The sequence below is a fragment of the Conger conger genome, chromosome 15 (genome assembly GCF_963514075.1).
Source record: "Conger conger chromosome 15, fConCon1.1, whole genome shotgun sequence".
Lineage (NCBI taxonomy): Eukaryota > Metazoa > Chordata > Actinopteri > Anguilliformes > Congridae > Conger > Conger conger.
This window is the reverse complement of record NC_083774.1, coordinates 25,541,327-25,613,415: the sequence shown is the minus strand read 5'-3', so window position 1 is coordinate 25,613,415 and position 72,089 is coordinate 25,541,327. Positions and strand designations below refer to the sequence as shown.

The 72,089-nt window shown below is 46.6% G+C and overlaps 1 protein-coding gene across 1 annotated transcript; it reads left to right on the top strand.

Moving 5' to 3' along the window:
- The first annotated feature begins 31,076 nt into the window (after positions 1 to 31,076).
- otud7a (OTU deubiquitinase 7A) lies at positions 31,077 to 68,506 on the top strand. The gene is made up of 11 exons (XM_061222858.1): positions 31,077 to 31,225; positions 42,002 to 42,181; positions 42,625 to 42,843; positions 46,469 to 46,570; positions 46,764 to 46,891; positions 48,757 to 48,869; positions 52,325 to 52,452; positions 53,600 to 53,749; positions 61,053 to 61,167; positions 61,913 to 61,997; positions 62,975 to 68,506. Exons 1-11 carry the CDS (start codon positions 31,141 to 31,143, stop codon positions 64,385 to 64,387), a joined length of 2,718 nt encoding a protein of 905 aa, XP_061078842.1. The 5' UTR covers positions 31,077 to 31,140; the 3' UTR covers positions 64,388 to 68,506.
- Positions 68,507 to 72,089: the final 3,583 nt, after the last annotated feature.

Genomic DNA, 72,089 nt, shown 5'->3' with positions numbered 1-72,089 from the left:
TTTCATTCCAAAAATGGTTCTACGTTTTGAATCTCAGGTTCATTTTTAACGCACAAGTGTTGTCTTTTCAGACAACAGTTATGGAGCTGGAACCAATGACCTCTATATCATATGGATGGGTTAAGCCGGTGATCAATGTCCATCATTCAGCAGTCCAGATGATAAAGGCATCTGTCCAGCTGGCAGTCCTGAGTAGGTAGCCTGCGTTGTCAGTGAGAACAACAGCAATTTATGAAGAGGGGAGTGGACAGTGCCAGAAGATACTGAGATGTAGAAAGTACAGATATGACAGGAAGGATTAGAGAGTGATGTCGAGAGCTGGGTTTGTGTCTTCTCCCACATGAATGCTGTGACCTTTGCAATCTGACTGTGACAAGGTCCAATCAAAACCGATCACACACATCAAAATGATGACTGTGATATTACTCGAGAACAACACGAGATGAGGACTTTCACCTTGACACTAACTTCAGATTCAAAAGACAGCTGAGAATTTGTAGCATCCTTGATCTGTTCATGCTCCATTAATGTATGAGTTGGGCAGGAACTGTGCTAGACTAGACCACACCTTTGCTTTGATCTACAGTCAGTGAGCACTTTATTAGTTATTTATTAGACTTATTTTTTTTACTTATACTTCTGCTGCTGTAGCCTATCCACTTACAGGTTTGACATGTTCAGAGATGCTCTTTTGCATACCACTGTTGTAATGCCTGGTTATTTAAGTTCCTGTCAGCTTTTACCAGTCTGGCCCCTCTCCTCTGACCTCTCTCATTAACAACGCGTTTTTGCCTGCGGAACTGCTGCTCACTGGAGGTTTTCACACCATTCTGACAATTACAGGAGATCAGCAGTTTCTAAGATACTCAAACCACCCTGTCTGGTACTAACAATCATTCCACAGTGAAAGTAATTTCTCCCCCATTCTGACATTTGGTCTGAAAAACAGCGGAACCTCTTGACCACGTCTGCATGCCTTTATGCATCTAGTTGCTACCACATGATTGGCTGATTAAATATTTGCATTAACACGCTGGCGTACAGGTCTACCAAATAAATTGCTTGCTGAGAATTGCTCATCTATTATACAGAGATCCTGCAGAGTAAGCGCAAAATGACTGTGAATGCAGTCCTGTATGCTTAATTGAACATCATATTACACTGAGCATGGTAGTGTATAATGTATGTTAAGTAATCTGCCCAGTGTTTGAAGTACAGTAGACATATATAGGGCTACAGCAGTTTGATGGAGAGCAGGATGATGTTAGCCTTTGGGCCGATCAATTACATTTCCTGCCTTTTAAGACTTTGGCAAATGCAACCATTTCATCAACAGTTTTTGTGATGCATACAAATATACAGAGGCATCAGCCTGTCGCGTAGTGGCTAAGGTACATGACTGGGGCTCAGAAGGTTGGTGGTTCAAGCTCTGGTGTAGCCATGATACGATCTGCACAGCTGATGGGCCCTTGAGCAAGGCCACAGGTCCACATGCGAATGCGGGCCCCCTGTTTCTTTGTACAGCCCACCTTCAGCCTTGCCCTTCGTAAAAAACACGTGAGTCATACTCGGTAGTGTTTGCATAAATAATCGCCAGAGTTCACGCAGTGCATAATTCTTAGCGATATTGCATTTTTGTTTCGAATTTGGCAACGGGCACTGGACGAGAATCACTTTTCTTTCTCACCCCACCTAAATGTACAGAACAATGGCACCAGTTTGCATTCTGCAGCACAGTGGAATCTGGGCAACCTGCAGTTGAGCTGCTCGCTGCTAAATGTGATGAGGCGTGTCTGCGAGCGGCATATGCAGTGAGCTGTAAGAGGCGATGTGTGCTGGGCTGGGAGTGACAGGGAGAGAGACACGGGGACTCAGGCAGGTAGGGTCTGTCACTGCTCATCACATGAAAAATGGAAGCATGTCTAAGATTCTCAACCCTGTTAAAACTGTGGGCTGATTTTCCGCCAAACCCCCGCCATCCTCACAGTGTGGCAGCTCGGGCCCTGGGTGTGTGTCAGTGTGTGTGTGTGTACGAACAGGCATACACACATGCATGTGAGTGACCTATATTCGCTCTCTCTCTCTCCTATTTTCTTCCAATCATATTAAATACAAGAATTCTTCTGGGAGTTACCTCCCTCTCTTCATCTGTGTCTCTCTCCCACAGACTGTTTTCATATGTTCTGTAAGTGACACTTATTGCACAAGGATACAAGATTCATTTTCTTATACAAGAATCCTACTCCCATTGGGCATTTTCAGTTATGATTGCCGTTTGTATACTTTGCTTATTGACTCCTCTTAAATCTCCCATCAGGTTCTTTCTGACAAAGTGATGTTATTTCATTACGTTAACATATTTGTGCTCATATTGTGGGATATGGACATTCATTTTTGAAGGAAACAAGTTGTTGTTGCAATCAAATCATTTGGGAGAGAGAATCTGATGGAGGACGTAAGAGGAGCTGGGATTCACAGCTTTACTGTTGGAGGATCTGCATTTAAACTACACTTACACAAATACCGTGGTGCAGGGTGATGACTTAGCTGAGAAGCAACTTTATCTTTATTACTTATTGGTTGCTGTAAACTGCAAAAAGGCCCCTAACCTATTGAGTAAGGAAGGTCCCTTAAGCTAGGTGTATACTGGGTGTAAGTGAGCTTTGTTTACTTCAAGTAAAGCCAAATTCTAACCATAGCCAAACACAGCGCTGTGTGCAAACTCATTACAGCTTCAAACTGTTTGTTTAGTGACATCCACACCAGTGAGGGGCACAGATTAAAATTCTCACTTAGACGAGGAGGATCGAGAGTATGCGGGAATGATGTGAGGTTTTCCCACAAGGCAATACGGCCACCCATCTGATATTTTAGACCGATTTCAGGCGATCTCTGCATTGACATCTGTGTGCAAACATCTTGGCTAGGTTGGCCATGAAATATGTTGTAAAATAGTGCATGATGCACCCGTTCATAATGCGGCGGACAAAGTAGGGTTTCATTTTCTCCATAACGAATCATTTTACACTGATATTTGCTTCCACGGCAAATATACACCCAGTTTAACCCACACAGTAAGAAAGGCCTGCCATCTCCACAGAATTCAAGCTAAGAGTGTGTGGGAGGTAAATAAAATAAACACGTAACAGGTTATTTTTCACACCTTTTCAAACCACAGAAGGAGCACATACAAATCATTTCTGTTATTAAAGTATGTGAGCGTGGCCTTGCTTACCCTCGCTGTTCATGAATATAAAATGCCAGACAGAATGTCCTGAAGGAATGATAGCTGTCGGTCAAGGGATGGATACTAGCATCCAGGTTAATGAGTTTGTATTAGTTCAGGCCTTTGTTTGCACTGCAGTACTTAGTTCCCCCTCATACTGTAACATTGTGAGTTAATTATTTTAGAATAATTGACATGGAAATTCTAATTTAAAAGAAATGGTGCCACCATAATTTACATTTATATTAAATAGTGCCACCACATTACATATTTCATGTTTATCCTGTCTCATTTGATATTATGTATTGTCATTGTCCACTTTATTTGTTTTATTTTATTGGGTTTTGTTTCTGGAGTGGAGATAGAATCCTGCTTCTACTCAGTCACGCCCTGTGCTGCTATCTCCTCTGAAAGAGGTACAGGCCAGCGGAGGGTACCAACTGTTAAATTAAACCTATTCATGCATTGCCGTCGAGGTCAACCGTAGTGCTGGCCACAGCTTTGTGTCGCATCTCAAATATTTACCAAGGTCCAGCTGAACCAGATTGGAAAACTCAGTGTGGCAAAATCAAGATGGCCGACTCCTTACCCTGCTTTTGAAGTTTAGCCTCGCAAAGGTCGTGACCCTAAGGCCCACTGGACCACTGTTCTCCTAGAACATTTTTGCACCGCACGCCACAACATTCCAGCTCCAGCCACAAATGGAGCGTTGCTTCGCAGAAACATTGCTTTCCCAAGTGCTTTACGCCTTTTTAAGCCATTAACATTTGGTTGCTAAAATAAGACGTTTTGAGGAGAGTAATTTGACAGTGCTCCAGAGAATCTCAGCCTTTTATTGTGCGGGGCTTACAGTGGCCGTGAGTCTGTGAGACACTCAGCATCACATTAAGAATGTAAGTGCTTTCTACCCAATGTTCTTGTGGAGTGGTGTTCTTGGTATCATCTGTGAAAGTGGGTAAGGGAGCGAGAAAATGGGTTCTTCTGATAAGCAAACACGTAAGTCAAAAGGAAATGTCCTCTTCTTCTTTTGTAAAATGGTGTACTTTTGGTTTTGGTATTAAAATTGGTTCGAAAAAGCAGTGAAACTGGTTCGCTCTCATGTCTGACTGTTGGTAAAATGTGAAACATTAAATGTCTGTTAAAATGGCCACATCCCAGAAACTATGCTGCTTAGAAACTGGGTTGAGGTGGGCTCCATTGTTCTGGTACTCCCTTCCCTGCCGCTGCTGGTGTGGAGTGTTTCTGTGGCCTGAATAAGAGGTGGACTCCCTCCTTGGAGAGATGAGAGGCAGAGAATCCCATTCATCAAAGTCCCCCCCACCTCCACCAACACCTCCACCCGCGTTAGAGGTGAAAGAAACGCAGCAGTCCCCCCTCAGCACTGCCTCTGCAGGTTACATCATCAGTGCAGTGCTCACACAATCCATTCGCCCTGTACACACACTCACACACATGCATGCTACACACATACTCACCTGCGTGCATGCCCATACATGCAAATAGTTTTAAGCATTTGGGTGGACAGCTGAGGTTGCATAGCAGTAAAAGACCATCCAACATTCGTTCTTTGAAGTACGATGAGCATTTTATAACATTCACTTTATTTATGTCACAGGCACAGGCCACCTAGGAGGCTACAGCCACAACTTCAGCGAGTCACGTGGGCTGTAGGATGGAAAACATTGTGTCAGATGCACATTAGCGCACATGCTACTTTCAGACCCACATTACCCTGAATGCTACATTCAGACCCACATTACCCTGAATGCTACGTCCAGACACATTAAACTGAATGCTACGTTCAAACACATTAACCTGAATGCTACGTTCAAACACATTAACCTGAATGCTACGTTCAAACACATTAACCTGAATGCTATGTTCAAACACATTAACCTGGATGCTACGTTCAAACACATTAACCTGAATATTACGTTCAAACACATTAACCTGAATGCTACATCCAGACACACATTAACCTGTCTGCTATGCTCAGACACATTAACCTGAACGCTACGTTCAGACCCACATTAACCTGAATGCTACATTCAGACACATATTAACCTGAATGCTCTGTTCATATGTACATTAACCAGAAGGCGAAACCAAATATCGCTTCTGATCCACTGCATTCTGTGCTCGTTGAGCAGAGAAGATGCACTGCAGGGGCGGAACCATGTGACCTTCATCATACATAGATCTGCGCAAAAACGGAGCTTGGAGCTTGTCCTACAGTGTTAGCTCTGAATGGGAAACAAGAGGCACAGCTCAGCGTTCTTCTGAACTTCTTGCCTGGTAATGTAAATGCTGACCTTTCTCAGACAGTTGTGTGTGAGCGTGTGTTTTTGTTTGTTTTCTGAAAAGGTTACCAACAAGGCAGCAGGAATGGCAAGCACAACTTCAATTCACAATGAAATTATTATTTTCTTCATAAACATTGTTTGGTGAGTTCATTTTGTTGATTGCCAAGCTGCTGGTGACAGCTAAAGCATGAATAAAAGTTGATTTAATACTGGGCAGTGTCTCTAATTTGTTCAGATTTTTCATGGCAGAACGGGGCATTCAGGTTCTGCTAACATAAAAATGCATGACATTTTTCAGTAAAACAGGGTTCTGAAAGTCCTCATTCTGCTCTGTCAGATCTGTGTCAGAAACAATCACCTCACTTCCTCCAAAACACCGCAGTAAGACTGAGGAAGAGAAAGTCCTTGTTTCCTGTTGTAATGGCCCATAAAATGTCTAATATGCTATTGTCTGCGTCCCACCACTGCTGCCAGCCGTATTGTGCATTTGTGTACCTGCTGCAGGTTCTGGGCTGGAGATAAATGTTAATGGACTGAGCTGTCCTACTCCTGCCACACTTTGCTAATCAAGTCAGAGGGATACTTTAGGCCCCAGTGCACTGGTGTGCATGGGTACTACTTCATATACATGGGAAGCCAGTGACATTGAACTGATACTGAGAGTAAACAGTTACAGATGGGAGAGTGTGGCTTCCTGAACTCCCATATTTGCTGGAGCTACCACACTCTGTGAATCACTTACTCATATGAAGTAATGCAATGACTGTGGCAAATAGGATTTGCTCAAATTGGGAAGTCAATGGTAAAGCAAGACAGCTCGGAACAGTTAGGTGTTTATTTAAGCCTCACAGTTCCATTGCTAGTTTCTGATGCTAGTGGAGGCTATAGTACAGTCAGACCAAAAGATGTGATCAGGCATCCTCTCATATACCAGAGGACTATACCATATTTGGCAGTCCTTATTAGGGGAATCTATTTCTCTGATCACTCTAACAGTTGATGCTTGTTGTAGTTAAATGGGATGAGAAGCACGACATAATATGCCTGCATATTGCTTTTTACCTTTGATAAGATATGGCCCTGTATTCCAATCTGAAATTGACCCATATTTGCTAGAAAAATAGACTATAATTCACTTATTTTTTAGCTACTGGAGTCCACTTGAGGGATCGGGGAAATGGGCCGGCAGGGTCTATTTTGATGAATGTGATTTGTTCTTTGGACCACAGGTGTCCAGTCTTGTCAGTTTATGAAATTTAATAAGCTTTGTTCAGTAATTCTGACTTGATCACCCTCTGCTTGGGTTATTGGTTTAGTTTTTTCCGCACAATTCATCGATGAACTCATCGAAAGTCAGCAGTCTAGTAATAGGAATTGCTTGAGCAGCAGAGATACAATAAACTGACCTAGTGATGTCACGACCTAGCTTTTTCCAAGATGGCTGCAGTCTTTAGTTTATCTTTCGATCAAATACAGGTCCATTTTACATGTGAATGCAGTGCCATATCTTATCTAAGGTAGATGAAACAAACAAGTGAAACAGTCACACGTGAGTGCGTCACGTCTCCCATTAAATCTCTGCAGTTACATGATCTGCTGCATTGTCTCCCTAATGCTGGTTTTCAGCCACTGGGGGCCAAGATATCTACCTTTTATATGAAGCATGCCACAGACTTGATTTATCACCATGTAGAAAAGGCAGATACAAAAAAAAAAGAGAAAGAGAAAGAAACAATTCAAGATGGGCACATAGTTGGTCAAAGTTCTAACTGTTAGCACAGTCTTGGCACTGTAAGATAGATATTGCTGGATTTAACCTGGGTAATGTCATATGGCTCTTATTAGCAGGAGTATCCAGCAGTGGGCTACACATAACTGGCATCATCCTGCCAGGGGCAGGCTGGATATAGTCAATGAAATAAGGCTACTGCTGAATTAACTCATCACAGTGTGCCAGGCTTGCACAGGCTTCTCACAACCATCTCTACTGTATCAGTGAGAGATGTGCTTCTCCTCCAATCAGCACCAAGTCTCCTGTAGTACTGTGTGGGAAACAGTCACTGGTTCGTAGCTGTGCTTAAGCTGAGGTGCTTCTTACATGGACATGGGCACCACAACAGGGCCATGAGAAGGACAGCTGATAATGATAGTGGAATTTTGAATTTACTGTTTGCAAGTACAATACTACCCAAGAATTACAAGACAGATGGACAGGATACATTTAAAAATGCAGAGATATGAACAGTAAAATTATGTGCTTTCAATATTAATATTCCTGGGTCCTTGCGGAGTTGTCTCGAACGTGTCAAAACCGGCAACCCCCTGTACGCAGATCATACACAACAAAAGAGGATCTCTTTGTGCCGCCATGTTTTTCTTCCTTTTTTCCTGGAGTGTTACAGTGAAATATGACTCATCCTAATTGACTTTTCAATTCAACCCTTTCAGCACCGCAGAAGGCTGTTTTCAATGTGGGCTGCTGGTTTCATTGATTGCATAATGCAGAGAATACAAACAAGCTTGTTTAACATTCTCTCAACATCTTCCCTTGATTTTCTAGTTATGAAGCAAAAAGGGCAAAGTTTCAGCAATACACTGTAATGCTAATCATTGAGTATCTTCAATATTGTCTCATTAAAATATCTGATAGGTTTAACTGTTTGCCCCACAGTGTTTCGTTAAATTAGCCTCTTTCCAAAATGTTCAGGATTTCTATGTTTGAAGGTGATGAATCTATACACGTTAGTTGTCTATTTTGGCTGTTTGTACCTTCACATTGACTGGTTAAATCTCGTCTTTTGCAATATTTGGATGCAGAATGGTTTCTGTTTTGAGAGAGAGCGTCCTATTTTTGCAGAATCACTGCAGCAAACGCGCAGTCAGGTAGAGTCAGTATGGTGTAAAGATGAGTGTAAACCAAACAGATGGCCATCTTACCACTCAAATGACACCCCTGATGTGATATGCTTCAAAGCGCACCGCAAATTCACAATTACCTGTTGCCACAGTGCTGAGGTACAGTACAGCAAATGTGTTTCACATTTGAGCAACGTGCGTCATGCTGACCTCATAGGGAGCTCGATAGCTTGCAATGGAGGCAGACAGCTACACCTGCAGGGAACGGGAAAGTACGCAGATCATCAAATTCAGAAAGCGCTGGAAAATGAGAAAAGCTGCAGTAAATTATATACTTTAGCTTTGGTGCAGCTTATCGGGCACGGGAAAGTGTAACATAGATTGAAACTGCATGAAAACATGAAAGGAAACAGTAAGATAGGAATTATGGGTTATCTTTCTTTTCTCCATAATGCCACTCAATTTATGTCTCTCAAAAATGAATTGAAGTTATGAATATATTTATGGATCCAGAAAGAATTTCACTGTCCAAAGAGAATTTACAAGCTCACTTACTTTTGGAAAGGATTCCCCTTACCACGTACCCTCCTATGCGCATACGAGAAATGGCTATGTGTAGCAGTGAGGAGTCCTGGGTGTTGTGGAGAGGGCAGATGGCCCCTGGACCAGCAGTGAGGGGCCCTGGGTGTTGTGGAGAGGGCAGATGGCCCCTGGACCAGCAGTGAGGGACCCTGGGAGTTGTGGAGAGGGCAGATGGCCCCTGGACCAGCAGTCAGGGGCCCTGGGTGTTGTGGAGAGGGCAGATGTTCCCTGTGACGGTGGTTAGGGTTGCTACTGCCATTTATTATAAATATTTCATGTTGGGATGCTGCTGAACAGCATTGTTTTAGTATATATTATTTAAAGATGACTTGTGTTAAAGGGATTTCAGATGTACATAAAGCCACTTCTGCCTGTAGGCATGAACTAGTTGGCAGGTTTTGCATTTGACACTTCAGTCGAGCTGCCAGCCGTGTCAGTCGCTGTTTCCACTGTAACCTCCAGGTACATGATATCATACATCCTGCTCGACTGCACGGATGAGGTGCACGAGCAAGTTAAGACATACATTCTACTGTAGTGGCAAGGAAGCAATATAATCCTTTCTGTTCTATTATGTGCAGAAGTGATGCCATCCATTCTGCTCTGAGGCTTGAGGAAATAACATCATCCATTGTGATTAGATCAACGAGGAAGTGATGTCATCCTGTACTTGCTGTTAGCATAAGACACAGGGTCACATTAGGAGAATTGCTAGGTCTGGCCAGTTTGTCTGTCTGGCCACTGGGGCTAAGGTGAAATTGCCAACAAGACGGCCCCTCCCTACCTACAGGACGTCATTCAGCTTTAAAGACCAGCTCGACCACTCCGGTCTGCTGCCACAGGCCGATTTGCTCATCCTGTCAACCATGTGAATGGCTCTCCCTCATCCCAACTATGGAGCTTCTCCACCTTAGCTCCCCAGTGGTGGACTGTCCTCCCCATCCCCAACTGCTCTCGCTGCCCATTTTCTGTCGCAGTCTGAAGACTCATCTCTTCACACTGTACCTTGACTCCTCTGCAGGAGTCCACTCATCTATTGTCATGTTTTTAACCTGTCTATCTTAGCCCTTTGTATTGTATTTTATACAATACTTAATCTAGGACTTTTGAACTTGAATGTGTCTCAGTACTGTAGTTCCTCAAGTTGTAGTTGTCTTGGTAAGGCTGTTACAGACTTGGCCTTTCTACCTTGTGTTCTGGCCATACGTTTCTGGCCTTACAACCAACCATACAGTCTGACGTGTTTGGTTGTTTGTTGTATGACCTTGATACGACCTTGATATGTACTGTTTTGTACATCGCTTTCGACAAAACCGTCTGCTAAATAAAATGCAATGTAAAAAAAATGTGGAGACTGTTAGTTGGCTCCAGCATCAGCTTAAGAAGGAGATAGCCGGACAGAAACAGGTCACAGGGGGAAAAATACGGAAGGAAACCTGGTTGTGTGTGGCAAGAAACAAGGAAAGGGGGTTAATTAAAGACGCCAGGAATGGCTCTCTCAGTCTCCTAGCTGCTTGGAAATCCTCTGCCTGTTTGTTAATCCGAACCTGAGCTTGCTATGAATTCAAGCCTCTCCAGGTGGAGGTACTTGGCCTAAAAAATAAAATAAAATTTTACCGTCTCCCACAGCAAGGCTTCAGAAAGCGGAGCGTTAGAAGGACGGCCTCCACGCCACTCTCTCTTCCCCGTCGAGCTCCATGTTTTTACCAGCAGCCAGCTTCCGCCATGACTAATGTGACCGGCTGGCATGAAAAATGTATAGATCCATTTCCGATATTCAGCCGCTTGAGCCAGGATCAAATATTCAGACAGCGATGTTTCTCCGAGTGAAGTATTGTTTTCGTGTCACTTCAGCTTGTTCTCCGAAGCGCATGGGGGTGAAGTCGTTTTTTTCCGTGACCCAGAACGCCGTTTTGGCTGCGTGTGCATTATTTCACAGTCCTACACGCGGCGCCCTGCATGCCGCTGAAATGAGCCTGGTTTTCCCGAGGAGGAACATGCCACGTTGCCATGGTACATGCATTACACATGCATTATGTAAAGCACCTGGGGATCCATGTATTAACCTGTACAGCATATGTACAGAAAATAGCCTGTATCTATCATACTGTAAAGCATATTGAAGTAAATTGCTTGTTACATAAGCGACAGTGTTGGCAAACTCATTAGTTCAATGATTAATTAATTAAATCTCTGCTAAGGCTACTTTATATTAAATTAAATGTAATATTCTCTAAATGCAGAACTAGACTATACCCAAGGGCACGATAACAGATTGTAGAGTTGAAGTTTGCCTGCGTAACAGGGTCAAGCATGAAATGTTCTAGCCATTTGACTGTATGTTTGTCGACAATGGAAGTACCATGTCCTTGTTTACAGTAAACTGAGTTGGACTAGGTCTGTTTTTCAAGGCAATGTCGAAAAGCAATGCGCATGTTTTACACCCATGCAAATATGAGAAGAGAAATCACCTGAAGCCATTTTAACGGTTGTTCTTTTGAGAGTCAGTCAGAACTGAGGAGGGCAGACCTCCGACCCCCCACCTGCATATCCCAGCGTCACCCAAATTGACCGCCACCCACGCCACACATCATCCTGCCAGGAAACGGGCTCTGATCTTCCCTCGGCCAGTCGGACGGAGAGAGGGAGGGAGGGAGAGGGGAGGATGAAAGCGGTAGGGTGCAGAGGCCTGAATTCACCCCCTCCTCCGCACCCCGCCCGCCTCCCCACGTCTCCCTTTCCCCGCCAGTTCCTTCCTGCCCGAGTGGCGGGTTCCGCCTCCCACCCCGGACGGGCACAGGCGGGTCATTGTGAGCGGGGAGAGAGAGCCAGGGCGGCGCACACCGACGGATTGATTCCGAGGCTGAAAACAAGCGGGGCCTTTTCTCTCCCTCTCCCCCTCTCCTCCTCTCCCTCTTTCCCCCTCTCCTCCGTTCGGCCCGCATTGAAATTCAGACCCCGAGTGTGGAGCGCGGGGGGCTCAGTGGGGCGGAAGTGCGTAGCCCGCTCGGTGTGAAGCTCGATAGCTCCACACCCTCCTCCCCGTGCTCCGTGAGGTGACAGCCTGTTAAGTGAAACATGTTTATCCTGATAATGACAGCAAACGAGCACAAGGTTAAAGCAGTGAGTCATTGTTCATTTTTGAAATAGTTTATGCCTAAACCCTCCTCGGTAAACGGGTGTCTTCATCTTGCCGGCATAAACCGCTCTTTACTTTTCACTTTGTGGATGGAGAATAAAGAGAAAGGTAACGCAACCTGTTCTGCGATTTGCAGAAATTTAAATTTGAAGTCCAATACGTGTGATTTTGGTAACTTTTTAAGTCAATTAACTTAATAGTTTGGATGGTATGCATTGAGGTCTTGTACTATGTTATTGTAGTTTGGTATGTAAAAGATATTTAGATATTTTAAGTCAAGTACGTGTTTTCTTGAAAATAGTTGTTTTGTTCTGACTCCACTGCATTATTAAAGATCCTGTGTTGAGATTGTCTGTTTGCGATGCCATTGCAGCTGTAACCGGTAGTGCATTCGCAACAGAAAGTGCTTGTTTCCATGTCAGCAGCCACTTTTTGGGAGAGAAGGAAGGGGGCCCAGCTAGCTTTGGAGGACAGTGCATGCTCATCTATGCTCTACACAACTGTGAGTGGAGCTACAAACTACTGTGGTCTTGAGAGCTTGAAATGCGTCATTTATGGCCTGAAAACCCCAGGCTCATCTCAGCCATTTCCGGGTTCCCCCTTCCTGCAATAACTTGATTAATGCATTCACATTTCTACCATTCGCTCCAGACCCTCTCTTCAGAGAACAGTATCCAATTAAAAGGCACGTGTCTTAATACCGCGTTGAGCGATGCGCGTCGACAGATTCCGTTTCTCTTTTTTTCTTTTTTTCTTTTAATCGCGGTTCCGTTTGTCACGGCTGCAGAATGGCGGAGCGAGCTACGGCGAACCGTTTCGGGGGCAGCGGAAAGGAGGGCGAGGAATGATAGAGGCTTCTCTCCTGGCTCAATATGAAAGAAGTGGGATATGTTGCCTCTGTCAGAAGCCTTTGCTGGCGTGGCAGGTTTGCAGATAGCCCATCTGCTGTTCTTGGCTGTAGCTGGGGACAGTGACCGTGGCCTTCTACAGCCTGCTGGATGTAGTTCATATATGGAAACAGGAAGGAGTTGAGATACGGTCTTTTTTCCACTCTAAAGATAATATGACTACTTTTACCCAGATTGCACAAAGTGACCGTCTTAACAAGCATTTTGTAAAACACTTGACTAAAACAGAAAAATCTTACCTCGTTGGCAAAAATTGCTTCAATATTTGCCAATGAGGTAATTTTTTGTCAAGCAAACAGTGCATAAAAACAAGCTAATATTTTCTACTTGAGAGTAGGCCATTTCACAAGAATGAGAAGTCTCAATATAAGACGATGGACTTATTTTTGGGTTTTTTTTGCAGTGCATATAACAACTAATTGGGTAATAGTAATACCCCCAAATCTGGCATTACATCCTGTTTACATTCTCAAATGTTACAGGGAGACTAGATACTGACATCAAAGTAAAAGTTACAACAGAGAAACTTGCGAAGCTATACCCTCCAACTATGCTGTGGCTTTACTGCCATACAGGACAGCGATAATGAATAAACCTGTGAAGATGGTTCCTTTGACAGCGCTCAGAGCTAATGTTATTAGCCCTTTAACTTCCCCCTCCTCATCTCCATCATGCCATCCTCGGCTAATTACCAAACATCCCAAGGTGATCCTTTCAGTCCATCCACAACTTAAGCTCATTTCAAACTCAAACGACCTCTTTCTGATCAATCCCCTCGAGGCATTTATTAAAAGGAATTACAGGCTCATGTCCAGAGTACGGCACAGATTGCCTCGGGAAAGCAATGGGGCCATCGAGACAAATTTGTATATCGCAGTGGAGAATTGGTTTGTGATATATTGTGATAGTTTTTTGGTGGTCTGTGTAAATTTGTTTTATATTTTGCTCTATTTCTGAAGAGCAGATTATGTCCTATGCTCATGTTCATTTCAAAGCACAAGTTGAAATGAAGAGTGAATTAACTGAATAGACAATTGGTATTCAAGGTCGTGTTAAGACATTTTATCATTTTATTTTTAGATTCGAAGGTGTGGGTAAAAAGAGTGGAAAAGCAAATAATAGTTCCAGAAATATATTTAATCAGATATTTAACCTTCAGCAAAAATTGTACACTCGAAACAGCAGTGAAGGCTGTTATGAAGATATCTGAACCATTCTTTTCAAAAGCAGTGTGGGAGAAGTCATCCACTTCTATTTTTGAGAAACACTGAGACCCCCCCCCTAAAACCCCCATGGAGAGCTAGTGAGTGCCTGGTCTTCTCAGCATGGGAATACCTGTGTTTTGTTTCAGTAGGCGGGAGAGTGGTAAGGGGTTGTGGGAAAGAGGGCCCAGCCCTTGGGTGTGAGGGATAGGCTAACCGCAGCAGATGGCTTAGCAGCAGCAGGCCCGACAGCACCGCCCCGTAATGTGAAATGTGGGCTTTAAAAAGCAGCTCCGCGCGGCCCTTCTCCGCGGAGCTGACAGACTCCTTCACATCGGCAGGTTAAAACGGGGTTGAACTCGCGGGAACGAGGGAGCGATATCACACCGCTCACATGTTAAACACACGTGGTCCCTTCACGTAGTTCTGCCTGGTGACAGGCCTCCGCGCAGCAGAGGTAAATAAACATTGTCATCGAATGTGCGGTGCTATCCATATGCTTGAGAGAGTGTGTGTGTGTGTGTGTGTGTCTGTGTGTGTTTGACAGAGAGAGAGCAAGAGATGCAACAGAGATACATAACAGATTATCAATCATTTCCAGCATAGCAAATGAGTGTATATTTTCATATGTATATCATTTTAAAATGTATTAAAGGCTTTAGGAAAGAAATAGTCATTTTGGGCATTAAGAAATATGAAGAATTTAGCAATGAATGCAGTCTGAAAAATCACCAAAACCTCACAATTGCACAATAGAACTTTCCATTTACCCACGCCCGTCTTGAGTCAAAACTTTCTTGCACAAAATAGATAAAAATCAAGTTCAAATGCAGACCACTTCTGTCTTAAATGTTGAGCAACAGATGCAGTTGCAAGCTACTTTTTTCACAATGTTTTTGATTTTTGATTCTCATCGCCAACTGCTCTGCTCGTACTGGTGTGTAGGCTGGTCAGATTTGTCTAGGGTGACGCATATCCTACGCCCACCATGACTGTACAGAGTGAGGGTGGTGAAAACAGGTGTGGGGGGGGGGGGGGAGTCCCCGCTGAATATGTCCAGCAGAAAACAACATCTCAGGCTCTCTCTCAATGTTTTATAAAGGCCTGGATTTGGATTGTCAAAATGCCAAACTCAATTTCAATCTGTGAATACAGCCAATACTACTGTACTGTATATAGAGAAAGACTGCTGCCTTTGGCAAGACAATAAGCCTGCTATTTGAAATATAGGAAGCAGCCTGTAGCCTACTGGCTAAGGTGACTGGGACCCGGAAGGTTGGTGGTTCAAGCCCCGGTCTAGCCACGATAAGATCAGCACAGCTGTTGGGCCCTTAACCCCACATTGCTCCAGAGGAGATTGTCCACTGCATTGTCTAATCAACTGTAATTAGTTCTGGATAAAAGAATGAGCTAATTAACTAAATTATTATTATAAGAAGTACAAGGACAGGAAGTACCATCCTGACTCCAACTCTCCCTCCCTAGAGAACCCCAAGCCCTATTCTTAGTCTCCCAATGGGACTCCCAGGCCACGGTCATCCCTGTCAGAGTCAGACCTCAGCCCTGGGCTGTGGGGTATGTCACTGTCCAGAGAGCCTATATAGATATCCATCCACCCATCCATTATCTAACCTGCTTATTCCTAGTCAGGGTCATGTAGGGGCTAGAGCCTATCCAAGCATGCATTGGGCGAGAGGTAGACAGGTTGCCTATCCATCCCAGGGCATACACACCATTCACTCATACACTCAAAATGTTAGCCTCCAGTTAGCCTAATCCACATATCTTTGGACTGTGGGACGAAACCCACACGGACACGGGGAGAACATGCACTACTCCACACAGAAATGCCCGGGCTGGTTTCAACCTGGGACTTTCTCCATACAGACTTCATCACATGATAGTGCCCATTTGAGCTAGTGGACTGGAGGAGGGACTAGTCTTACCGTGGTCCTCCAGGGAATGGAAGAACCTGCCCAGTTTCCCTCAATACCCTGGAGTTTTCCCTGACATCGAGTGGGCCCCTTGTGAGTTTGCATCCGGGCGAGAGCGAGCTGTGCCTCGCCTTGTGCATTTGCATGCTCGGAATAAACTGGACTGCCACTCAGGGAGGGGTCTGCTCTGGTTAGTGTGTAATCTCTGTGGTTCAGGGAGGGGTTTGCTCTGGTTAGTGTGTAATCTCTGTGGTTCAGGGAGGGGTTTGCTCTGGTTAGTGTGTAATCTTTGTGGTTCTGGGAGGGGTTTGCTGTGGTTAGTGTGTAATCTCTGTGGTTCTGGGAGGGGTTTGCTCTGGTTAGTGTGTAATCTCTGTTTTTCAGGGAGGGGTCTGCTCTGGTTAGTGTGTAATCTCTGTGGTTCAGGGAGGGGTTTGCTCTGGTTAGTGTGTAATCTCTGTGGTTCTGGGAGGGGTTTGCTCTGGTTAGTGTGTAATCTCTTTTTCAGGGAGGGGTCTGCTCTGGTTAGTGTGTAATCTCTGTGGTTCAGGGAGGGGTTTGCTCTGGTTAGTGTGTAATCTCTGTGGTTCTGGGAGGGGTTTGCTCTGGTTAGTGTGTAATCGCTGTGGTTCTGGGAGGGGTTTGCTCTGGTTAGTGTGTAATCTCTGTGGTTCTGGGAGGGGTTAGCTCTGATTAGTGTGTAATCTCTGTGGTTCAGGGAGGGGTTTGCTCTGGTTAGTGTGAAATCTCTGTGGTTCAGGGAGGGGTTTGCTCTGGTTAGTGTGTAATCTCTGTGGTTCAGGGAGGGGTTTGCTCTGGTTAGTGTGTAATCTCTGTGGTTCAGGGAGGGGTCTGCTCTGGTTAGTGTGTAATCTCTGTGGTTCTGGGAGGGGTTTGCTCTGGTTAGTGTGTAATCTCTGTGGTTCTGGGAGGGGTTTGCTCTGGTTAGTGTGTAATCTCTGTGGTTCTGGGAGGGGTTTGCTCTGGTTAGTGTGTAATCTCTGTGGTTCTGGGAGGGGTTTGCTCTGGTTAGTGTGTAATCTCTGTGGTTCTGGGAGGGGTTTGCTCTGGTTAGTGTGTAATCTCTGTGGTTCAGGGAGGGGTTTGCTCTGGTTAGTGTGTAATCTCTGTGGTTCAGGGAGGGGTTTGCTCTGGTTGGTGTGTAATCTCTGTGGTTCTGTGCAGCATGAAGAGTGTCCTCAGCTCTTTCTTGAGCAGCTGGACACAGGGGGCGTGAGCGAGAAACGTTGACTGTGCAGTTCGGATGAAAAAAGCGAACTGCCGTGCTTCTGACTTTGGCTATATGACAGTGTTTTATTCCATTCAAATGTATTTTCCAAAGGTGTGCAGGTTAATGTGTTTGATGCTTGAACCTTTGGTTAAAAATAAGAGCAAATGTGAGTCAAGGGATATTTAGTACTTATTCCCTACCAGATGAGCAGTAACAAAAAGCCCTTCCATTCAACAAAGACCATCACTCGAATCATGTGATTCACAAGGTGTGATTTAGCAGGAGTTCTGTTGCTTACCTGCAGATGCTCTGAACTGGCCATTGTAAATCCTGTGTTTCCTCCATTACGGCTCAGCACAGCCTCCATTGTGGCTCAGCATCAGCATGGAGCCCCTCAGCTTCCCCTTCCTGTCCATTTCCTGTTCTGCCTTATTCAAGAAAAAGAAGAAAAAAACCCGATTTAACCTCAAGTGCTGCAGTGTTGGACAAGAGGTTCCTCTTTATGCAAAGCAACAGCTGATTAAGGAAAAAAAAACAGAGCTGCATTTGCAGTGTGTGTGTATATGTGAGAGAGACAGAGAGAGGGGGAGAGAAAGAGAGAGTGAGGGGGGAGTGGGACATAGAGAGTGAGAGAGAGAAGCACCATAGATTTTAAACTATTTATTTAATTTGCTTAGCAAATAACATATATCACTGCAGCTTGGCACTTACATGTCTAATATGGAATCCTTTTTGTGCAATTGGCTGTTTACAGGACATGTTATTGATTTCAGTGCTTGGACTGAGTGATACAAGAGCAATGCCTCACTCCTGATTTGAACCTGTAACCTTCCGGGCACAAATTCAGTTCCTTAAATCTGTAGCTTTTACACTTTTTTTTACTGAATGTTGCCGAACGTCTGCTGCAGAGTACTTAGGACCGGGCAAGGAGATGGCAAATGCTAATTAGCCTTGAGAACTGTATCCAGAAAACCCCCAGCAAATTCATTAGGGCAGAAGAGTTATTTCCTTGGCTGAGAAATCGGATGCTGGTTTGTTCCCAGCACACATATCGCTGATATTTCAGGGTAGTTTCTCATAATTTACTCTTCTACTGTTCTCATCATTTCAAATAGGGCTGTTGTAGAGGGTTTATAATGGGTCTGTATGGTATATTCTTCCATGAAAGTATAGCTTAGCACAAATGATACCGGAACACAATTCTCAGCGAAACTGTAAACATGCCAAAGCCAGCATCCTTCCTTATCCTCAGTCAGGTAACAGACATTTGTCCGGAAAACATGGTTCATTCACTTAAAGTTTATATATTATGCACTTTTTGCCCCGGGCAATTCTTTGGTTATATAAAGGAATTCTGTGTTCAGTCCTGAAGTAAAATATGGCTTAAAAACATCCATGTACTAGTTTTACCTTTTTGCAAGGAAGACTCATACTTTTTCTATTTTTAAGAGGGGAGCATTTGATCTTAAGTGCCCCCCAAAATACAATCCCTAAAATATTTAATGGCATGTCTGAATTATGCATAGAATGCCACAGGTCCAGCTCCTGATACTCAAATGGTAGCATCCTCTGGTTCTTGTGTTTGCCCCCCCCCCGTCTTATATTCTGCGGGTGTACTGATGGAGGCATATCATTTTACCAGGGTAGTGAGGCAGCAGTACACTACAAAAAAGTATTTTCTTTCTTTCTTTCACTTTTTTTCTCAATAAGATTGCTCAAATATTGCTAATGGGGTAAGACAGTTTGACTCATTTTGAGATTTTCCAATGGAATAGAATATTTCCATCATTCCAGAAAACATTAACTTAAAACAACTTAATATTTCCTTCTTCATATAAGAAAAATACGATCTCACGACAATACTAAAATGCTTGTTAAGAAAGTCACTTTTTGGAGTGTAAGCTTCAGCAGAAGTTACCTATGACCTAAGACGTAACCTGGCTTGGAGATAGTTCTCACCGACTCACACCAGCAAACCTGGAGGTGAAGTCAAATGCTGCTGCATCCTTGCTAGTCTGCAGCTGCTTTCATGATTCTCCGGCGCACACAATACCTACCGCATGTGAACATCACTAAAGGCCCTTCCCTGGCCAGGGCCATTCATGATGAAACCCTCTCTGGGGTGGCTGCAGTCAGGCAGGCAGATGCTTCTAACCATTGCAGTGGAGATACTGTATGCTAAGTGGGGCCAATTAACACAGAGTCAGCTAATGCAACAGTGGCAGGTAGAGGTCAAACTGTGGGCATCGCATGTTTATGTATGTCTTCTGGCTCCTGCAGGAAATGACAAAAAAAAGATTATTGAACGTATTTTTGGCAAAGTACTCTCAGTTTGCATTCTCGGTTCTCAGTTGTGTTAGAACCTAGGTGAAATCTTGAACTTGCCAATTCACCATACCTGTCCATTCATGGTACCACACAGTTTTTCTGCGTGGTCAGTATCAGTTAACACCTAAGGATTCATTATTTCCAGTAATATTTGCAGTTAGTTTTCATGACTAATGTAGAAATTATTACATTTCTGAGAGTAGGAAAATTTTATGTAGCGGAACATGACATCCAAACCTTTTCTGAAGACCCATATTTTTTAAAAATTCCACTTGTTTTTAAAAGGAAGAATTGTGTTTTCTTAGGTTGGGTAGGGTTCTGGTGCACACATTTGGCAAAGTGTCATTGTTTGTGATCCAGTGACCCGGGAGCCTTCCACATAATGGCCTCTTAAAAAGCTCACGTCTGTTGGCGATGACAACAGAAAGGTTAGAGGAAACACAGCGAATTCTACCCGCGTGTCTGGTACCTACGCGCGAGCCTGAAGACCTGAAGCCCCTCTGACGCACCGGGTGGCTGCCTGAACGGCCCAGGTGTGCGCCGATGCACGTACTCTCTCCCCGAGATGCAGCTGTGAAGCTACTACACCGCCCCACGTGTGCCTGGCACCGGGGTCAGCCGTCCCCCGAACAATGGCAGCCTGTTGTTTTTCGCTCTCCAGCATCATTTTCTTCTTTTCTTTTTTCTCGCTGGCCTTTGCTTGTGAATTTGTGTTTCTGTACCCGCAGTGCACAGAAGCCGTGTGTAGGGGGAGGGGGTGCCAAGAAGTGAGAAAAGCTTTGGTTTAGTTTCTGCTGCTGATTTGGTTAACTTCCTGTTGAGAGCACATCATGACTGGAACCGAAAAACAGGCAGCATATTGACATTCCTGAAATCATGAGCCAACACCCCTGGTTTGTACAGGCCGGGGTTAAACATTAGTTTACTGAGTCATGCACGGTCGAGGTGCATACAGTTTAAATGCTGGACTCAGGGTGTGCACTAGCTGATGTTTTCCTGGAACTTTGATTGAATTGTGTTGAGGGAAACTGTGCACAGACTGGAAAAGCCCCAGGCCTGCAGTCACAGTCTAGCAGATAGTCAGAATAAATGCTTTCCCTCAGAATGGCTCGGGTCACATGCTCAGAGCAACCACATGATTGGATGAGAGTATGTGTATTCTGAATTAAGAATGCACTGTGTAGATAATGGCTTTCAGCTTGAATCATTTCCTGTCCGTAGAATAATATTAATGCATCCTTTCTCCCAGTGCCTTGCTTATCAGACAGAGAGAGAGAGAGAGAGAGAGTGTGTGTGTGTCAGAGAGAGTGAGAGAGAGAGAGAGAGAGAGATTCTGTGTGTGTCAGAGAGAGAGACTGAGGGAGAGAGCAATTAAATTAGATATTCGATCCCAAAGAGAGAAGTTACAAGAAACTATCTGATTCACCTCTAAAATGCACTGTGTGCAATGCTGTGAACATGTAGGCTGCAATGATCACTTTCCTATGCTGCAGTCTGGAATGTTCCGCCACAGCAGTCTTGTTGTGATAACACCTGACAAACAGGCGTCCCCCTTCCCCCCCCCGCCCGAGTCATTGATGCCTGCGTTACATCACCAGAGGGTGAACTGTATACTTTTAGAAATTTGACTGGAAACACAAGAAAGGATTCACTTCAAGGACCCAGCTGCAGCCTCTGCCTACAAAGCTCGCCGTTTCCACTGCAGGTGTCCTGAGAGACCGCAGCGTGAGTAGCAACGCCACTGCCATCGCAATGCTATCACCTGCTAACAAAACGAGCGCCAGGGTACAGAGAATCCTGTATAATTATAGCAACCCAGTGCTTAATCTATGTAGATTTATAATGGTTTTGGACATTTCGGGTGTGCGTGCGCTTAAGTACAAACCGAATGCGTTCGGAGCGTTAAAGTGCTGTGAATGCAGGGGAACGAGGTCCTGCTGGGGGTAAAGCGGTGATGGATGATGGTGCCTGGGCCACTGGCAGTACAGGCCCAGTTGTGTCTTAATGAGGACGAGGCGTTTGCGTCTCTGCACTTTGCCGACTGTGGGGTTTGCCGTGCGCGAAGCCTGACGAAGCTTGGTCAAAGGCGAGGCTACGGTCCAGTTCTTGGCTTTTCATAGCGCGCAAAATACCGTACTGCTGCAAAGAGAGAACCCTCTGGGGCATTGGGTGTAAAACATTTCTGTGTGTTGTGGCTGTGCGTGTGTGTGCGTTGTGGCTGTGTGTGTGTGTGTGTGTGTGTTTCGTCAAACAGTAAGTGGTGCTCACAGTAACCTTAAGGAATGGCTCAAAGATGACAAGACTCTCCAATTCTCTCATAACGTTTTCATTGTTTGCAAACAGCAATTGTTTGCAGCTTATTTACAGAGCATTCTGCTGTATCTTTCCACTCTATGGTCCTGGCCTTTGCGGTCATTATTTCCCCTGGAATACAGTGGCACAACAACACATATTTTTCTACAAGTGAAGACTGTTTGTACGTTGGCCCCTCTCTCCACAGTCCCCCCCCCCCCCCCTAAAATGTACCTCTCTGTACCTTACAAATGTGCTTGTTGTTGTGCTAACTCTCTATGGGCTCAACTTAGCATGCACCCTGGCCGTTCACCTCATTGTGATAAAACGGTGTGCTTAGCATGCCCTGCCCTCAATACACACAGTTAATATATTATTCATTTAAGACAGTGGCATGAATTCCCAATTTCCCCTATGGAAAAAAGGACATACACCGTTTAACGTTAGTGACATTCTTGTTTCCTGCTGTGAATTATGAATAGGACCCAGAGGTATTTTGGCACACGACTTTTGAGGCAGGAAGACTGCCCCCGCATCTATAATATACTAACGGTGTGCAGATTGGAAGTAATCGTGTTTAGTCAGGGAAGTGTGTGTTGACCACTTCCTGTGGCTGTACTTCAGCCCGGATGCCCGAGTGACATCTATACACTGAAGTTTCCGTTCCACGACGCCCACACACTCCCTCCCTCGCTCCTCCCTCTCGCCGTTTCCATGGAGGCGACAAATGAGCTAGCAGTCTTGTACTGCGAGGTCCCGCCCAGCCCTAGCATCATGGCCACCCAATGCATGGTGTCGTAACCACTGATTTGGTTTTAAGTTTATATTCACATTTTTTCTTTACTGGCTTGTTAAAGAGAAGTTGTGAGAGAAGTTAAAGGTGAGAAAACTGAGCAGCTGCATGTTGAATCGGCTGCTGTGCGTTGTGAAGAATATTTGCACAGCCCAGCCCGTCTGGCAGTAGACCTTTTCATCGTACTGCCATGAGAGCTATAAGGTTCCCTGTGTTCCTCACTGTTATATTATTATTTCAACCCGATTGAAATTTTGTTCTGTATTTTAACTTATCGCCCAATGAGTCATTTTACACATTACCCACATTGCAAATTACCCAATGCACATTTACTGAGCAATATAATGTGGTGAATGTTGTCCTTATTTCAATAAGCAGGTTATGATTATTATTGCTAATTAAATCATTATTTATTAAGAATGAATTAATCATTTTGCAGTAGTAGGCTTGTTTGTCGAGACATCATTTCTTCTTCTTGTATTTCAGGTCACACAGGGACAGTCCTCCGTACTGCGTCTCCCACAGCTGTGAGACTATGGACTAGAGAGAGCATCGTGACGTCAGAGTAGGCCATGCCTGCCAGGAGGCAGCTCAACACCCCTCAGTGAATAAGGGAACGTAAGTGCTCTGCCCTGGTCGTCACAATCTCCATTAACAGTATTGGAGATCTGGGTCCTCACAATCCCCGTTAACAGTATGGGAGATCTGGGTCCTCACAATCTCCATTCACAGTATGGAAGATCTGGGTCCTCACAATCTCCATTAACAGTATTGGAGATCTGGGTCCTCACAATCTCCATTAACAGTATGGGAGATCTGGGTCCTCACAATCTCCATTCACAGTATGGGAGATCTGGGTCCTCACAATCTCCATTAACAGTATGGGAGATCTGGGTCCTCACAATCTCCATTCACAGTACGGGAGATCTGGGTCCTCACAATCTCCATTAACAGTATGGGAGAAGAATGGCTGAGAAAACACATCTCATAATCTGGAAAAGATATGTTCTCCTTTATTGCTTATTTTGGTCACCGTCTTTCAGGTATGGCAAAGGGTCCAGTGCTATCCTTTGTGTGTGAGCTGATATAGTAACCAGCTGCTTTGCTCTGTTACTTTATATGGTAAAAGCTATATACACTCAGTGTTATTAGGTAGACCTGTACACCAGATTGCTAATGCAAATATTTAATCAGCCAATCATGTGGCAGCAACTAAATGTGAACAAGCGTGCAGACATGGTCAAGAGGTTCAGCTGTTTTTCAAACCAAATGTCAGCATGGGGAGGAAATGTGGAATGGCTGTTGTTGACAACCAGGGTGGTCTCAGAAACTGCTGATCTCCTGGGAGTTTCATGCACAACAGCCTTTAGAGTTTGCAGAGAATGGTGCGAAAAACAAAAAACATCCAGTGAGCAGCAGTTCTGCCGGTACGCTAGGCTGTATGAATATAGTGATTTGTCACTGATTCATCTGTCAGCTGTGGTTCACCATTGTAAACATCTCTTCCGAAACACACTGCTCTTTCAGGAGGGGGATGGAGGCTGATGGTTTTATTATGGGGAAACCAGTAGGGGGTTCCCCAACAAGTTCCCCGACTGTAGTGAATGTTGTATGCCAAATTGACTCCTTTCAGGTTGTTCAGGAAGTCAACAAACAAATGTTTGTACTTTTTGTTTTGCCATATATTTCCTGTAATGTGTAATATGACCTTTCCTAGACAACCTTTAAAAAATTTCCACATTTTGTGTGCAAAGCCACAGCCAGCATTGTCTCAGGGGACTTCCTGTATGCGAACACCCAGAGGCCACGCTCCTCGCAGCTTGAAACTGACCCGGCCCTGCCCCGCCCCGCCCGCTCTTCTTTACATTACTGGCATTTGGCAGACGCTCTTATCCAGAGCGACGTACAGTTGATTAGACTGAGCAGTAGACAATCCTCCCCTGGAGCAATGCAGGGTTAAGGGCCTTGCTCAAGGGCCCAACGGCTGTGCGGATCTTATTGTGGCTACACCGGGATTAGAACCACCGACCTTGCGTGTCCCAGTCATTTACCTTAACCTTAACCGCCTTAACCAGCCTTAACCAGCCTTAACCACTACGCTGCAGGCCGGCCGGTCAGTGTGTGCTCATGGCTCCGGCCGTCCAGGCCCAATAAACATGGCCGGCATGGGCAGTGATTGATGAGCGGGGACAGCGGGATGCGTAATTATGGATTAGCTGTGCGCCGCGGAGCCGCTGTAATTGTTATCACATGGGGGCTCTCCCGCGGGTGCCCGGCACACGGCCGAGCGAACAGCGTGCCCCCCCCCTCGCTCCGTCATTTATCATCGCTTCTTCTTTTTTTAAACTGTAATCTTCTTAGGCTCGCCTTTTCTCCTTTGGTGCGCTCGCTTTTGTTCTCGCTGACCAGGCGGAACTGGCGGTTTGTTATTGAGTTACCCCTCCTTGGCAGGTTTTTGGTCGGCGTGTAACGCTGTGAAGGTCCGCGGAGAACGGAAAACTCGCTTTCTTTGTTGGCGGCGTGTAACCGGCCCATTTTAAATAGGAGGAGGCTTGGCTTCCTTTGAGATTAGCGCTAATACGTGGGGCACTACTTAAGCCTGTTGTTAGCATATGCCACTGGCCGTTTTGCGCGACTGAGGAATCTCTGCGTCATGCCACCTCTACCTCTCACAGACACGTGCCCTTTTGGCTACTGGGAAACAGCTTGAATTATGCGTTTCCTCTCAGTGACTAACAGTTTCTGCAACAACAGTCACCTCTGCTGCCAGGAAATTTATCTTTTAAATTAAGATGAACTTTGCTAGCATTATATGGCTGGTTCCATGCATTTATTTTTGTATTTTTGGTGAGAGATATGCCTGTTAGGAAAAGCCAGGGGTGATCTTTCTCTCGCTATCTCTGTGAATACGGCCAGGTTTCTGTGGGATTATGAAGCAGTGAAAATGTAATATGTAAGTGAAAATTGATTATTATTTTCCCATAATGCAAAATCCCTATATCTGACACTTATTAACCCTTTCAGTTCCAAGCCCAATATGAAGTAGCTCCACACAAATCCCAAGGGAAAGAAGAAAATGAAGAAAACTGAGCAAATTTAGCAGGGTTTTAATAGGGGCTCAGAACAATGGTATAGCAGTCATTTATTTTGTTTGAAAAGGTATACGGTCGAGAGTACCATATGGGACTCCTGGGATTTTAAGGTAGTTACGCTTGAGTGCCATACTGCACTCTTGGGAGTGAAAGGGCTAAGGAGTTCGTTTTAGGGGAAAAATTGGTTCTCCTAACACTGTTCTCTTGTTCCTGTAAGGCCGGAATGAGCTCTCCAAAAACTAGGTTAAAATATGATAAATGGGACAATCATTTTAAAAAGAAAATCCCCGTATTGAATCTCCTGTGACTTTGGAAAAAGTCCAGTGTAATCCTGTGACCTCACCCTACGGCTTTAAATAAGGCGTGGGCCTTGCCTGAAACGGCTGGAGTGCATCCACTGCTCTGTTTCTCATGGCAAAGGCACACTCCACCTGTGTAACTCAATGCTAACTGCCTGCGATATGTAGGTCACCTAAACCTGCTTGGCATTTTCAAATGCAGGGCTTCTGAATAAATTATACATGTAATAAATATTTATTTTGTTCAGAACAAAGATATTTATCTTTGTATTTAGCTCAATGAAGCAGCAAGATTTATTTAGAAGTCAGTATAGTGGATATGTGGCTTTTTCTAAGTTTTTTTTTTTTTTGGTGGAGGGGGTGGGTTGGACAATTTCTTTTGAAAAACATGTACGGTCTGGAATGGAATCTGACGAGTCCATCACAAAATAATGACTTTGATGCCACCCACAAGATAGAACACTATTTGTTTAACTGGCACTTTAATATGCTGGTTTTGTCATAAACTGACTCTTAAAAGTAATTGTTACGGATAATGTATGCCATCGATCAAAGAAGACAAAGCAACAGAATTATCCATACAGTGTTTGAGCTGTTTGAGCCCAATAATACAGTGGGAGGCTACCATTTTGTAAAGCTACAGTTAGGTGTGACTCTTAGTGACACTCACATCGAGCACATCAAAGTGGTCTCTTTTCTAGTCTGTTGGATTAAAGGAAGGGGGCAACCACAGTGCCTCGCTCCATCGGCTGTCCTCAGTAGTCTCATGACTTCACTCTGGGCCTCTTACTGAGAGCGATACTGTTCTCAGCTAGTGTGTGATGAGCACTCTGGTGTAAAATGGCAGCCGTGCATCACCCAGGTGGGTGCTACACAATGGTGGTGGTTGAGGCGAGTTCCCCCCTCATCGCTGTAAAGTGCATTGAGTCTCTAGAAAAGCACTATATAAATTCAGTGATCTATCTATCTACTGTATCGACCTAAATCCAGATTCAGAAAGTAAAAGTCCTCTCTGGTATTCTGTTCCAATCACTTGGATTTGCAAATGATCACAATTCCTCAGCCGAGAGGCAGTTACGATTCATGAAATCAGCTGGCTGAGTTCCTTGGGAGAAGAAACACCGTGCAGGACTTTCTGATTCATCAAAAACATCGGACCTGAATCTCACTTGGGTCAAAACCGAGAAGAGTTTACACTAGCTTTTACTGGGCCTTGTACAGTACACGGTGTCCATTTACACAGCTGGATACTGTAGCAATTTAGGCTATGTACCCTGTCAGGGCCCAGCAGCTGTGCCACACCAGAGACAAACGTAGACCCACTGCTCCTTAACAGCTGCCCAGCACTGCTGGCCGACGTGAGTAATTGCAGTGATATCAGTTCCGCCGTGCGTGTCTTCGCGCAGATAAAAGTATCCGGCCCATCAGACTTCAAGGCATTCCTGCGACGCCGAGCACTCAGCTCGCGAGTGGGAGCCGCTAATGTGCCGGTGATTACATTTGCGCTGATTCCGAGGGCCAGAGAGACGTCCGTTCGGACGGGGGCTGGGAGCGGGGGTACTGTGCCATGTACCAGGCCCAGATGGGGTGACGTGTCCCGTGTCTGATTGGGGTTTGCGCTCCTGCTGATAAAGGCCTCTGGTTCAGAGTGTACCCTGCCGGGCTGAGGTCTGCCAGCCGCCATCGCTCTGATGTGACCGAGCCAAAATGGCGGCTCCGTTTCTGCACTGGAGGCCGGCTCGCCAGCCTCTTTAAAGCATTCCTGTCATGCCCTTGTTGCTACTGGATAAGCGACGGCCAAATGGCTACAATGGTTCCGTGAACAGAATTCGCCTTTTCGACCTTTTGCTTGTTAAAATTGGTATGGCTTGCTTCAGACCTGGGTCAAATACAAAATTGTTTGGGATACAAATACTTTTCTACGCTTAATTGAGTTTGCCCGGTGCTCTTGGTTGGCCCACCAGCAAGATCAAGAGTACAGAAAGGGGGCAGTCTGGGGACAGCCAGGCTAGGGGCAGCTTGTAGCCTAGTGGCTAAAGTACATGACTGGGACCTGGAAGGTTGGGGGTTCAAGCCCCGGTGTAGCCATGATAAGATCTGCGCAGCTGTTCGGCCCTAACATTGCTCCAGGGCAGGATTGTGCCCTGCTTAGTCTAATCAACTGCCAGTCGGTTTGGCTAAAAAGTCAGCTAAGTAACACATTGAAAAAAAGTCTTTGAATCCAAAACAATTGTGTATTTGACTGCTTGGTTGATAATACACAGATAAGAGGCAGCGGTTAGGCTGTCATGGGGGAGGTGTGTAATGGACTACAGAGTCAGGGTGCATGCAGTGTGCGGCAGAAGAGAAAGATTTGGCAGTGTGCGGCAGAGGAGAAAGATTTGGCAGTGTGCGGCAGAGGAGAAAGATTTGGCAGTGTGTGGCAGTGTGAGGCAGTGTGTGGTAGTGTGTGGCAGAGGAGAAAGATGAGGCAGTGTGTGGCAGTGTGAGGCAGTGTGTGGTAGTTTGTGGCAGAGGAGAAAGATGAGGCAGTGTGAGGCAGTGTGAGGCAGTGTGTGGTAGTGTGAGGAAGTGTGAGGCAGTGTGTGGCAGTGTGTGGCAGAGGAGAAAGATGAGGCAGTGTGTGGCAGAGGAGAAAGATGTGGCAGTGTGAGGCAGTGTGTGGCAGAGGAGAAAGATGAGGCAGTGTGAGGCAGTGTGTGGTAGTGTGTGGCAGAGGAGAAAGGTGAGGCAGTGTGTGGCAGAGGAGAAAGATGAGGCAGTGTGTGGTAGTGTGAGGCAGTGTGAGGCAGTGTGAAGCAGTGTGTGGCAGAGGAGAAAGATGAGGCAGTGTGTGGCAGAGGAGAAAGATGTGGCAGTGTGAGGCAGTGTGTGGCAGAGGAGAAAGATGAGGCAGTGTGAGGCAGTGTGTGGTAGTGTGTGGCAGAGGAGAAAGATGAGGCAGTGTGAGGCAGTGTGTGGTAGTGTGTGGCAGAGGAGAAAGGTGAGGCAGTGTGAGGCAGTGTGTGGTAGTGTGTGGCAGAGGAGAAAGGTGAGGCAGTGTGTGGCAGAGGAGAAAGATGAGGCAGTGTGTGGCAGAGGAGAAAGATGAGGCAGTGTGTGGCAGAGGAGAAAGATGTGGCAGTGTGAAGCAGTGTGTGGCAGAGGAGAAAGAAGAGGCAGTGTGTGCCATCAGGAAGTGAGACCAGCGGTGCGGTCCGTGGCTGCAGCTGATTGGAGGTCATGTGGTTACCGGGGCTATCGCCAGCATGCAAATGGGGAAAGGAGGAGAGGGGGGGAGGTGTGCAAGAGCAGACTGCACTGCCTACCTCTAGACAAGGCCTACCAGTCACTCTCTTTCTCTCTCTCTCTCTTTCTCTCATTGAGGAGGCTGTGTTGTGAATGGGGGAGAGATTTGTAAGGTTATTTTTGGTTCCTTTGTTTCTTTTTTGGGGTTTGGGGGGGGGGGGGGGTTGGGGGAGGGCAAGGGGAATTGTAAATTGGGGCTGGGGATAGTTTTTAAGGCAATCTTGGAAGGTTGTGTGTTTCAATAAAGGAACATCAAAAGTCCAAAGTCTCTCTCTCTCTCTCACACACCATTTCTCTTACTCTCACACTTATTCCTCATCTCTGCTTCTCTTTATTTCTCTCACTCTTTTTACTCATCTCTCTCAAGGTCCCTCTGTCTTTGCCGCTGTCTGTTTCTCTTCATTAATCTCACTCTCTCACCCCCCCTTCTCTCTCTCTCTGTCTCTCTATCGCTTCGTCTCTCTTTTTCTGTCTGTGTGTCTCGTCAGTGCAAGTACACTCTAGATGCAGGTTAAAATGAGCCATTGTTGCCTTTGTTGTAAATGTGAATAAAGTAGCCCACACCGTGAGCGATGTGAATGTACACAGGTACACACATAATATCTGCCCAGTAATCTGCCCCGTTCCCTTTTGTGTAGTAAACGGGAGCTATGCTGTTCTAGCACACGAGAGACACCCTCATAGTGTTTCACATTTATCCTCTACATCCACAAAGCCTGCACTGGCTTCTTGGCACAGTGGGTTGAGGGTGTCTTTGTTCGTAAGGAGTTAGCAACAGTGTAGTTTTAACAGCGAGAGGAAGTTGGATTCTCCAGCCCTGCCGAGACTACTGAACGGCTGTAACGGGTGTCAGAGCTCCCCCGGGGCACGCTAATCCAGGTCTGTGGCAGCAGACCCTCTCCCAGCTGGGCCAGCTGTACAGGGCGGAGGCCAGGCTGGTGGAATGCAGGCGGATTGCCTTGTGAACGCGGGGTACAGGGGCGAAAGCCACCGGGGACACACAGGAGGAAAATGAATCATTTTCCAGCTCAAACGGCTTGTACAAGGTCATATGTTATTCGCTATGATTCATCAGTGAGAAGCCCAAAATGCACTTGAGATAATGTGACAGTTTTCTTCGATATCTAGCTTGTGAATGGTGTTTTGCAGTCACCTATGATGTGAGGGTTTGAGTGTGTGTGTGTGTGTGTGTGTGAGTGAGTGAGTGAACAAGGTTGTGTGTGTGTGTGAGTGAGTGAGTGAGTGAACGAGGTTGTGTGTGTGTGTGTATGTGTGAGTGTTGAGGTTGTGTGTGTGTGTGTTGGGTGTGTGTGTGAATGAGTGAGCTTGGTTGTGTGTGGTGTGTGTGTGTGTGAGTGAGCGTGGTTGTGTGTGTGAGTGAGTGAGCAAGGTTGCGTGTGTATGTGTGGGGGTGAGTGAGGTTGCGTATGTGAGTGCAAGTATATGGTGTGTTGGTATGTTTTTGTGTGTATGTGTGTGTGTGTGAGAGAGAGAGAGAGAAAGAGAGAGAGAGAGAGGGAGTGTGAGTTTTGAGTGTGAGTGTGTTAACTGTTCTACTGTGCAGCTGACCATCTCCCTTGCTCTCCTCTCTCTGCAGATGACCGAGTAAAAGCCTGGCGACCACAGAGGCTACGGCTGCTCGCTGGGCAGCATATCCACATGGTCACATGACTCTGGACATGGATGCGGTCCTGTCAGACTTTGTTCGGTCCACAGGGGCGGAACCTGGTCTGGCAAGAGACCTGCTGGAAGGTAAGATTGAGAATCCGCCCAATGATCTCTCTCCACCTCAGCTGATGTGTGGTTGGCATTCTGGTACAAAATGGCCGCCATGCATCACCCGGCTGGGAGCTGTGTATGGCGGTGGTTCAGATTAGATTGGCCGCTTTTCTGTGAGGGGCATTGTGAAGTTTTTTAAAAATCCTGAAAGGTTCAATATTAATTCAATTTTGTGAAATTGTCAAGAGGCCGTCTCCAGTCTAGGGTCCATATTGATTGGACCAGTATTTTGCCGGAGCTCCATAACCCATGAATGCTAGTTCTGTAGGAACCCCCCCCACCCCACCCCCTAAATCAAAGAACTAAAAGCCTGGAAGTTGCCTCATTCCTCTTGTGGTCTGTAATGAGATCTCAGGCATCTGTATATTTATGGCTGTTTAACTCCTACGAGGCCGATGGACCAGTTTTTAAACTCACTCCAGAATTTGATATAACTCATAACAACAGCGTTACCTGTCCCGTTTCCTGGCTAGCCGCTGTATGTTGTTTGTTGTTTGTTGGTATTATGCCTCTGATGCAGTGATTAGCATCCAATCAGATATGGTGCCTCGGGGAGGTAGACATGAGAGTTTTGATTAGACCAATTAGGTGAGTAAGCGGGGGCGGGGCTTGCCGGTGTGCTCTCTCTAGCATCGAACAGCGGTTCGCAGGCGTGTTTCGCCGATGCATGGAACGGCGTCTGAGCTGTGCGCACCATTAAAACGCACGCTAGGGATGGGCGCTGCAGGGAATGGACACGTCCGCACTCGCCAAGGGCCTCTAATCTCACGGCATTAACACATTAAGCTGACACCAGAGCCCAATTTCGGCTGGAAAACAGGCACCGGGGGAGATGAAAAGGGCTCGTATTTTTTTCTGGAAATGGCCTGCCGCACGTCACCCTCTGTGCCTCACTGCAAACTGTCATCGGCTGTGCCTTTTAGGCTCCGTTACGGGCGGAAACGGGCACACGCGTATCACAGTCTGTTGTTTGCAGTCCTACCACCGGCCTAATTATCAAATGCGTCATAATAGAGAAGAACAGGGACAAGAAGGCGTCGTGTTATTCTTATGCACTGCACGTGAGTGTAGTCGTGTTTGGCAGTACACGAGAGATGACGAGATAACGGGCAGAATACTGTAACGTGTGGGGTTTCCAGAGACTGGTAGTCAGGGCCTTTGTCATCAAGGGTGTGGGGAGGAAGTGGCTCCCCACCGCTCTTCCTGTGGTGCCAGGCTTGCCGAGGCCTGGGCCTAACTGTGCACTGAGAGGCCTGCTTAACTTAAAGGCTGGTTTATACTCCACCGTCGGGCGACATCGCTGGTCGCACTGACATTTGGTTAACAGATCGTAGATTAAATATATTTTAAATTAAACAACGACCATGGTCAATGTCGAGCGACATTAGAACGTTCATGAACATTCTGCGATTTCAGTCGAGCAAAGGAGTATAAACCATCCTTAAGACTGCCATAGGAGACCCCTGCTCCCAATTCCAGCCCTAATTTAGGATCTGGGTACCTCCCAGTACACTCATAATAAGGTATAACACTCATTCACTCCATAAAACACACAGAAAGCCAAACTGTGGGTGATGTGAGTCACCAGTGTTTCACTGTGAATGCTCCTACCTGTAGCTCATATTCGGTGGATTTATAACAGTTTACAGTTTTAAAATATTTACTGAGGCAATTCCGGCTGGGTACCTGCTGTCGGGGGTACAACTGAAGTGCCCCACTGCCTGGTATTCAAAGTCCGTAACTGCAAGCTAAGTTCTTTATAGGCACTGTTTCTAGCAGACCTGGGTGAATAACGTAATACTTTCCTGTGCTTGACTGATCTTGCCTGATGCAATTGAGCCAACCAAGAAGCTCAGAAGGTGGGGGTTTGCACTTTTTGGGAATATTTAATAGGTTTTGAACAGACCAACAAGCTCAGTAAAGTGTAGAAAAGTATTTGAACCCAAAACAATTATCTAAACAACCCAGGTCAGGTCACTAGATTTGGTCCGGCACTGTCATGTCTTTCAGCCAAGCTTTTACACAATGGATCTTCCGCACTGTCCATACCTGCCCCTGGTCTGTGAATGTGTGCGTACCTGCCCCTGGTCTGTGAATGTGTGCGTACCTGCCCCTGGTCTGTGAATGTGTGTGTACCTGCCCCTGGTCTGTGAATGTGTGCGTACCTGCCCCTGGTCTGTGAATGTGTGCGTACCCGCCCCTGGTCTGTGAATGTGTGCGTACCTGCCCCTGGTCTGTGAATGTGTGCGTACCTGCCCCTGGTCTGTGAATGTGTGCGTACCTGCCCCTGGTCTGTGAATGTGTGCGTACCTGGTCTGTGAATGTGGTGTGAGAGGTATCCTGCTAGTAGCCAGGCGCCTAGAACAGCAACATGAGAGAGCTTCCGCTCCACAGCTGCAGCCCAGCTACTCCAGAGCGGTTATGAATGAGCGTTAGTCACCCGCTAATGGACTTTTAACGGCCCTCTCAGCTGACATGTCACCGTGTGCTCAGCTGCTCTGTGCGTGAGGCAGAGGGGTGCTGGGGGAGCGCTCCCCGCTCCCTCAATGAAAGGTGATTGTTTACATTGTAAAGTAAGAACAAAATCAAAATGGTGGACACGGTCTGTAACCCCAAGCTGTTCGCACACAGTAAGGGCTATCGGCTCTGTAATTCACTTTGTGGTCCGAGTCCTGGCAGGTCTGATAGAAATTCTTGTGTGAAAAGCAGAAATAATCAGAATTCTATCTTTATTGAAACCAAGCAAGCCTTTTTTTGTCTTCCTTACCCTCAGCTAGGCACCTTGCAAAGTCAAAACAAGGAATTCTGAGGAGTGTTTTCGAAGAAAGAGCAACCCCACAGACTGCTTAAAAAACAATCTCTGCACCCTGAGAGATGTCATATCCCTGGGATGCTAATTCAGATTCCATATGACATTCTCAACATTTTTCACCGTGCGGTTATGTAACATACTGTAGCCCACAAGGCTGGTGAAAAAAAAAAAAAATCGAAACAAAAAAAAAAACACAGAACTAGGCCGCTTCCAGGAAAGCAAAAGCCGATTTATTGTTATCATCAAACGCACATGTTCATAAAGTCTGCAGGAGGGAAATATATTCCCAGCATATTCAGTCTGTCCTTTGTCATCTTATCCCTCCTGAAATTTTACATGGGAGCTCTTACATGTATAGGCTGTGAAGTCTCTGGTAACAGTGGCAGTGAGAGGGCTCAGACTGCAGTAGCTTGCAGGAGTACACTGTCAGTGCAGAGGCAGCCTGTGTGAACAAAGGACTGGGAGCATTCGCAGCGGCGTTTGGGGAAGAAATAAAGCAGACACATTTATCTAACAGGACTAAAAGGGCTCATCAGACTGGGGCTTTACTGTGCCTGCTGGCAAGGAGCTTTCTCCTGGCCGGCGTTAATCGTGGAGTGGCCCTGGGGAACGGCCGTCTCCACGCGCCGGGTCAGAATTCGGTGACCGGGCGGCGGCTCCTCCGCCTCCCGCCGAGAAGAATCCTCAAGGTCGCGGGGCACCCCGCCGCTTTATTGGGGATTTATTTTGTTTGTGTGACCGCTACGCGACCTCTGTTACGCACGCGCCGGGCGCGCCTGGGCGAGAGGGGCTTCTCTGTGAACGCCGACCTGGGCGGCCATTTATCTTGAACCAACTGTAAGCACTATTGTTAAACAACAAGAGAACAACGCGCTCTTTGACCGGTCGATGCAAGACGGTGCTCGGGATCAAGAGACATCGCTCTAGTCTTCTCTCAGGCTCTCGGCTCTGTCTGAGAGGGCCCTTACGGGCCGACACAGCCTCTCATAAAGTTCTCAACCCTCGTGAGTCCACACACAGTGATGTAATGACTCCAGATTCACACGAGGCCTGGCACTGGGTGTGCGTGCGGTGCTACTTCCTGTTGGCGGAGCTCACAGGCAGATGAGGGCATGCCGGCTCCGCCCCAGCGCATGGTTCTGGCCGCTAGCCGCTAGCCGCTGCCACGGCTCACAGCACACCCCATTTAATAACAAGCGCCCCGGAGCTTCTTCAGTGCTTCGTGTCCCGATCCGAAATGTCTCACAAAGCTTCCGGAATGTGCCGCCCGCACTGGGGGTGAGGCGTGCAGGCCCGGGTGGGCACGGATGGCATTTTGACGCTGGTGTGCGATGCTACAGCAGCAGAGCGGTCAGGCGGTTTGGGTCCCGTGTCCAGCGCTGTCGGACTGATGAATGGTATCAGCGGCCGGAGGGATCGGCATCCCTTTGGCATCGATCAGCGGCTTCCCGCCGGGGGTTTCTCCTCCGTGGGGCCCGGCGTTCTGGCCCCTGGCCATCCCGCTGAGCCGTGAGCAGCGCTGCTCCACACCTCAAACGTACAATTCAGAGCATTTCTGAAGACTGACAAGCTCAGTAAAGTGTAGAAAGGTATTTGAATCCAAAACAATTATGTAATTGACCCGGTCTGGGTCAATTACATAATTGAGCATGCCAGCACTATCAGCGCTAAGAAGCCTCAATGTGCCTCCTCTTTTAACAGTGTGAGAACCGGTAAGAGATTCATTCATCTGTCTGCTCGGGGCCGACGACGTCGTATCAGTGGTAACTGATACGCACGCAAACCGATACGCTTCCTCATCCATCACTGTCAAATATATGCTGATGGTCTTCAGGAAAAAAATATCTAGTTCATATGTTCAGAAGTTCCTCAGATAATTGTTTGGAGAACAGCTGTGGGGGGCCTTTAAATGTAAAACACTGCCCTCTAGGGGTGAAAGTAACTGGCACAGGGGTTAATAAACTCACTCACAGATTATCTCCTGGAAAAGCACCGGAAAGGCACATACAGTCAAAACAGTGGGATTTGCAAAGCAATCAGAAGGTGCTTGTTGTCAAGAAGCCACTAGTTTTGAGTTTGTGTACCTCTGGTATATACCCATACATTGGCATAATTTTCCAAATTGCATTTGGAATGTTCTTGCAAAAATGAAGGGAGCAGGCTATATTATGTTAATTAGGTTAAGTATTCCAGCTAATTGACAAAGGCCTTTTACAGCAATGCTATTAACAAAAAAATCACGAGCTCCAAAAAGCTGTTGTTGAATCATCGCAGGTGGTGGCCTATATAAAGGCAGTAGAATGTGGAAATGTGCCGTTGACTGTGGCAGCTGTAATTGCTGAAAGCACTGTCAACAAATCTGGGTGCGTTTTACCGACTCACACCGGTGTGGGGAATTAGAGTCACACTCACTCCACAGACCTGTCAAGGACACTCATCACGGTGGCCATGGCAACTGCTTCTGTGTCAGGCTCAGAATGAGGGAGAGATGGGGCCAGTTTGAATTAAGCAAGCAACACCACACCAAAACATCATGCGTTTTTTGCGAATAAGGATTCATTCAGATGAAACGATTCAATTATATCTATCAGCGTGACTGAGCAAGCACGACTAAAGCCCAACGCACCAGGATGTGTCCTTTGTTTTTGCATTAAAAAGTTCTGTCTTTTCAGACAAAGGGGTTATATAATAGGGAAAGTTATATTTATTCACCAAAACTTTGCATAATTTTCACTGTGCAATAGTAAAAAGGGCTTTTGCAACTGTCATCTTAGGTTTTCTGAGAGACCCTTTGAATGTGTCGAAGTAAAATCGACTATAACAAATTGTTCATGGTGCGCATACTTGTAGACACTGATTGGAAACAGGAAATGCTTCCTTTAATGTGGCGAGAGTACTGTGTGTGGGATTGTACCGGGTGGCCGTTGGATTAAAGCGTTAATTGCATTTCAGTTTCGGCTCGCTTAATGACGCGGTCATCAATACGGCGGATCCGATTTGCATCGATTGGTTCCGGGTTTCTGCGGCTGGTGATGCGAGGTTTCGCATTCAGAGCGCGGCAGCGCCCAGCCCGTCTGTGGGGCTCGGGCAGAGAAGGCGAACTCTGTATCAGCCACGGGGCGAACTCTGTATCAGCCACGGGGGCGAACTCTGTATCAGCGACGGGGGCGAACTCTGTATCAGCCACGGGGGCAAACTCTGTATCAGCCACGGGGGCAAACTCTGTATCAGCCACGGGGCGAACTCTGTATCAGCCATGGGGGCGAACTCTGTATCAGCCACGGGGGCGAACTCTGTATCAGCCACGGGGGCAAACTCTGTATCAGCCACGGGGCGAACTCTGTATCAGCCATGGGGGCGAACTCTGTATCAGCCATGGGGGCGAACTCTGTATCAGCGATGGGGGCGGATCAGATAGCAAGGACATGGACAGGACGAGGGAACCGGCACGAATGACTAAAGGAAGAAAAGGAGAGGAACTTTGTTTGTGCCCAAAGGGAGGGGGTGTACGGAAACTAAGATGGACACCCTGATCTAAAGTTCAGAACCTGCCATTTCTCATCTGTTTGTTCTGGCTCACCCCCCATCACATGATGCTGTGAGAACATCACATTCCCTCACTTCCTGTGATCCTCCTGCACAGTAGTGATATAGCCACTGACTTTTGATTCCACCATTTGCCTTAGCATCACTTATAGATAACTGCTTTTCAATAATTCGATTTCTGAATATTCTGTGGCTCCCTGAGATGGAATATGAAAATAATTGAATAATTGAAGGCCCCACCCCAAGCCCTGTATGAATCACCAGCTCTTTCTGTGTAATAATCAAATACTGTATATAAGTATGTGATATTTGACTAATCCAATGTATTTGGATAATCTAATCTAATTTCCAGGCTACTGCATCAGTATTGTTCAGGAAGGTTTTGTAAGCATTCTTCTCCTATCAACAGCACCTTGGCTTGTGTATACCAGCCAGCAGGGCGGCGCTGTTAGACTGGCATTGTTGGTGAAAGATGCAGCGGTGCCCTCTTGCTTATGGGCTGTGCTGCTATCACACCGAGCTGAGGCAGGGCCCCAGGCTAAAGATCTCTTAAGTCTGCTGTCTTATTTTAGCACTGTCTGTCAGCAGCTGCCTCTGCGCACACAGATGAGTGGCATAAGATTGCAGGAGCGTGTCTAACCATTCACTCTGTATGTATGGCCGTGACGTTTTATTCCTATACATTTTTATCTATAATAAGAACCATTTTTTTGGTTTGTTTCCGTGATTCTTTTCTGATCACACACATCTAAAGCCTTTCCTTCACCTGGCCATTCTCACTGCTTGGCTCAGTCTGAAATCAGGCATTTTGGATTCAACACATATGCACACACACACACTCACTCTGAGGACTGTGTGTGCGTGTAGCTGTAAATTCGGGTGTTAGTGTGCATACTTGTGCGTCTGCAGCAAGTGTGGCGCACATGAATATGTTTGTGTGCGCATGTGTAGTGTGCAGTATGCGTCTCCCTCAGACCTGCTTGTACCAGTCCCAGTAAAGTAAAATCTCCCACCATAATCCGCCACTTATAAAGAAGCAAACATACTTAAAAGCCCTAAACAGAGTAACACATGGAGCGAGGTGCGTCTGCACGCTCAGAGTACTGTTATTGTTGGGAAGCTGACATAACGTCTCAGCCTGTTTTTGTCTACGCCAGTTATACATCCAGTTCCTGCCAACTGCGTACAGGAAGGCTGCCGACCGATAAATACTGCCATCAGCAAACTGAGGGGCCTTTTGGGTAAGCCCTGCTGATGGAGCGCTGGAGACAAACCAGACACCGCCCTCCCGTTCTCCATTCACAACCCAGCCCACGGTCCATTAACGGCACTTTACCCAAATGAAGCACGTCAACAACGGCATCACGATTCACCGCCCAATCCGGCAAATCGAATAGATGCAACACGGCTCTACTTGATGATAGTGACGCTGACAGCATGTGTAACTGCCCCTAAATTAGTTTGATTGGCACTTCCGTCATCCAATGGTATTGGCTGGCCTCTGTGTTTATTCAACTCTGATTGGGTAGTGCTCACCCACCTGTCAATCACTTTTTATATTAACATAGCGAATAATCATAAACCATCAGGTCTGTTCTTATTTTATGATACATGGTATTATAATGGGAGTGTTACCTGGTGGTGCTGTGAGGGAAGAGCGAGGATGTGGTGAACAGATGCAGTAAGAGGCTGATCTCAGGTCAGTGGTGAGGGTGGGTCTCATGGATAGATGCAGTGGTGGTGGCTGATCTCAGGTCAGCGGTGAGGGTTGGTCTCGTGGATAGATGCTGTGAGCCAAGCTGATCTCAGGTCAGTGTGAGGGAGAGCAGATGGCAGCTGAAGGAGTCCTGAGGTGGTGATCATGTCCTGTTTGAGGAGCTGTCACTCTCCCAAAGCTGACTGCAGTGATCTCCTCCCCCTCCTGCTCACAGTGAATGATAAAGACCAGCCTCATTTGATACAAGGCACAGCGCAGATTAGTTACCAGTGAAGTGTGTCTTAACATGTACTGTGTGTGTGTATGTATGTATGAGTATGTGTATAAATGTAGGCATGTGCATGTGTATACTTGTGTGTATGTGTATGCATGAATATTTTTGCATTTGCCCACACACAAGTATACACGTATTTACACTGTGTACAGTGCATTTGTATATGAGTGTGTATATTTGCATTCATGGGTTTGCATGTCCACACATGCACATGCTGACTGTGTGCGCAAATGTGTATGTACACATACGAGAGTGAGAATCTGTACGTCTGAGTATGTTCATATGCTCATGTCATGTGCTTATGTGCGTGGGCGTGTGTGAGCTTGTTTGTGTGTGAGTGGCAGTATGACAGAGTATCTGGGTCATGGGTGGTTGCAGGCTCAAATCCAGGGTGAGGCACTACTATAGTGCCCATCACTGACACTCTTTACTCCACACACGGGAGTAAATATCCAGATGTATAACTGAGTAATGTGTAAAAACACAGATCTTTGTTTGGCCACCCTGGACAAGCAAATGAGTACCGTAAAGGCTGGATGTGGAATGAGGTGCCATCTAGTGGCTGTAAACAGTGTTTGCATATTCCACTGTCTTCAGGGTTTTAGTTTTTCATAAATTCATCTGAAATACTTATGGTTTTCTAACTGTACATCTACTATCTACTAATGACTCAGATTTGCCAAAATCTGAGATAGAAAAAAATATTTAACTATAGTGGAAGTATGCAGAATATTTTGTTCACATTTTCCGTCCCATACAGAATCATGATACCATTTTCTTCAAAGGGTCCACAGACATACATACATCATGCTCCATGGAAGATTTTATGCGTTTTCCGTGCTCTTCTGTATGTCTGTGCTTTGACTATTGTTGCACTATATAATGAATCTATTTTCAGAATTCTCACTCCCCCCCTCTCCCTCTCTGTGCAGATTGTATCTAATCTATACCGCTGGAGAGAAAGCCACATCTTTTTATCGCTGTGGGATTGTACTTGGCCCGGTGTGTGGGAGGCAGAGGTGGAAAGGACGAGAAAAACAGATGCTAGTCTCCTGTTTTCATAGCATAAAATGTAAAAAGTAAATGAGCTCCCTGGTCGTTCGGCGAGAGAGGTTTTGTAGGCCAGTGATGATCTGACTCAGCGCGTGGACGGACACTCAGACATAATCGCGCCTCAGCAGGGTGGCGAGGCCCGCTAGGCCCGTGCTGGCTTAAGGGGGAGGAGCTGCTCGGCGGCCATTTTAGATTGGCCCACTTTTGCCACCGTGAGCAGGAAGTTTTTCACTCAGAAATATTGCCCTTTGTCGCCTGTCCGCTGGCTGGTCTTTTATATCTGTCCACCAACTGCTTTTATGCTTCCGGCCAGAGTTAGTATTTACCGGAGAAAAGGGGTTATTTTGATGTTCCGTTTTCTGCCGTGTAGTTTCTAATCAGCTTGCTTTGTAAATAGAATATCTGCCAACCGCTTTCACAAGTTTTTTTTTTAACCAGGTTTATGCAAATACCACACTGCTTGAGTCAATGGTATGCAATATAACACGGGCTGAGCTGTCAGCGTGTATAAAATCCAGTTTAATCCAGTCGACTTTCCTCAGTACTGAATATTGATGGCAGCCGGAGGCTAACCCAAACCTTATTTTTTATGTGATGGCAATGGCAGCTTGGTAAAAGGCTTCTGAATAGCTCTGCTTCAGTCACTGTCTGGGCAATATGGTAAGTTATGCAAGTTCCTGCATAAGGCATACAGCAAGGTCTGGATACTGTGCTTTAAATTCCAACTATGCCAGTTTGACCAACTTGAAAATTCAGCTGGTCATAAACTTGCCTAGCTGGGTATGAGCTGGTCATCAAGCATGGCCAAGCTGGTCATAATGCTGGTCTAGCTGGTCAACCAGCTAGTGCTGGTAGCTTGCAGAGCTGGTAGCTGGTCAAACCATGTTAAGTTTGGAGCTGGTCTGAACATGGTCTAAACCATGTTGAGCTGGGAGGTGGTCTGAACTAGTAAACCAGCTAAACCATGTTGAGCTGGGAGCTGGTCTGAACTGGTCAACCAGCTAAGCCATGTTGAGCTGGGAGCTGGTCTGAACTGGTCAACCAGCTAAGCCATGTTGAGCTGGGAGCTGGTCTGAACTGGTCAACCAGCTACCAGCTGTTTGCGAATAAAGGGTAGCTGGGCATGATGTTTACTTGTATTCTACCTGTTTTCATTATTTTACCTGTATTCTACCTGTGTTTTCATTATTTTACCTGTATTCTACCTGTGTTTTCATTGTTTTACCTGTATTCTACCTGTGTTTTCATTATTTTACCTGTATTCTACCTGTTTTTCATTATTTTACCTGTATTCTACTGGTATTTTCCTTCTTTTAACTGACTTTTACCCCTGTTTTACTCATGCAGGTAAAAACTGGGATGTGAGCGCGGCTCTCAGCGACTTTGAGCAGCTCCGGCAGGTTCACACTGCTAACCTGCCCCAGGTCTTCAATGAGGGCCGCTACTACAAGCCCGCGGAGCAGGACACGCCCCAACACCTCCCCAAGGTGGAGCGACCGTGCCAGAGGCAGGAGGACAACGCTCAAGGTGTCGCACCTGTCCCTCACTGTTCCTTCCTCATGGCTTTCTATCTCAGGGTTTTATCATTTCTCCAAAAATCATCATATTGTATTATTATGCCTGACCAGTGGAGTTTGCATGTTCATGTGGGCATCATCTGGGTACTCTGGTTTCTTCTCACAGTCCAAAGACATTGAAAGTTTAGGTTAATTGGAGAGTCTAAATTGCCCATTGGTATGCGTGTGCGAGTGGATGGTGTGTGTGCTCTGCTATTGGTGACCTGTACAGGGTGTATTGCTGCTTCTTGCCCGATGCATGCTGGGATATTTTGCGTGACCCTGACTAGGAATAGGAGAGATAGATAATCAATGGATGGATGTCTGACCATTCACTTCAATGTCCTCAATCAACACCAGCATGCATCTTCACTGCTTCCTACGTGTTCGGGCACGTTCCTCTCGCCCCTCCAGAGAAGCGGCTGTCGCGGGGGATCTCCCACGCCAGCTCGGCCATCGTGTCCCTGGCGCGCTCGCACGTGGCCGGGGAGTGCAACAGCGAGCAGCTGCCCCTGGAGATGCCCATCTACACCTTCCAGCTGCCCGACCTCAGCGTGTACAGCGAGGACTTCCGCTGCTTCATCGAGAGGGACCTCATCGAGCAGGCCACCATGGTGGCCCTGGAGCAGGCCGGTGAGCGTCCGCGGCTTCCGGAAAAGATCTCTCCCCTCCTTCCCATCTGTGTGCTGCCTCTGTGCCAAGCTGTGTACAGGGCATGTCATATTGCTCATCACATCCACTGATTAACATGGCCAGACTGTGTCATTTACACTTGCATTTCAAACAGCATGCTGAGACTGCAAGTGCTCGAATAGATTGTACAGGTGATGAATAAGGCATGAAATTGGCCAATACGTCGGCTTCGAAATGTGCTGACAATGTGCTGGCTTTGAAACAGTGCCTGTGTAATTCGCCTGCAGCAAGTCTAGGACTTATGTCTGCGGAGAATGTTACGAGAGCGCCAAAAAAGATTTTACAGAACAAACCACATTTCCTTTTGACACGATAATGGAGGTGGTTAGAGGTACCAAGCTCAAATCCTGGCTGAGGCCCTTTCTGTGTGGAGTTTGTGGGTTTCCTCAAGGTACTCCAGGTTTCTCCCACAGTCCAAAGACATGCAGGTTAGGTTAAATGGAGAGTCTATATTGTCCATGGGATATGAATGTGTGAGTGAATGGTGTGTGTGCCCTATGATGGACTGGTGACCTGTGTGTATTTCTGCCTTTCACCCAATGTCTGCTGGGATGCTGTGACCTTGACCAAGGGGTTTATAAAATGGATGGATGGATGGATGGATAATGGAGCCCATTACTGTAGCAGTACTATGGGTGTAGTCTCAGGGGTCTTTGAAGGCATTCGATGATGCCTAAGAGTGCCTGACCTTTGAACATGGCCTTAGCTAAGCTTTTAGCACCAAGTGTCACATTTCTAATCTCTTCTCGTTTGAACAGACAGTTTAGACCACATGTTTAGACATATCCCTTCACCAAGATGTCAGCAATAAGCATCTGCTTCAGTTCCTAAGAAGCATCGCTTCCTTTAAGTGTCTCCAGGTTCCATCAATCCCCCTGCGCAGAGGGTTGTTTGGCTAATGTGGCTCCGCTCACAAATAAGCTCAGGCCCAATCTCTTCACTCCGCAAAATGAGCAAGTCAGAGCAGCAACTCACAGCTGCTTCTTCCAGTGACACTTCACAGATTAAGATGGGAATTAAAAAAGGCTTTTCGATCAGGCATAAGAAATCACATTGGTTAGCAAATAAGGAACGCTCATTAGTTCAGCTGTGTTTGTGCTGCTGAGGGAGTTGTGTCTGCCCTGCGGTGAACTCAACCACAGTCTTGCATTGTTGCAAATTATTGCATCGTATTTTACCATAATAAAATAAATAATGTTCAATAAAAAACATTCAGCACAAACTGTATTGAGTGTTTAAATACTGCTCTGAATGCAAAGCGGGTTCAGTCTTGTAATGAACCTAGAACACACAGGCTACTGGATTTCACACACACACACACACACACACACACACACACACACACACACACACACACACACACACACACACACACACACACACACACACACACACACAAATAGAAAAAACTCTGTTGGTCCACAGTTGGAACCTATATTACCACACAATGGAAAAAGGAGGTACACTGAAGGTACATCTGAGATATTTAACCTCACAGTTGGAGCTGGATAGAAGCAGGACCCTGAGAGTTGGGTTACATACAAACATTACACAATTACACCCAAGATACATTTCAAAATCACCACCCCTGCCTCACAGGCAGCAAGAGCCTCTCATGGGGCTCAGGTGTGTGCTGCAGTTCCACTGCTGATAAGATGCCATCAAAAATAAATAGCTAGTGCTTCAGCAGACCATGCAAAGCAAGGCACCTCTATCAGATGGGTAACAGCGAAATCACAAATGAACATAGGTTTCCTGCTGGAAAAAAAAAAACAGCTCAAGCTAGGTTTGAAACAGCTGGTAGCTGTTATTTCAAGCAGGTCATAGCTGGATTTTACACCAGTAACTATTAATAGCTGCATTAACTGTCAAGTCCTATTGCCCTCGAGCGAACCTGGCAGCCGCTTCATGTATGAGGAATGTTTTTCATATAGACTACCATAAAACTGTTGTTCTACATTTTGGAAGAACAAACCATTTTTAGAGCTACATGCTTCCATATAACGACGTGCATTACAGGCCGCGTTAATTCGCCATTAAACTGGTTCACATTTAGTAACATTTGCTCAAGGAGCACTTGAATAAAGTAAGTATACTGTGACGTGAGCAATAACTGCCGACAGCAGACTGAATTACCAGATAATAAAGCAATCTACCATTGCTTACTAGCTAGCTGCTAAATAAACGTAAAACGATAGGCAAACATCTTTGCCAACCCTAGCCAAACATGCCATGAACACATAACATGAATGTGCGCTAATGCAAAATTTAACGATATACATTCCACAAATAAACACACACACACACACACACACACACACACACACACACACACACACACACAAAACAGTTTAGAACGCAACCGGACCAAGGCATGCGTGACTGCGCCCTGCAGCGAACAAAACGCCAAATAAACACGATAACAGGCTTTACATGTTCGCTTGCGAGCAACAACAACTTAATAAAAGTTAATAAAAACTGTTTGCATACCTTAATTTCATCTTTTTTTCTCAATTCACTTGAGCCGATTCATTTGTTTGTAGCCGACTGGATTTGACTGACGCTCACGTTGACAGTCCACGACTGGGCGCTATGCGTAAAATGATTTTACTCAATTCATCACTTTGTTGCTGGACAGGGGAATAAATACTCTTCCTATATGTTAATGCTTACCTTACCTGTTAATGTTACCTCATTAATGCATTACATTATTGTAGTAGCAATGAAGCATAAAGCATGGAAAGAAACTTGATTTCTTCCCTGCGTGTCAAAGGCAGGATTAATTAGAAAATAGTTAAATTACCAAGTGGAAATATGAAGAAACTGAATTCCAATGTTTATAGAGCAGGTTGGTTACACACAGCATCTGAAGTGTGAACAAGATGTCAGGGAATATCCTAGAGCTTGGCAAAGCACAAAAATCAGCCATGAAATTTGAAAGCTAAAATAAGAAAGGGGATCCAGCCGGAATCCAGCAGGACACAGCTGTACCTTTGTGTTAACAGTAAGCTCATTATGCTTTAATATGGCATTTCACTCGGCGTGTGGTTTAGTGTGAAAACCTCTCCGTGGTCACAGCTGGGTCGAGGCGGCTCACTATAAAGGAGCCATGGAGTTTGGGGGCGGAGGCGTGGACCTCAGTGTGCCCTCACTGACCCAGGATCAGCAGTATGCTGGCCCACAGCCCACACTAGTGTTCATGTTATGGGGATGGGTCAGGCAGTGTGCGACTGCTTCCTCCACCAGCGCCCTGTAACACGCTCAGGCCCTCCTGCCCTACTGCCTTCACAGCAGGCTCTCCCAGTGGCAGGCCCTCTCAGTGCACACGGGTAAATGATTAATGGCCCTGCAGACAGCTCCAGGAAGCAGGTTTCACATCAGCCTTAATAAAAGGCCTTTTACTGTTACGGTTCCTCCACTTGAAGGGCACTTTGTCGTAGAGAGACAAGCGCTCTGTATCTACCAAGGTACATCCTAGCCCATTTCACACTCATTCTTTGGGCAGTAATATATACAGGGTGAGAGCGGTGGCTGACAATGCTCAATGCTTTTGCCCCATCCGCAGGTCGGCTGAACTGGTGGTCTACCATGTGCACCAGCTGCAAGCGTCTTCTCCCGCTGGCCACCACGGGGGATGGGAACTGCCTCCTGCATGCGGCGTCCTTGGGTGAGCCATAGAGTCTGGACAGAGCAGAGCAGGGAGAGTCTGGACCCAGAGACGCAGGCCTTGAAAGAAGGGCTCCCTCTAGTGCTGAGAGGAGATCACTGCAGTCTGTCCTTCCGGAATTTTCTGCCTTAAGATCAATACCTCAAGATGAATACTAAAGAGTTAATGTGCGTGTGTGTGTGTGTGTTTGCAGGGATGTGGGGTTTCCACGACAGGGACCTGGTGCTGAGGAAGAGTCTGTACGCGATGATGAAGAGTGGGGCAGAGAGAGAGGCTCTGAAGAGGAGGTGGAGATGGCAACAGACCCAGCAGAACAAGGAGGTCAGTGTCCCACCCCTCCCAAAACACACACAGCCCCTCACCCCCATGCCGCACACCCACAGGCACCCACTCACCTGCAGGCCACACACTCACACTGCGCCTACACAACTATCATACATAAACACACCTACACACACCACCCACACCGCTGAAAAACAGCGGAAGGGAGCGTCACCGCCATTTTCACCGTACCCTCCGATTCCACTCTCACACTCACCGGGGAGACTGTTGTACAATATGTTGTTGTAAGTCGTCAAACTTCAGCATAGCAGAACTCCTTTATTAACTCCCAGGAATTGCGGAGACCGTTTAAAATCATTCCAAAACAAACTGTATAATTCATGGCGCATTTATCACAAGCCTGTGAGGAGCCCCAGCTTCCTGAGCGTGGGCTCTGAAGAGGCTTCATGTCTGGGCGCTAATGGAGCAGCGAAACCATGGGTTATGGGTGTGTGAGTGTGGTGATGTAAGCCAGGGTCAGCTCGGGAGAGAGGGGTCTCTGTGAGGACTGGAGCCCTCTTCCTTCCCCCTCACACCTCCATGCCCTGCCACACCCCGGTCTGCCCTGTCTTGCTATGACAAAATCACCCATGTGGGCCACTTGTAACAGGAGGAATGAATTGATGGGGCAGCCAGGAATGACGCTCGGGCGCCTGCAGTGGTGTGCATGCGAAAGAGAGAGCGAGGGGGAGAGAGAGAGAGGGAGAGAGAGAGAGACAGAGAGAGAGGGAGAGAGAGAGACAGAGAGAGAGGGAGAGACAGCGAGAGAGGGGGAGAGAGAGAGAGAAAGAGAGGGGAGAGAGGGAGAGAGAGAGAGACAGAGAGAGAGGGAGAGACAGCGAGAGAGGGGGGGAGAGAGAGAGAAAGAGAGGGGAGAAAGGGAGAGAGAGAGAGAGAGAGGGGAGAGAGATAGAGAGAGAGAGGGGGGAGAGAGAGACAGAGACAGAGACAGAGAGAGAGGGGAGAGAGGGAGAGAGAGAGAAAGAGAGGGGAGAGAGGGAGAGAGAGAGAGAGAGGGGAGAGAGATAGAGAGAGAGAGGGGGGAGAGAGACAGAGAGAGAGAGGGAGAGAGGGGGGAGAGAGACAGAGAGAGAGAGAGAGGGAGAGAGGAGGGAGAGAGACAGAGAGAGGGAGAGAGAGAGGGAGAGAGGGGGGAGAGAGACAGAGAGAGAGAGAGGGGGGGGAGAGAGACAGACAGAGAGAAAGGGAGAGAGAGGGAGGAGAGAGACAGACAAAGAGAGAGGGAGACAGAGAGACATATATAGAGAGGGGGGTCCTTTCACAGACACACACATAAAGCATAGCCTTCAGATTAGCAGCTTGTGGAGCAGGCGGTTGTATCAGCACATATGCACCCATACAGCAGGTGTGCGCATCACAAGACAAAGCAAACAAAAAAAAGTGTTGAAGGCTATATGTGTGCAGATGCTAGCATTGTTCTGTTATGTGTGTTTTATGGGGTGCTGATGTCCTGTGTGTGTGTGTGTGTGTGTGTGTGTGTATAATGACTCTCTATGCAATGAAGGAGAGAATGAAGGGCTATATAGTATATATAAAGAGAGAGCGAGGGGGAGAGAGAGAGAGGGAGAGAGAGAGAGACAGAGAGAGAGGGAGAGAGAGAGACAGAGAGAGAGGGAGAGACAGCGTAAAGTAAAGTAAAAGCAATTTCTCATGGTTAGGCCAAAATGTATAAAGTAGCCTTTAATGAACAAAGCTGAGAATCTGCACTTTGATTACATCTAAATTGTTTGATTACAAATCTAAAATTGTGGCGTACAGAGCTAAATCAAAGGGGGAAAAAAGTGTTTGTCCCAAACATTATGGAGAGTGCTGCGTGTATGTAACGTCTCTCTCTCTGTGTGCAGTCAGGGCTGGTGTACACGGAGGAGGAGTGGGAGAGGGAGTGGAACGACCTTCTGAAACTGGCGTCCAGCGAGCCACGCACGCACTTCAGCAAGACCGGCAACACCAGCGGGGGGTGAGTGTCCCCGCTTGCTCCCCAAAACCCCCGCACCGCTGAAACCCCCGCACCGCTGAAACCCCCGCGCCGCTGAAACCCCCGCACCGCTGAAACCCCCGCACCGCTGAAACCCCCGCGCCGCTGAAACCCCCGCGCCGCTGAAACCCCCGCGCCGCTGAAACCCCCGCGCCGCTGAAACCCCCGAACCGCTGAAACCCCCGCGCCGCTGAAACCCCCGCGCCGCTGAAACCCCCGCACCGCTGAAACCCCCGCACCGCTGAAACCCCCGCACCGCTGAAACGGCACGCTCCGAACCCCCGCCGCCTCTCACTCCGCACGCCAGACACAAAGGGAGGAGGAAAAGAGCAGCGGGGAGAGTGGGAGAGGAGGAGGAGGAAAGCCGGGTGACGGAGGAGGGGAGTGCAGGCGTGGGCTGGGCCTGGGTGGGCCGGGCCTGGGTGACTCGTACGTTTTCCGGGATGGAGATAACGAGAAGGAGACAGAGGGGAAGGGTCGGGAGTATTGTCGTGATCAATCGCTCTGTGTGTGAGTGCGTGTGTGAGTGCGTGAGAGAGAGAGAGAGGGAGAGAGGGAGACAGGGAGATATAGCGAGACAGAGAGAGAGAGAGAGAGAGAGAGAGAGGGAGAGAGACGGAGGGAGAGATAGACAGCGAGAGCGTGAGAGAGAGAGAGTGTGAGAGAGAGTGACTTCAGATCACGACTGTGCTCAATAGCGCGCTTCCTGTGCCTGGGTTGTTGGAGAGTACAGCCAGCATCCCCCACCCCCCCTCCAGCAGCACTAGACTCCTGCAGAGAGCGTCCAGACAGGACCGCATGGCTGGGTTTATTAGAAGTCAATGAAGGCTAACAGCACGGGGCGAGGGGGGTTAGGCATTTGGAGTCAGAGAACTCAATTAATACCCTGACCTTTCCATGGGACTCATTAATAATAGGGACTCTGTGGTCCTGCTCATCCCCCTCCTCCACCCTCCCTGTTATATTAGTCAACTTTTGATGCACTTAAAGAACTGGTGCATGTAGCATAGTGTAGAACACCTCTGAGATTCACTTGTATGAAAATAACCCTTGTTTCTGTTAACGGTGTCAGTGGTTTGGGGTTTGCTTGCATGGACAGTGTGGTAAAAGCCATTCACTGGCAGGCCAGCACGTCAATTAAGAGTGAACTTTGACTGTGAGTAATAGCACTCTTAATTTAACTGGGGTGAAAGTGGCTCAGGAAGGAAGAGCAGTCTGCCGGTTCGATTCCGGCCTGGGTGTGTCAAACTGTCCCTGAGCAAGACATCTAACTCCCAATTGTGTGTTTGTGTGTGTGTGTGTGTGTGTGAATGGGTGAAAGAGAAGCATCAATTGTACAGTGCTTTGGATAAAGGTGTTTACCATTTAACTGATATGGTTTAAAGGCGACGATTCGGTCAGTGTACATTTTTGCAACACTTACAAACGACCCCCCGTCTCTCAGGTCAGAAGATGAAGGAAGGGAAACCACCTCTTCCCTCTGCAGTTTCCTCTATCTCGCTGCAAATCTCAAGCGTGCAGCGAAATAAGCCGCGGTTACAGTCTTCCTGGCCTTGGTGGCAAGGCACTGAACTGAATCAACCTCTCAGAGGAAACAGCTGGGCGTGTCCGTACCAGAACTGAGCGCATCGCTGCAGCGAGTAGCATTCTCTTCCTGTTTACTGGAAACATCTCATTGATGCCGCGCCATGATTCGGTAAACAGCATAGACCCGATGACGACGATGTGATAAACGAACTCGCGGTGATTTCACAGAAACATGCCGTTAGAGGGAAGTCTTCAGCGAAACAGAATGACTGTTATTGCACACTTCCCTAAACTGTAACCACACAAAGAAACCCAGTCCCCAGACAACCTGTGTGTGTGTGTGTGTGTGAGTAACTGCAGTCTGCTGAGCATCCTGGTGTATCAAATCTACTGGGACCGCCCCACCCCTGTACACACACACACACACACACACACACACACTGTCTGAAGCTTAAGTGTGCAGGCACTAGCCCTCTTGCAATAGTAGACTAATCAATCCCCACACTCAGGTCAGAGGCTGAAAGAAGGAAGTGTTTTCATACCAGAATTCCCCCGCTCAGAAACAGCAGCCCAACAATTCATCGGCCGCAGCCAGGGAAATGTCAATACCCAGCGCTTCCGGCATCGGCAGGTTTAGACTGGAATCAAATGGAGACCCTGGCCTACTTTCTAATCACAAATGTTTGGGATTTGTAGCTGATCGTTAGGGCAACAAGGGTTTCATCAAGCGTTTAGTCTAAAGGCGGATTAAGACGCTCAACCTGAATTATTCAACTGTGCTGTGCAGCCAAAGAGTTTCCCAGCACATACTGTATATGAGGGCTAAAGACTTTTCAGATCTTTTAAGGCAGTTTAGTAAAAAACAAAATATCTATTCGTATTAAATAAGATTAGTACCAATATAAATATATGATATACTGTATGTTTACATGTACGTAGGCATTTTATTGTTGCTTTTAAAAGTGTCCTCACTCATGCTATGCTCCTCTGTGCTAAGCTCCACCCACATGCTACGCCCCTCCCCTTTTGCTCTGATCCTCCCCCATGCAGGAGGTGAGTTGTTAGCGCTTCGTCGCTACGGCCCTGTTCACGGAAAAAGCCTGTACGGAGGCCTAAGGAAGAACGGGCGTATTAAAAAGCTCTTAATTAGCATTAATCTGGCAGGCCGGCCGTGTGCGTGAGAGGACTCCATTGTTGTATTTCCCCGGTGGGTAGGCAGCCCGGCTGGGCTGCGGCACGCTCCGCCGGCTCTGGGAAAAAAGCGGCAAATTGCTTTTGTGCCTGGCACAGCGAGCCGGCAGGAACCATGGCGCACATCTGCGCCCGCGGTGCGCGGACGATGGCGCACGGGGGGGGGGGGGGGGGCGCGCTGAGGCGGGGAGGGCAGCCCGAAGCAGGCGGCCGTATCTGCTCAGCGCCCGTGACAGGAACAGAGCTCCCTGCCCCCTCGCTAACCGAGATGAGAGGGGTCTGAAGGCCAGAACAGCCACGGCTGAAGGGACCGGACAGAGGAGGGCTCAGTCACTGAGCCTGAGAAGAGAAGAGCCGTACGGGGTGTTCCTGCTGCAGTATAAGGCCTGGAAATGCTGGTTTTAGAACCTGCGAATCTGCTTCATAACCGGCTGTCGTCAGTGAGATAAACACCTCAGTGCTAACAGTCACCTATAGTAATGTGTAGGGTGTAATAGTCACTGGCTCTCCTGTAGTACTGTGTGAAGTGTAAGGTGTTCGAGGGAGGGTTGCCTTCTGGACCGGGAGGTGGGGTTCTGTCAGGACCCCCTTGTGGACCAAAAATACATCAGTACTGTTATGGTATTAGGTTAAATGCTAATTTAAAAGTACATCACATGATGTTTCTGGGGGCTTGGATTCTACAGGTGAGGTGTAATGGTGTTACATGTGTTCTGCAGTGTGGATAACTCGGAGGACCCTGTTTACGAGAGCTTGGAGGAGTTCCACGTGTTTGTTCTGGCCCACGTCCTGCGCAGGCCCATCGTGGTGGTGGCCGACACCATGCTCCGAGACTCCGGTGGAGAGGGTAAGCACAGCCCAGGGTCTCAGTACTCACTTACTGAGTCTGCTCCCTCTAGTGGTTCGGAGGAGAAACACATCTCTTCATGCACAGACTGGGTGTATGTTTATTTTAATGGTTGACTGCACTTAAGCCACCAGTGTGTAATTTACATTGTAAGTTGCGGACTGAAGCACTAACCAGTCACTCCACAGACACATAATCAACAATAGCCAGTAGTCAGTGCCAATACCAGTTGTTATTCTTACTGTATGGTGTGCATTATTCTTGGAAAATATAACCTCTTCTCAAGAATTTTGGGAAACATGGTATCATCTAATAATTCAATGGAAACACATATTAAAAACACATCAGCTTGCAGCTACAACTACAATCAGAATGGCAGAAGGGTTCCTCCTGAACACACTATTTCAGCCCAGCCGCTCCCACTCGATGGGTTGGGCAGCAGGAGGAGCTGGGTTTTGTGGCTGGTGTAATGGCCGTGGTGCAGGGTAGTTCCCCTTCCTGCCCAACAGTACTGCTCTAATCAGGCCAGAACACACTGGCGCCAGCCTCAGCTGTGGTGCAGCGAGACAGCTTTCCCAATGATCTGCACCTAGCTTGTGGCATGGCACGCACACCCCGCCGGTTGCCCAGACCCAGAAGATTAGGGGAGATTGGGGTCGGTTGTGACACAGGGTCGATTGTTACACAATGTTTTCTGAGCACGAAATTGACACTAAACTGGCCCATTGGAATCTGAGGTGAAAGAGGATGCTTATGGGGGGGTGCAATGTGATTTACAGCAGGCTAGATGGCCGTTGCTTCTGGACAATGGACCCTGTGTCACAACAGACCTCGATCTCCCCTACTCCTCCTCTCCAGCCCTGGGTGCTCGCTGTGAAGAGTGGTGTGGAGGGCAGGGCCCAGTCCTGCTCTTACCGTGTCAAGTGTGTAGCTTCGACAGATGAAGTGTAGCCTGCCAGCTTCATTAAAATAGCCCCATTATGAGTGTCCACCTGGAACACTGAGTTAAGGCTAGCTTGACCTTTATGGCTTCACGTAACCGACTTGAGAATTGGGGTCGTTATTATTCTTGTGCATTATTTTGTCAGCTTTAGCCGGGTCTCATTCTACGCGTGTCATTAAGACGAGTCTCGTTTCTACACGGCAGCCTTTGCTCCCATACCATTTGGAGGCCTGTACCTGCCCCTGGAGGTCCCCCCCAACCGCTGCCACTGCTCCCCTCTGGTCCTGGCCTACGACCAGGCCCACTTCTCCGCCCTGGTCTCCATGGAGCAGAAGGACCAGCAAAGAGAACAAGGTATGTACTCTCAATCTATGAGACCACACGGCCGTAAGCTTTCACCAATCCCAGGACAGAACCAGCCGGGAACAAACTGTTTCAATAACAGCAAAGAGCAAGGTTCAACCTGACCAGTCGATGCACATTAGAGGGTACAAACTGACTAATCACAGCACAAAGCAAATTACTGAGTGTGCCCAACAACAGCGAAAGAACAAGCCGTGATCTGACTGGTAAGAACATAGTGTGACACGAGTCAGAGCACAGATAAAAATACCGACTGACTAATCGGAGCAGAGAGTAAAGTATAGAGTGCTCAATCACAGTGAAACACTGGAGCCAGACACAAGCAAGTAGACATGGCACAGTGAAGTTTGAAACGGACCGGTCTTGGCACAGACGTCTACAGTACTGCTGAAGCCTATATATCAGCTCTGTTTGTGTACTGGAGATGTGTTGGAAACCAAAGATTCACAGAACTACCAGACTTGGAGTGTGGCACACAGACCCAGCTCAAATTCGGCATCAACCAAAAGCAGTGTCTCAGCTATTCACTAATTGCCTAATAAGGTGATCATTTAGGCTGTCAACGGACTTGTGACTGGGAGTCAAATTTCTGCTTATACTTTCTAGGCATTTTCACACTTCGATGGCACTTTTCACAGTGAAAGCCATAACTGCTCACAGTGGTTTTGGGAACTTTGGAATAAAAATAACTTTGGACCAAAGGACAAACGTACTCCCGCGCCCTCAGAATGCATTCCAGTAACTAAAGCTCCATTGACCCAGTGTGCAGTCTCCAAGTGCAGCCTATAAACTGTTATCTAAAAAAGTCTAAAGGGGTTCTGGCTTTAAGAATGATGGATGAACTGAGGCTGCCTGGCACGCCTCTTCCTGCACCAGAGCCGCTGGCCAATAGGAGTCCCCCGAGGTCAGCGCAGGCTCGGTTGCCAGTGTGGGCCAGGCTCCAAACCCCTCTGTCCGGGGAGTTTCTGCTGCTGGCTGAGCGGACGGGCCCTGGTGTCTGGTTTCACAGGACAATCCGGTTTGGGTCAGCTCCAGTCCTGATAGCGTCTGTCATGTTACCGCCAAAACCGCAACTGCCAACTGCTACAGAGACATGAGAGAAAATCTACAGGGACGGAAGAGGGGATGTCCCTTCCGGGCTTACAAGCAAAGTCATCTGTGTACCATTATGTGACAAGACTTTGGGGACAAATTATAACCATTCTTTTGTTTTCAAATACTGGAAAGGAATACCCTGCGTAAACCAACAGAGGGTGCTGCCCTCGCCACACAACACACAATAATTTCATAATTATTCAGAAAATAATAATTACAGATAATTTCGTGGGACAATCCGTTTTTGGGTCAGCTCCAATCCCGATAGTGGCCCGGATTAAAGGGGGCTTTGATGCACCTCTCTTGGGTCTTAACAGAGACCCCCTGAACTGACAGCTGTCAGCAGGGACAGCACAACGTTGTGACATCCTGACTCATCTCTGAGAAATGTACTGGCGGATGGGGAACGAGTGGAGGAACAGGGAAACATTTCCCAGTGTGATTATTTCCCCCATATACCTTATCAGGAGTGACTGAGTTTTGGAATTAAGTGTCGGTTGACTGATGAGCGTCAGATTGCTGGGGTTCCATTAATAGATAACAGTGCAAAACGGAAAGATTGATTTCTTTCTCTGCTTACAGAGCGGCAGTGTCACAGTGGTAAAGGAGCTCTACTTTTAACCAAAGTTTCAAATCCCTGGTGGAGCTCCGCTGTCTTACTGTTAAGAATTTTTCTCAGTATCTAACATGCCTGCATGGATGATGTGGGAGTCATTGTGGGTAGTATGTTATTTCTTACAAGTAATATGAAGGCACCTCTCTGTTTGTTTAAGAGTTTGAGAGCTGGGTTTTTCAGTGGGCTGGTGTAACTTCCTGTGTGATAGTGCCTTAAAGCCAAGAGGTATCATAGTGGTTACAGACTCTGAGATAACCTGAACTCCTGTATTCGACTGGTGGAGATCTTGTGTGTACACACATGAACAAACATGCAGACCTGCAAAGGCACACAGACACATACAGAACCCCCACCACCACACCTGACTATTCTGAACAGGTTTTAGAGAGGCAAGCGTACCCTGTCACTGCTAATTAGGCCAACTGGGCACTATCTGCTCTGTGAGGCACACACACACACACACACACAGCTGGGTCATGCTCCTGTTTCTAGTCCTGACCAACCTTTTCCCCTTCTCTCTTTGCATCGGATGACCCGGAAGGTTCCGGAAGGCTCTCACTCTTTGTTCTTTCTTGTGTGCTTGTGTTTTGGAGCCTGTGTGTGTGTGTGTGTGTCTGTGTGTGTCCGTGTTTGTGTGTCTATATATGATTAGGTGCCAGCTGCAGATTTTAAAAGGGGTGTCACTGCCAGGTGCAGCCAGGTTTTTGATTTATGGAACTTAAATCAAAGTGACACCTCACTGCTGGAATCCACATTCCAGTTATATTAGTTTATTTTATGTGGTAAATGCAGCATAACAGGAAAAAGGCTGGCAAGGTTCTGCATTATATAGGGTCAGGCGACCTACAACATTTGCTTTAACAGAACACAAACTCTTTTGATGAAGCAAGAACGTTTTAAATGTTTTTTCCATTGATACTACTTTTCTACAGTCCCCAGGGGAAGTGTATCCAGTGCTCTGTTTAAGACTGTGCAGCTTCTTCCCTTCAACACACACACACACACACACACACACACACACCCTCTCTACCTGAATGACCTGGCTTTCTGGTGGAACCGGAGGAGAGCTGGTTTGTGTAAGCTTTTTTATGCGGCTGTGGTTTAAGCATGAGAGGAGTTGGGCCAAGTAAATGTCTAGGATTATTTTTAGATCGACTTCCACTTTTTAAAAGACCTCCGGGTTTTCACTGGGCTCACATAATGGTCCTTTCAACCTTGTATAAAAGAGCCATTTTTACACAGTAGCATTTCAGCACTCGCCAAATTGAGTAAAAAATGTAACTGTATGTTCTATTAAAACAGACACTCCCAAACTTTCATCTCAAGGTCCCCTAAATTGTGTACGCTGTGACCCTTTTTTTTGTGACGCTTTTATGCAACATTTACAACAGGTTGCAATTCGGTGGCTATTAAGCACACATCAATGCCATTATTTCATGGATTCACAAAAGATGTTTTGTACAATATAAATATTTCGTAATGACAGTTATCGCAATATTACCAAAGATGTGTAAACCCAGCGATTGTTCTAATTTACTGAAAGTCTAAAATATCATGTATTGAATATAGAAATATTCTTGAAGGGGAATATGTTTGTACAATTTGCTAAGGATGCCCTGGGCCACAGATGTCTGGGGGTTCCTCGACTTCAACATGAGAAGTCCGGTAAAAAAAAAAAAAAAAAAAAAAATATATATATATATATATATATATATATATATATTATGTTAATAAATATACCTTTTTAAGACTGTGCACACTTGCAGACTGGATATTAACCTTGATATGTTCCAAACAGATGAAGGCACTTGGTATTAAAGGAGTCATTATGTGATCAAAGCAAGCCTTCAGGCTGCCTGACACAGCTGAGGTAAAGCCCTTTCAGTGAGGGGGATGTCATGCTGGCTTACGGCCACCAGTGGGCGCCACTGTCTAGAGTAACAGGAGATCGGGCAGCGCCCGCCAACGTACGCAGCCTTGAGTGGTGCAATGTCAAATCTAAAAACATTTTCGTAACATTCAATTCCAGCTTAATATTACATAGTTAGCTCCGAATGTATGTTGAAATTATGGTTTATTAGAGCAATGGCAAATGCTAATTGTGTAATGCTGCTGTGTAAAATGGTGGGTCAGTGGGATGTAAGCCATCAATACCAGAGTTAAAAGAAGATTACTTGTAAAGCACATATAATAATTTAAGGTTGCCTATGTGCCTACATATGAACTGTCTCTATCAAGAGAGTAATAAAGAGAAGCTAGGCTGAATAAATACTCATTGTGTGTCAGAACAGTGAGAGTGTGTGTACATCAGTGTGTAGGTCTGTGTGTGTGTGTCTTTGTACATACTGTATGTGGGTGTGTGTGTGCATATGTGCCTAGAGTATGTGGTTGTGTGTGTGTGTGTGTGTGTGAGAGAGAGAGAGAGAGAGAGAGAGAGAAAGAGAGTGTCTTCATGCACACTGTATGTGGGTGTGTGAGTGCATGTGTGCCTAGAGTATGTAGTTGTGTGTCTGTGTGTGAGTGTGAGAGTGAGAGAGATAAAGAGGGTGTCTTTGAACGTATCTTTGTGCATACTGTATGTGGGTGTGCGTGTTTGTGCCTAGAGTATGTAGTTTTATGTGTGTGTGTGTGTGTGTGTGTGTGTCTGTCTGTGTAAGTGTGAGTGTGTAAGTGTGTGCTTCTGCTATTCTCCTGAGTCTCTCTCTATTCCTCTGTGGAGTTATTGTGCTTTTTCTAAGAAGCTTGCTATGGCAACTGCTCTTTCAGAACTGGATAGCGTGTGAGTCTGCTGTTCACTGTGCAGGTAGCCGTGCTTTGTTTAGTCTGCCTGGTCTTGTGACCAGCACAATCAATCGAGCAGGAATGCCGTCTTTACCCCAGAAACTGGAGGAAGTGGGGCTCGCGAAGACCGGAGAGAACATGCCGGAACAAGATGAGACCGGTTCGCTGCGATCAATTCAGCTCTCTTTTATTCCTCATATAAACCCCCGTACCACACACACACACACACACACACACACACACACCCCCCCCACTCCCCTCTGCCTCACTGTATCATTTCTCCTCCCGCCCCGCCCCCCTGGCCTTTCCAAACAAGCCGTCCAAGTCACAACTGGCACGCCTGCCGCATTTCTGGGAGGGGGGGGGGGGGACGTGATGTCATGGGCTATGCTAATTCCGCCGGGGAAGGTCATCCGAGGACAGGAGCGCGTGTCTGCCAGCGCGCGGAGCGAACGCGGCGCTCCCGGGCCCCGCCAGGCCCGGCGAGGGAGGCAGGCGGAGCGGCGGGTTGGGCTCTGGCAGGAGACAGCTGCAGAGTGGGAGCCCGGTGTCTGACTCGCCTCGCGCCGGGGAAAACACGCCCGCGCTTTCAGCTCCTGCCGCCCCCCTCCCGGCCCTCCCCGCCACGCTCACGCACACACCTGTCTGGGGAGTTGCTGCTCTGAGACACCTCTGCCCCCCCCCCCCCCCCCCCTCTCTCGCCCCTTTGTTTGCCCAGCTTGGCTCCCCTACCGAAAGGCACAAGCCCGTAATTGCCCCGGAATTAGCCCGCCGCTCTCAGGGTGGGAGGGCAGGGGGGTATTTTCGGAGAGTGTGAGCTTTCATTTCTCTCCGGGGGGATCGAGTCCGGCGAACCCGCGCGTAAATTGGGAAAGCAGACAGGTGTATGACCCCTTCCCCCAGAGGACGTTCGTGACCGTGGCCGAAGCTCTGGTCGGTTACACATTTACCCTGCTTCAACTCGCATCTTCAGCACATTTACAGAAGTGAAAATCTCTTCCTCATGTCCACTGCGGTTATGTAGTAGGCTCATTTATTCACCTAGCTTAAACCCAGGTTGTTTTTTGTGGTTATTTTACCCAAAAACGTGGATTTCATATTAACGGCAGGCATCAGCATATTTTATCGATGCTGGGTAGTGGTTTCCCTCTCTGTATCTGCATGGCTTTATGAGGGTAGGGTCTAGGATAGAGGGAGAAGCACTGAGCTAAGTTTAAATTAGTGTTTTAACGACAGGCTCGATGACATCACTGCTGTGGCAGGACCGCTGGGTATTCTGTTGTTCTCCCTCTGGGCCCAACTGCTGATTTTAAAGGAGATGCCAAGTCCCTCTGTAATGAGCAGCTTCTCTCACACCAGCAGGGCGCAGGATAAGGATCAATTGATCATTCAGTCGAACTCGACACGCCATTGTACTGAGGACCGGGGCCTCGCCACAGAGACCGCACTTACAGACAGAGCGCTAAACGATAACCGATACAACACGGAAACAGAGAAGAAAGAATGAAACGGTACTGCGACTCACAGAACTGATCACAACAGAGATACGTAGTGATCAAAGGAACAGACATCTAAATTCTGATCTTGACTGTGGAGTCACATTATGGCTTTGTCATCACACGTGCAGTCACACATGTGCACATGGTTTAAGAACACCAACTGCCTTTAGCCATTTGAGGAGGGAAATTTCATCTGTTGAAGTGTTCCCTTGTCTTTAACTTTGAAGTTAAAGTATTATGTAATTGTTTAATTGAAATATAGTTATACTTGCTTAAAAAATACATATGTAGTTATAAATGCTCTAGATAGCATTTCTAACAAGAGTACTTCATTCATTTGGTAAGACTAATTATGTTTTTCTGTGCACACACACACACACATACCTACATACACACAAACACACACACACACTGAACAGTAATCTCTAGAGCTGAGCCGAGTCTGTGCACACACACACACACACACACACCTACATACACACATACACACACACACACACACACACACACACACACACATACCTACATACACACACACACACACACACACACACACACACACACATACCTACATACACACACACACACACACACACACACACACGCATACACATACACATACACAGATGCACACACACACACACACACACAGATCAGTAATCTCTCGAGCTGAGCAGAGTCTGTGCACACACACACACACACACACACACATACCTACATACACACAAACACACACACACACACACACACACACACACACACACACAGAACAGTAATCACTAGAGCTGAGAGCCTGTGTGAGCACACAGAGTGTGTCGGTACATTGTGTCCCCCTGAGCGAGTGCTGCTGGCAGGGCCCTGAGCAGTGAAGACTGCCTGTACTGCCTGTACCCTGAGCTCCAGACAGACGGGCCTGGAGCAGCCCCCATTGTCTCCCAGCCCAGCTGACATGTGGGAGGCCCTCTCCTCTCCCTGTGTGAAAGAGCCTTTTAGCCCATTAAATCAGCAGGTATTCTCATACTCTGTTTTGGAAAGAGAGTGTTAGCCAAACCGCACAAGGAACAATAACTTATATCATATCTTAATGGGAGTTTTATTTAGCTTGTTTTGTTGTTGACTTATTTCGAGTGGACAGATTTAAGCTGTGTGTGCTTATGTCTGTGTTTGTGTGTGTGTGTGTGCGTATGTGTGTGCGTGCATGCATATGTCTCTGTGTGCGTGCTTGTGCGCATGTGTGTGTGTCTGTGTTTGTGTCTGTGTGTTGATAATAATACAGAATCCTGTTCTTTACATTGTGTTCCAGCTGTCATCCCTCTGACTGATTCTGAACACAAGCTGCTGTCCCTTCACTTCGCTGTGGACCCGGGGAAGGACTGGGATTGGGGGAGGGATGACAACGACAATGCCAAACTGGCCAAGTGCGTCCCACTCCCTCCCTACCCTCTATCTACCCATAAACCATCCACTATTCACAACCCCCTATCCACAACCCCAATCCTCTACTCACTATCCACTATCCTGTATCTTAAGTCCATGTTCTAGAACTCCATTGCTTTAGTAGTGATTGTTGCATCAGCATTAGAATGTTCAGTTTAGAATATTCTAATTACATATTTGTGATTAGAATCTTCAGTGAGGAACATTCTGATCACATTTGTCATCTTACGCCTTTAAGCGACAAACTGCGATACTTGCTAAGCTTGTTCCGAGAAAAGCTGAAGAGGAGGAAGGGCGAGGGTGTCGGAACAGTCATGCTAAGTACATTCACTTAAATGCCAGCGTTCAAATCAGGCCTGTAAAAACCTCATCTGCCACACTCATTAAAGCACAGCAGCTCTGCCCATGTAACTCTGGGAAATGGGAAACCCTTTGTACATGGTAATTGTGTAGGTTGTAATGTTATTTTTAACTCTGAGATGAAAACATCTGTAGATGAGGGTGTTAGAGCAAATGAACCGGAAGACGCCCATAAGTATTCACTACAAGGGAGTACAAAATCAGCCCAAGCTTTGATTGAGGGTGGACTTGTAGTGGGTCTGTGTGTGTTCCTGTTGTTTATTGGTGTCTCTCCTGTCTTCTCCTCAGTGCAGAAAGCATGACAGAGTTTCTGCTGTTTGGAGTTAAATATAGTGGTGTGGTGATGCCCTTTCTCCTTTGTTTCAGTCTCATCCTGTCCTTGGAAGCCAAACTCAACCTCCTGCACAACTACATGAATGTAACGTGGATTCGAATCCCATCGGAAACAAGGGTACCCATTTTTTCCTTTCTTCCCGGAAAAATGCTGCTTTTTGCCAACTGCACTTGGCTGGAGTTGGACGTTAGTCATTTTAATGTCCTTTTTATGGTTTTTTTTTCTTGTTAGTGTGGGAATACTGTGCAGTATCTGACATTCGTAAGTGGGAGTGAGACATTTTTGAATCAGAAGAAGGGATATTTCACGGCTAATTGCTCTTCTAATTAGTCTGTCCATGAATTCGTATTCAGTATTATAACTACCCACCACAGTGCATTTTAAAGACAGACTTTGGTGGTTTTCTTTGGAAGGATGGAGGATTTAATGACTAGACAAAACCTACTGAGGAATATTATATCATATATCACAAGTGACAAGACAACATACATAAAGATTTATGAACTGTGCCAAGCTCATTATAGTAAAATACATAATTCCTTAGAAATATTTATTCTGCCAAGTTTGGCAGCTGAGTTTCCATCATCTACATGCGTTTCAGGCAGCTATATCATCTCTCTTGCTTTCTTCTTCCTTTCTCTCATGAGCTCTTTCTCTTTGCCTCCCTTTCGCTCTCGCTCTGTGGTATACTGTACAAAATACAAAAGAAATCACAAGTGCTCACTCTACACCACTTATTCTTCCCTCCTCTCCCTCTGTCTGTCTCTATCCCTTTCCCTCTGTCTGTCTCTCTCCCTCTGTCTCTCTCTTTCCCCCTCCCTCTCTATCCCTCTCACTCTCCGTATCTTTCTCTCCCTCTCTCTCTCCCTTTCTCTGTATCTCTTTCTCTCCCCCTCCCTCTCTGTCTGTTTCTATCTCTCTGTCTCCCTCTCTGTCTCTCTGTCTCTCCCCCTGTCTCTCTGTCTCTCTCCCTCCCTCTCTCTCTCCCTCTCCCTCTCTCTCCCTCTCCCTCTCCCTGTCTCCCTCTCCCTCTCCCTGTCTCCCTCTCTCCATCTCTCTCTCCCTCTCTCTCCCTCCCTCTCTCTCTCTCCCAGGCCCCCCTGGCTCAGCCGGAGTCTCCCACCGCGTCGGCGGGAGAGGACGTGCAGTCCCTGGCCGACTCCATGGACTCGGACCGCGAGTCCGTCTGCAGCAACTCCAACATCAACAACGGCAAACCGGGCAAGGAGAAGGACAAGGACAAGCAGCGCAAGGACAAGAACCGCAGCGACTCAGTGGCCAACAAGCTGGGGACACTCAGCAAGTCCCTGGGCATCAAGCTGAAGAAGAACATGGGGGGCCTGGGGGGCCTCGTCCATGGGAAGATCAGCCGGTCCAACTCGGGTAACGGCGACAAGGTCAAGAAGAAGGACTCCAAAACCCGCAAGGGGAGCAAGGAGGAGTCGGGCCAGTCCGCCAGCACGTCCTCGTCGGAGAAGGCCACCAGCCCCTCGCCCACAGACAGAGCGTCGGGGTCCTCCCCCGTGGACAAGCAGGGCGGTTCGGGCAAGGCTTCGGGCGACAGGGCGACGGACCAATGGAAGTACAGCACCGACGTCAAGCTGAGCCTCAACATCCTGCGGGCGGCCATGCAGGGCGAGAGGAAGTTCATCTTTGCCGGCCTCCTGCTTACCAGCCACCGGCACCAGTTCCACGAGGAGATGATCAGCTTCTACCTGAGCAGCGCCCAGGAGCGCTTCAACGCCGAGCAGGACCAGAAGAGGAAGGAGGCCGAGAAGAAGCCCCCGGCCAACGGGACGTCGCTGAAGAAGCCCGAGCAGGAGAGCGCCTTCCAGAAGGAGCGGTCCGACAGCTCGCCCAACGAGGGCTGCTCCCCGGTCCTGCACCAAAGCCATAACTCCCAGCTGGCCCTGAAGGTCCAGGAGAGGCAGAGCCCCACGCCCGCCCCTTTCTCCTCCCCCAGCAATGGTGCTAAGAGGGCGGGGCCCGTCCCCGTGTCCGCCCACTACAGCCATACCCCGCCCATACAGAGGCAGAGCGTCGTCCACTTGCGAGACGTCAACCTGCAGGCGTCCGGCTTCCAGGACGAGCCCTACAGCAAGCCCGTGGTGGGCACCCTAAAGACCTGCGCCACCTACCCCCAGCAGAACCGCTCCCTGTCGTCCCAGAGCTACAGCCCTGCCCGCATGTCGGGGGTCCGCACGGTGGAGACGGCCGAGTCGCTCTCCTACAACATGCCCGGCGAGCACAAGTCGCACACCTACACCAACGGCTTCAACGCCAACGACGTGCGTGACTGCCTGGCGTACGCCGACGAGGACTCCCCGCGGGGCTGGCTGAGCCACGACAAAACCAAAGGCCGCAGCGCCCTCTACTGCCCCCAGCAGAAGCGGTGCCGGAGGGAGAACTGCTCCTTCTATGGGCGGCCCGAAACGGAGAACTACTGCTCCTACTGCTACAGGGAGGAGCTGAAGCGGAGGGAGAGGGAGAGGGAGAGGCCTGGATAGCCCACGCCTCTCGCTAGCTGGAGAGAGCCTGACCAGCTGGGCCTCAGCAACCATCACAGACGTCCTCATAGAGAGAAACAAAAAAAAAAACCTGACCTTCTTCGCTCCAAGAATAACCAGATAACTGCAAAACCGTAGACCAGAACACATTTCCTACTCCTATTTAAGAACAGTCGTGCTTTTGTTATTGTTACCTTTCTCTCAGTATCGAAAGGTCAATGTTACTCGATAACAAGGGCGGGGCAGACTGAAATCAGCTCACAGCTTTGGCCACAGGTTGTTCTTTGCCATTATCACGTTTTTTATCTGAATGCAGTTGTGTGGTGTGGGTGGTTGAGATCTCATTCCTTTGCCAGTTGCCTGAAGCCATATTGTGAAGTCATAGCGTTGTATGAAAGATCAAATGATGAAGCATATGCACAGCTTCTCACGACTCAAAATAAAGAGGAGGTTCTAATCAAATGAAATGCAATACTGTACAGATCAGACCTTAAAGTATCCTAATATAAGGATATTGCTCCCTTGTTTGTCCAAAAAATGTTCCGCGGAGGCAAATGCACAGGCGACGAATGACATTAACAAAGCAATAAGTTTATTGATGTCAACAAACGTTATTTTGTCTATGCATTTGTGTAATTGGTGTATTTTTCTTAAAAGATTTGAATCACAGCCTCCTTAAAATGTCTTATGAATCTTGTATAGACGATGAAAGTCAGTTGGAATGCCAGTCAAAGCCATTCTAGTTTCTTCTTTCTGGGTTAACGTCCCATAGCTCAGAATAGCTGTGGGTTATATTTGAGTGGAAGACTTCTTGGTGGAAGGTGTATATGCTGTAATAAGATGTCTTCCTCACTCACTAGCACTCGCATGCTGGCATTAAACTACAATGGCACAGTTCTCGCTTATCAAGCCAAAATAATTTTGCCAGAAAAAAGCATTATGTGCCAAAAACACCAACCAAAAATAAACAGGCAAACAGAAAGAATGTGTAAATCCTCCACTCGTTCTCAGGTACTCGAAACTGAGAAGTAACTTCCTTGGGAAAAAAATATAACTGACTGAATCTGTGAAGTGAATGGCCATGGAAAGCAGAAATAAATACTAATTTCCTACTCATTCCCTCTGCCTACCACAGATATGTCACTAGTCAGGGATGATCTCCATTCGTTGGCAGTGTCTTCACTTTGCCATTCGCATTCGCTGCTATTGCTGATGTAAGAACATGGCTAGTGCCCAAACGCCATGCAGGGATGAGCAGCCATTTCACCAGTTCAACCCCATGATTAAATCTGTTCATTTCTTTCCTCGTTTCTGACTTTCAGCGAGCAGAAACCCGTGAAAAACATGAGTACATTTCAGAGGAGATAATTCTCCCAACACCACTAACGTGTCATATCACTCGTCACTCCTCGACGAAAAAGCAAACCGCGTTGAATACCGGGCGTTCTCGAAGAGCTTGTTTATTTCTCAAAACAGTGATAGCTGTAAAATAGCATCCCGTCTTCACGCTGTTGTGTTTGTTCTTGTAATATGCTTGAGTGCCACGCTGTCCTTAACCGAATGTCTTTTGGCCAAAGATGTGGGCTGTGTTTTCAGTATGTTCCCATGTTTCTACTCAACAGGCGGTATGTAACAGGTTCATGGACTCTTACCATTAGAAATGTAATATATTATTTTGTATTCATTTGACAGTTTTACACTACTTTAAATTATTAATTTGCACATTAGGTACCAATGTAAATAGCAAAAAGAAAAAGAACAAAAAAGATTAGTTTATTGTTAAAAAAACAGCGGTGTTGTGTGTTTTTGTTTGTGGACTACAGAATGTGACTCTGAAGTACATTTGGGAGTTTACAAGCCAAGGTTCAATTGTAACATAGGAAATTATTTTTATATTGTTTTCACAGAATTCCATGAGGCAATATTTAGTGTTTTTTATTATGGACACATTTGCCACTTTGGTAGGTTACTTAAATTGCTGGGTTTGTGAGGGAAAGAACCTTCAGGAAAACTGAGCTTAATGAAAGCTTAGTGTTTTCAGGTTTAATGTGTTAGTATGAATGCTGTTTAAGTTGCTGATAGACCTTCATACAATACATTTGCTTTTCTTTGCTTTTTTCCCTATCTTTTCCCTTTCTATAACTGCAACTACTAAACATCAGGTAGCAGATTATGAAAAGGTAGGGATTCAACTGTATCTGTGATCACTTCTGGCAAAATGAGGCATGTGGTCAGAATTGTGGCAATACAATTTAATATGGACTGTGATAAATAATTTATTGATATCAATTCAATACTCTTTGAAAATATAAAAACTGCATAGAAGTTATGTTGTAACTTCTGAGAAACCACCTCAATCCTCAAAATGAATGTAGGTTAATTCCAAGTAATTCCTCAGAATCCCTTACAACACAAATATTTGCCAAGCTAAAACTATATATTTTAACCCTGAAAATTCTGATGTCATGGCTTCAGGTTTTTCAGAAACCCAATTCACCATATCACATTAAATATGGCCTTCCACATTCTTGTAAATGTTAAGCATCCATTTGATGTAAGTCTGCTCACAGTACCAGTATGAGAATGCCCAAAATCTCATTTTAATTGGTTCAGACGAACTGCCAGCCTGTTCTCCTACCAGACTGTCCCTGTGAAATCCTACGACACTTTTGACTCCATTTCCCAAAGTGCATTGCATTTCACCTGAGTTCAGGACTGACAACTTCATAGCCTCCCTACTGTCCCATTGAGTAGCAAACTGAATGCCTAGACAAAGAAACATTCTTTATGACTTAATTTCCCCTTCACTGAAAAGGAATTTAATCCTGAACGCTTTGGTATGGAAATATACAGAACATGGGAACCAACATCATCCACCATCAGAAAAAGGAAATGTGTCTTCTCATGGTTGTTGATATCAGGTTTGAATCTGTAATCCCAAAAATCCTTTTTTGACCACACTTGGCTGCACCTCATTTTGCTGGATTTAATCACAGTTATATAGAGAATTAATGTATCTGCTGAGGTCCTCCAACCTGGAGCAGTCGTGGTGGTATATCACTCTATACACAACTGCGGAGCTATAACACACAGCTAGTTAACATATTTTATACTGTACATTATATACAGCACAGTGCCTGCATTTCAGTGTTTTTAACGCAGATCAGGATGGAAGTGCTCAAAACTACTTTCTCTGAAGTGTTCCATATGAAAGCAACACAACACTGTCAAAACCACTGCATCATCATTCATAAATACCCACGCCAGCCAACGTCACCTGGCATATCATGCTCCACAGTATCACGATCCATATCATAAATTCCATTACTCTTATAATATTTTTTCTTACGCAGTGGCAAAGCTATAGAAGTAGGCATTCATGTGTATAAACACCGATGCTGTGCTTGTTCAGTTGTTGTGTGGTTCTGGGGTGTTGTGTAACTTTTATGTGGAACCTGTTATTGGTTGTGAAGACTGTAGGTTTCTGCATTTTAAGAGAAACCTCTCGGAGCTCTCCCACAGGCCTCCTGTCCTCTCCAACAACTGGCTGCATACTTACATCAACCTTCAGGTCTTTGAGTCGCAATAAAATACCTTTGTATGAAACTGTGGCTATAGACTGCCATATATATGAAGCCAATGGGTACATACAGTATTTCAGCCAAGCCTTTGCGGTAGTGAGTTGAGAGGCATAGTCTTGAAGTCAAAGAAGCACCCTGTTCCATGGTGTCATCTTGCTGTTTAGCCTAACATCAAGTCCTCTGGACAATCTGCCAACACAGAAAAATGTTGTAATGATACTCTGAGTAGTGTTGGTTATATTACTGGTTATTCACTTACACTAATCTTCATAGCTATAAAATAAGGAGTCGCCTATTTTTAAAAATGAGGCGAGAGTAATTTTAGTACAAATAATACTTCTTCAATTTGTAGTTTCCCATCACATTGAAATGTCTAATTTAACAAACATATCCAAGTTCCAGATTAGCATTCATATCTCAGAGACTCTACTCTGTACTTTTACATCTCATCACGAGAAACAAAATCTGTGACATCCCATGTGTGAATTCAGTCCTCCAGTCCAAAGCCTTAAATAAATGTGTTCTGTGTGGTTCTCAACACATTCATGAAAGAGTGCTCACTGTATGAAAGTATCTCAATAAGTGGGATGTATTATTTGGGTTGTGCCACACTCAAAACTGTCATACTCCTTTTGAAACAGTTTAACTACATTCTCTAATATGACTGTGGTTTTCCCAAATGGTATGACCCACAGATACAGAGAGCCAGAGAAAGATTATAAAAATATGTGATCTAGTATATCTTTATAAACAAAATTGTACTTGTGGTCTAATTAGTGACTATTTTAACTGGTTAAAGTGTCGCTGGCCAGGTCTGAATGGACATGGCAGTTATTTGGGTGAAAAGCTGTAATGGCTTCGTGAAAAATGCTTCCTGTTTTTCCTGTAATTGTGTTTGTGCTCCCAACAAAAACACTAAGAATTTTCTTGTCATGCAACAGCTCAGCTACAAGAATGATGGCTGTCGCGGGTAAGTTTACATATCCCGAGTAGCCCTCCTGTGGTATTTTGGGAAGGCCTTCATAATTTGACAGAGTCCTACCTTCCAACCCTCTGGCTATCTCTCCCTGCACCTTGGTGGTACTCCCCAGCTGAGGAGATATCAGTTCCAGAGGCCTGTGGGCTTTTTCAGCGGAAAGGGGAGATTGTATCTCTATCCTGAGATTACCTCAGAGCTAATGGCTAAACCCTGAAAAGCTGGGATCCCAGGAGGGGGGGGGGGTATTAACCAGGAACTTCCCCTCAGGCAGAATGATGTGAGCCAGGGAACAATTGAAAACGGCCGACGCTGTGGCAACCCAAGCAGCACTTGGGAAAGCGGCCAAACCCCAAAATTGTTCCGCGACGAACTATTCACCTCTTTGTCTTCTGGTTGTCCATTTTAACACATATCTAATTAGTGCTTCAAATTTCATTTCCTGTTGCCAAAATGAAGCCAAAAGTGTTTTGGCTAGATGCAGCAAGAATGCGTGAAATCTATTTTTGTCTCTTAAGACCAAGTATATAGATTCCCCTCTGAGACCGTTTTCTCACTAGTAAAAACATGCCTGCGCCTTTGGGTGTTGTTACACTACCTATGGATTAGTGTAAAGGGGCTGATAAATAATTCAAGGTCATGAATCTCCCGAGAGCATGGCCTACCTATACCTCAAGCAGTGTACACAAACTGTGAGTGATTCATGTAGGTGCAGGCTTTTCACAATGGCCTTAATCTGGCTTGTAAATTCTTGGCTTAAAATAGAAACTTGCCACTATTTTAAGCACAAATACATTCATGTTAATCATTTCGCCTTGACCCCTGAAACTCACAGGGATACAGTAATCACACAATTGCATTATTTCAAATCTACCATCTTAACTTAATCTCCGAACTCCCCACCCCCAACACCACAGCCTCCACCCCGGACTTCACGGTGAGAAAAGCTGCCAGTAGCAGCTCTGTGGCAGTAGTGGCTTTGTTCACGAGTGTGACAAAGTACGGTGTACACCAGCACAGCCGCAGAGCTGAGAGTCGGGCCGCCGTCTCACCCAGCCTCAACCCTGACCCGAAACATGAGAGAGCACACCAAGCTGAAGCTGAACCCCCCTATCCCTGTCCCTGTCCCTGCCCCCCCTCCCTCCCTCCCTCCCTCCCTCCCTCACCCTCAACAATGGATCCCATTCTGCCTGCACACAGAGCTCGGTCTCTGCCAGGCAGCCTGTGCAATAGGAGCCCGTCCCACGCGCTACGCCCGGCCGCATCCGCACCTCCGCCCACACAGTGCACGCGTCTCCATCTCGCATCTCCAAGAAACAAAAACCCGGGATATAAATAATTAGTGAGTTCAGTACTTCGGTCCCGAGGCCTTTGATTGTTCCGTGTAGTTACGGGCGCATCTGTGGAAGAGGCGCCCCGCACAGTTGTAGTCGTTAACGTGAGGTCCTGCCTCTCTGAAACCGTCTTCTGAGTCAAGGCATGTTCAAGCGAAAACAAACTAAACTGCAAGTCATGTTCACATATCCGCATCTTACCATGCACAGTAACTGTGATTGTCACAAAAGGGAAAGAGACAATGGAATATATGAAGAGAGGAAGACAGAGTGAAGAGGAAAAAAAAGAGCCTTTAGCGAGCACTGTTGTTCAGAGAAACATGTTGCCGTGGGCATGCATCAGGTATGTGCTCAAGGGCACTTTCATTTTGTCGAGTTGGTCAGACAGTCCAACAGTGGAAAAAAAAGCAGGAACCCTCGGCAGGAAATTGTGATAGAGCTCTGAGTCACACATCCGCAGAAATACCCCCATTTATCTACCATGTATATGTGCACAGAGAGACAGAGAGAGAGAGAGAGAGAGAGAGAGAGAGACAGAGAGAGTTTTTCTAGGATGTATGACCTGAAATGACATGCAGCCTTACTTTCCTGTTGCCACTTGTGTTGCATGTCAATTATTTCCCTGATGACGGCACTTTCTAAAAACACTAATTAATGTCTTTGCTTTCACATAATTTCAACTGTGGCTGACGTCACTCTCTTTTGGAGAAACAACAGGTAGTATAATGTTTGATGAGTATTGTAAAACATCTATATTTCTGTAAAAATGTGTTAGGCTACATGTTTGTAATAAATTCGGAAACTTTTCCAGATTCGAATGAAATACTAAACGGGTCGTAGAAAGTGCACCTCAATGTGTATTAATATCCATATAGTTTTAAACCAGGCCCATATGAACACTTACTGCAACTAAATGCATAAAAGCATACAGACATGGTCAATAGGTTCAGCTGCTTTTCAGAGCAAATGTCAGAATGGGGAAGAAATGTGATCTAAGTGACTTTGAACATGGAATGATTGTTGGTGTCAGACAGGGTGATTTGATTGGTGAGCTGATCACCTGGAATTTTCATGCACAACAGTTTAGAGTTTCCAGAGAATGGTGCAAAAAACATCCAGTATGCAGCAGTTCTGTGGGAAAAAATGTCAACGAGAGAGGTCAGTGGAGAAGGGCCAGACTGGTCAAAAATGACAAGAAGGTGACAGTAACTCAAATAACCATACATTACAACAGTGGTATGCAGAAGAGCATCACTGAGCGCACAATGCGTCAAACCTCTTAAGTGGATAGGCTACAGCAGCAAAAGACCAATATCTCAACAAAAAAAAACCTAATAAAGTGCTCACTGAGCGTATATATTCATGACAAGTCGGAATGCGGTGTCATATTTAAAACCCGCTCGCTATCTGAGAATGAAGCACGGGGTATAAAACACGTGTAGCTTTTGAAAGGGTTTAATTGAGGTTGTTAAAGTTAGAGACTTCCAGCCAGGGGAAGGTCTAACCCCGGAGCGCGTGTTAGTGCTGAGACTGCTCTTTGTGGACACACGCCGCAGAGAGAAATCCCGTCTACAGAGACCAGCTTTGTTCCCTGGTGCCAGGCTCTACACTCGGAGCACATCCAGTTCCACAAGAGCATGAAGCGTTCGCCCCGCCGGCGGAGAGTGGGCGGGGCTGGCCATCTTTCACTCGGGAAACCAAGGGAGAAGGAATCGTACACGTTTTTACCTGCCGGCACTGCCTTTCTGGTCGCTTCGCTGTTTCCAGGGAAGCCTGTAAGCGAAACGCCAGTCAAGGGTCGGTACGCCTAC

Coding starts and splice junctions, on each gene's coding strand:
- otud7a (XM_061222858.1), top strand. CDS start 31,141: ATGACTCTGGACATGGATGCGGTCCTGTCAGACTTTGTTCGGTCCACA. Junction 52,453..53,599: donor CCGAGACTCCGGTGGAGAGG/GTAAGCACAGCC, acceptor TCTACACGGCAG/CCTTTGCTCCCATACCATTT. Junction 53,750..61,052: donor GGACCAGCAAAGAGAACAAG/GTATGTACTCTC, acceptor ATTGTGTTCCAG/CTGTCATCCCTCTGACTGAT.